Raw genomic sequence first — 70,802 nt, forward strand, 5'->3', positions numbered from 1 at the left:
TTGGCTGATTTTAGTGAAAAATTTGAAGTTCATTGAAACAAGCACCAAGAATAGGGAAGATAGAGAGAAGATGGCTGAAGTTCAAAAAAGTTTGTCTTATAAAAAAATTGAAGCAGCTAGGATTAATCATGAAGCAGCCCATGAACAAACTAAGTGCAAAATGCTAGAAACTTACACACAGCTCCTGCTTGTGCCTACTGGTCAGCTCAGGGCAGATGCTTTGGCTGAAAGAAACTTGGCACTAGAGAGCTTGAGACTTACTTTATTTCCCAAGGTATGTCACTGCCAACTTTTTTTCAATTACTCATTTAGTTGCTTGGAACTGTTAACTGACAATCTATAATTTCCTGGAATTTATGCAGTAGCAAGTATGTGCAAAGAAATGCGACCATGGAAGCAATTTCTATAAGGTATTTTAATTCTTGTGACATAGTGATATTTGAATTCTCAGTGCTGCTGTAATTTTAATGCTATGATCAGTGCTATTTTAGTGCTATTTTAATTCCTAGGACTTGTGACTAGTGCTATTTTAATACTAGTGTGAATACATACAGCCACAATAAGTCTGAATACTAAAGCCACAAGTATGAATGCAAACAGCCACAATAAGTCTGAATGGAAATCTGAATACAAACAGCCACGACAACTGTGACTATATATAGCACAGCCACGGCTGCTATCCCTTTGCTGCGCCCCTTTCTACTATCCTCTACTATCCACAATTCTGCCGAGATCCTTTGTTGCCATGGATGGAGATGGCAGCATCGATCCTGCTGATCTGTACTCCATGGATGACTATCTTCAAGAGCAAGAAATTCTAGATGAGTTTGGTGATCATCTAGTATCTGAAATGCAGTCTGTTGTTGATGACATACATGGTGGAAGAACTCGACGTGGTCCTAGGCGATATGTGGATAGGCCTCGTGAACAAGCCCAACAGGAACTACTAGATGACTACTTCATTCCTAATCCAGTCTATGATGAGAAAGATTTCCGTAGAAGATATAGGATGAGGAAACCCCTCTTTCTGAAGATTGTTGAGGCCTTGAGTGGGTGGTCTGAGTATTTCACCTTAAGGTTGGATGCTCTGAATCGTCCCGGGTTCACACCAATTCATAAGTGTATTGTAGTAATGCGTCAGTTAGCATTTGGCGGTCCTGCAGAACAGTATGATGAGCATTTGAAGATGGCAGAAAGTACTATTGTGGAATGCTTGAAGAAGTTTGTTCAGGGTATCATTGAAGTATATGGTGAAGAGTACTTGAGACGCCCAACAGTACAAGATGTACAACGATTGTTGGATATCGGTGAGCGTCGTGGTTTTCCAGGCATGATAGGGAGCATTGACTGTATGCATTGGCACTGGGAAAAATGTCCCTATGCATGGAAGGGACAATATACTCGTGGTGATCATGGTGTGCCAACCATCATTCTAGAGGCTGTTGCTTCACATGACAGATGGATATGGCATGGTTTCTTTGGAGTGGCGGGGTCCAACAATGACATCAATGTGCTAAATCAATCTACTTTGTTCGTCGATCAGTTAAGAGGAGAAGCTCCCCAGGTGCAGTACTTTGTGAATGGAAGGCAATATAGCAAACCTTATTATCTTGCAGATGGAATATACCCAGAGTGGGCTGTTTTTGTCAAGTCCATACGTGCACCACAATCAGCTGAGCACAAGCTGTTTTCAGAACATCAAGAGGGGGCAAGAAAAGATGTTGAATGTGCATTTGGGATTTTACAAGCTCGTTTTCGCATTTTACGTAATCATGTGCATTTGGGATTTTACAAGCTCGTTTTCGCATTTTACGTAATCCGGCACGTCTATATGACTAAGGGGATCTTCAGAATATCATGTTAGCTTGTATAATTATTCACAACATGATAATCGAGGATGAGAAGGATATAGAGAACGATTCATTTGACTTGAACGAAGAAGCAACCACATCTACTATTCAGGCCGCTACAATTACTCATGGACATGATCCGGTGATGGAGGATGTTCTACAGAAGGATACCGAGATTCGTGATCGTGAAGCTCATAGGCAACTACAATCTGATTTGATTGATCACATTTGGCAAAAGTTTGGGAATCGAACTAATTAGGTAGCATTGTGATTTTTTATATACATATAAACTGCCTTCATGTTCAAGATACATTAAGATTTTGTTTTTGAAACTGAAGCATTGAGATTTTGTTAATTTAACCTCCTGTATAGTTTTGCCAACTTAACTAACCCATTCTCATTTCTTCACAGATTTGCTTGGAGGACTATGGACATGTGTAAGGATCACCGGGGTGTCCGACCCTAGAGGGGGAGGGGGTGAATAGGGTCGCTAATCGCTTTTTAACCTAGGGCTCAATCTACTTGCATAAGATAAACCTAACACGTCCTAAGCATGCTAGTTATGACTAAGGTTTATCTTTGATACTCTCTACTTACCCCAAAAACTTGCAACCTAAAGCCAATCCTAATCAAACTAACTAGGAAAGTTTAGGCACGCAAGAAGAGTAAATGCGGAAACGTAATACGGTAAGTAAAGAGATAAGTGCAAGAGGGATGCAAACTCCCGAGTAGACACGGTCATGTAACGTGGTTCGGCACAAACGCCTACGTCCACGGGACACCGAGGCTCTTCCGATCACCGTCTTGCACTACGCCACCAAGGCGATGCCGGCAAGCAAAGGCAAGTGCGCACAAGACACCGAGTCTAGTGCACCGCCACCGTCTCTCTCGGTCACCCGGCCGAAATCCACTACGGAGCTTCTCCACCAAGGAGGGGGCCTCCTCTTCCCCCGCACAAAGTGTCGTTGCCACTCCACACCAAGACGGAGGGTCACACGACGGATCACAAGTTGCTTGCCGCAGCAAGACTTCTCTCAAGGGAGCTCTCGCAAGAACTAATCCCTATTACAAGCACTAAGCACTCTCACAAGTGTGCTTAAGCCTATATGATGTACAATGAAGCTCTATGGTGGTTGGAGATGTTCTTGGGTGTGTGTGGGATGTCCAGCAACTCCAGCTCTCTTCAAATGGCCGGGGTGAGGCGTATATATAGGCCACCAAGTCTTGTAGCCGTTGCTCCAACGGTTAGCTGAAAATCTGCGTATCACCGGAAGAACCGATGCCTCTGGCAGGGGTAGCGTCGGTTCTTCCGGTCACTCACAAACCGAAGTAGCCGTTGAAATCCTGACAACTGACACAGAGACCACCGGTTGAACCGATGCTTTGTACCGATGCATCACCGGTTCATCCGGTGCATAAGAATCTTCTCCTGGGCGCTGACGTCATTGCACCGATGCAATACTCCGATGCACTGTCGGTTCAACCGGTGCTGAAGAACCTTCTCTTGGGCACTTGACATCGTCTCTGGAACATAGGACGCACAATGCACCGATGCCCTTTCTTGGACTGTCGGTTCAACCGGTGCCTATAGGCTGACTTGGCTTTGTTTCCCTTCTGCACCAAAGTACCATGGCGTCGGTTCTTCCGACTACCATCGGATGCTCCGATGCCCATGGCGTCGGTTCTTCCGGTGCTCCTGACCGAAGAGCTTTCAGGGCTCAGCCCTGAGACCCGCGAGGGGCGGAACCCCCGTAGGGGCGGTCCATCGGGCCTTGCTACGCCTATCTTCTCTTTCTCTTTGTCATCACTTGAACCTAAAAGCCTGAGAATGGTCATCTTAACAATCATATTAGTCCAAGTGTTGTGTTGTCATTCGATCACCAAAATCACTCGAAATGGCATCAATGGTGCCATGTTCGTTACAACATGAACTTTTGAGGAGGATGACAGAAGGCTTATCATTATCTAAATACTATTATCATCTATTTAGTTTGCAATTCATATCTATGTCACTATTGTTATATATTGTGATGGATGACTCGTGGCTGTTCTAAACTACCATCGAAGTTCTGTTTAGTATGTTTGGGTTCTGTGACCAGTACTATGCACTGTTGTGTTTTCGTTTTTTAAATCTTAAGTGCTTGTTTGGTGTACAGTAGATCACATGGTATTGTGCCACAGCTGATCAGCTTTGTTTGTGCTGCACAATAAATGGTTTTATGTATGGAAACTACTATTACATACTTTGCATTGGGAAGTATAGTTTCTTGTGATGGAGTCTTTGAGACTTAGACTCTATGAGTGGAGTCTGCATTGGGACTGCCCTTATACAAGTAGGTTGAGAGATGAACTGTAAAAATTTTTACAGCCAGCAGCAGGTTAAATCATTAGCCCTTCCTCTCAGAGCACCCGCCACGGGCACCTAAGAAGTGTCAATATAGAGAAGAGGAGACAGAAAAAAAAGTCGCTCGACCAATCGACTCTCGCTAGCACGTGATTCGACGCGGATGGCCCGCCAACGCAATTTTCTGTGCCGACCGCCGAGCGAGCGCGGGCAGACGAGGAGCTCAGCCTCGGCGACGCGGGGGGCTGCGTGCAGACGGGCGGAGCTCAGCCTCGGCGGCGCCACCGTGGGCTGGGCGACGCTTGGCCGCCGCTGCGGGCAGGGCCGTCGGCAAGCGGACGGTAGAAGTGAGGCAGAAGCGGTCGGAGATGAGGTGCGCTTGGCCGATATTGTGGACCTGGCATGGGGCAGCCGTGAGGTAGCTGCCAGCACGGGCAAGACGCGGCTGGCAAGGCCGGCGTGGGGAGGTTGCCGCGAGAAGATGAGCTGCCGGTCTGAACGGAGCCAGAGCAGTGTGGTCGCTGGCGCTTGGGCGCAGGGGGGCGTCCATGGGGCTGGCGAGGCCGACGTTCGGAGAAGTGGTGGCTGGCAATGGGGAGGAGGGACAAGCACTCGAATGGTTGGTGAGGCCGGTGCTGGGTGGAAGATGGGTGAGCGCCCTCGCAACTGGTGAGACCAGCGAGGTTGCGACGGGAGGAGATGCGTGCACCCGAGCAGGCCCTAGGGGCGAGCACGGCCAGCGAGGCCACCTACGAGGCCATACCCTTCGGGGCGGAGCTAGAAATAAACAAAGGTGGTGCAACACTCTATAGTATATATCTAAAATTAAGATAAATATAGTAAAAGTTTAGAGATTATAAGTAATTATGAAAATTTTGTGGGTGGAGCCGCACCCACAATGTTCAACGCGGCTCCATCCCTGCATACCCTCACACCTAAGGAGAGAGAAGGGGAGGAAGAAGAACGGAGCCATGGCCATAGGAGGAAGAAGGGAAAAATGGGATGAAGCAATAAAGTACCTTGCGCGTGGGACCCACTACTACATTGGAGATGTGACCAAAAGATAGACCGTTGGAAGGACTATCTCGAATACTTGCCTATAGCTGAGTTGGAAGTGCCACAAAGCATTATAGAGAGCATGTATCTATATCCATTGCGGGTGCCCTCATGGCCCACGCTTACAGGCCGCAGATGCGAGGTGACGCAACGCCCACGCCCGCTCCAACATTGTAGCATGCGGGAAGTGCCTCGGCGCTACGGATCTTGGTGCCGAGGTCGGCGCCGTGGGCGGTGGCGCCGAGCTCCTACCACGTTGGTGTCCAGTCAGCATCCATGTCCAATACCTCGGCGTCGTGACCCATGACGCTGAGATGTATTACTCGGCACCATGACCCATAACGTCGAGATGTGTTATTCGGCGCCGTGATCCATAACGTCGAGATGCATTACTTGGCATCGTGACCTATCGCACCGAGATGTGTTAGTCGGCGCCATGAGCTGTGGCGCAGATCCTTGGTCCAGAAACAGAAATGTTTCTGCAGGAGTCTATACGTGAAAACCTCTCTCATTCAAAAGAACGCGGTCCACCCCCACTCGCTCGCGAGCAGTTTGTCGTTTCAGCTCCGCTCTCCAGCCCCGCCGCCCACTTTCTCCTCGCTCGCCGCCGCCATCGCCCCCCCCCCCCCCCTCCGGCCTCCCCCTTCCCCATCGGGAGAAGTCGCCACCGCCGGTCCTCACCCCCCGTCCCTCGGCCCGGAGCGCCTCCGTCAGACGAAGTCCCAAGCCGCCCCTGTCGGAGCTCTTCGCCGGGCCCCGACCAAATTCCAGCCGAAGTTCTTCATCCACGTGTGTAACATCCCAGTTTTCATCACTATTGAAAGAAATGCAAGGCAACCCTCTAGAACATTCTCCACTAAGCAGGAATGAGATATTTTCCATAGAGTACTCTAGAATTAGTAATAAGTAAAATTTTGAAAATGCTAGAATATTTTGGAATTCTCTAGAAGGGGGACACTTGTCCTAATACCATGGTTCCCCTTGGCCTATAAATAGAGCCCTCCTCCTTGCCATGGTATCCATCCATGAGCAAGGTAGATGAGTTGTGGTAGGGCTAGAAGGGTGAGTGCTAGGCTAGCCACTTAAAGGTGTGTGTTCCTTTATAACTTTGTTGCTCCAAAAAGGCAAGCGTCTTTATAAGTGTTAGTCTCCCGGTTAAACTTAAGTACTTAGTGTATAAGTTGTGATCCATCGAAGGTTGGCTCTGTCGCCCGAGATCACAAAAGGGTCTGGGCTTCATCGAAGGTTGGCTCTGTCACCCGGAAGCCAGCTTCATCTGTTGGTAGGCTCTGCCTCTCGGAAGCAAAAGGCGGTCCTGCCGTCAAAAGGACCCGGTACACTAAGTAACTAGAAGCTGACCGACTCTGAAGTGAGTTGGTGTGTCATAGGAGTAGATCCTCAACTTAGTGGATATTAGGGCCACCTCTATTTCCAACAATCACTAAAATAAAACTTATGTTGCAATTAAACTAGTAACGTAAAATAATACTAACGATTATATGAGGCATTACATAATTACTAGGCAAACTATTTTATACTCTTGCCTTGCGTTAGTACATTCGTTCCCTCCAGTAACCAGCATACGCATACTTGCACCTACGACAAATATCATCTCGTCTCTTTCCATAGAAGCCTCTCGAGTCACTGTACCATGCCATAACTCACAGTCAATCGATGGCAGCACCTACTCGCTATTACTCACGCCGCGACGGCAACGTACCACGCCATAATTACCAGACAATCATGGCAGCGCCTACCTCCTTTGCCATAACTTCATCATCCCCTGGAAGCCACAGAGTACCCACACCATTGACCTTGAAATGACCCGTCATGGCAGCACTCACTCCATTTCCTGGAAGCCGGCAAGAGTACTCACAATATTAAATAACCCGTCATGCAAATATGACAGCACCCACCTCGCCATAAATCGGGGTCGTCACCCATAATGCCGGCCGAGATTTTTTTCCGCCGCGCGAACTGCCTCACCTCGTCTATAAAAGAAGCCCGACGCCCCCTCCCTGCCGTCCTCACCTGCGCTCGCTCTCGCTCGCGCACGCGCGACATGTCGGCCCCACGACGGGACCGCGCACTGCCGCCAGCACCACGCCATACCGCCCACCCCCGCGTCCCCACCTCACCCACGCTGTTGCAGCGTCCTCGCCGGCTTTGCCGCCTCGACGCTCGCGCCTTCAGTGCTGCCACTGTTCGCGTTGACGACGAACTGCCGCAGCCCACGCCGTCGCCCGTCCCTACGCGATGCCGCTGCTGCTCCCCTCGCCTATAAAAGGAGCGAGGCCGTGACGAGCCCCGTCACCAGCCCAAGCACACCGAGCCGCTTCGCTCCGCTAGCTGAACCACTCCTCACGAGCCCAGCTCACTCACGAGACGAAGCTCCAACAGTTGACCCTCTTCCTCGAGCTGTTCCGCGCCATGGTGAGATGGCAGGCAGCTCCCCGACCATTAACTCCACAACACTAATAAAGGCCCAAAACAACCATCAGGCCGTGAGAACTTAATCTAAATCATTCTATTATCGGAATTAAATACCAACCAACACTGTAAACTCAATATCTCCTTCATATCAACTCCTTTTCACGTAACTCTTTTTCCTAAACTCTCCTCAAATCATATACTATCTATTCCTCCTATTTTCATCTCCATTTGAGCTTATGTTATTGCTTGCTTGCGTTTGTTTGTTGGTTCTGCCGTTTTCACCCGTAGATCATGGAGTGACCGAGGAGGAGCCTGTAAAGGAGTACGAAGGCCAGTACCGTGAGCCGGAGCCGGAAGACCCGTACCGCGAGCAGGAAGCCGCCGCCGCCGACGCGTACGAAAGCGAAGGCAAGTTTCATCGACCCCTACGTGAGTGGTTACATCCATGTGAGAACGTTTTGCTGTAGCCTGGGTCTAGGATCGATTACAAATACTAGTACTTGAGTGATTGAGTGTGCTCATGCATGCATCTGAATAGTCATGCATATCCAGAGCTGAGAATAGGATACGAAGGGTTCTGGCTGAGACCAGGGCCGCTGGGTGTGCTGGAGTCGGCGCTACTGTGGTGGTAGACTGGCAAGTGAGTGCTACCATGGTGGTAGGTTCGAGTTGACATGTTGAGGGATGGTGGCCGCCCTGGTGAACCATAAGGACCGAGTTGTTTTAACATCTCACCTAGTTTACTTTAGTACGACCACAGGTTCCTGTTTGGGCTGGACTTAGCCTAATTCCACCGGTTAACCTGACGGTCGCAGGGATGGTTTACGGGTATAGACCATTGGGGTCAGGGCCCGAGGGTTTGTGCGGCCGTGCTGGGGCGTGACCACGGCTGGGTGTCGGCTATGTCGGTTGTCCGTTTGGGCAGTCGAGCGTGTGAGTACAGTGTATGACCTCTACAGAGTGTATAATCTATTCGAATGGTCCGTGTCCACGGTATGGACAGGCTACGGTGTGGTCCTGACAACTAGTGAGCTACCTACTGTGGGTTGTGTCGGGAAGGGTTGCATACCATTAGTTGCATTGCTAATGCATTGTGCTTAATGTGTGTCGTGCATGACATTCCCCTCCCGTAGGGTAAGGTGGAACTTGCTGAGTACTTTTGTACTCAACCCTTGTTTTTTTTCTTCAGAGGATCCTGACTTTGTGCCAGAAGACTACGAGTAGATCGTGTTCGCACCCAAGCTGATCGAGTGGAGCCGTGATGGATGAAGAACTAGTCCTCCATGCCGTCATGCTCGTCGTTATCCTATGGTTGTTCTGTGTAGCTCTGTGTTATCGCTTTATCCCTCGTGTACATGTTGAATAAAGCTCTATATGACTCTGGACTCCACTTGATGTAACATGTATTATGCCGGAGACTTTATTCGGTAATTAATACATGGTTTAGCCTTGATCTTTGGGTCAGGGCACTTCAGGTGGTATCAGTGTCATGCTTGGCTGTAGGACACGAACCGGTAGTGAAAGATGACTGTAGGAGCCCTAGGATGGTCAATCATTGAAAATCTACTACTCCTTAAACTTTATCATTGTTATGCTAACCCTACCTTTGAAAGTCAGATGGCTGATGACTGGACCACCACCTACTGCATCAACGAAGATGGATTCCCCAAGGTGCTTTATGCTGCCGTGGTGCAACTTGGTATTCCGGAACGTCCGGAGTACGTCGGTCGCGAGTTCATGGAGAATGGCACCGAAAGCTATGAAGTCACCGTGCATATTGGCGCCAGTGACAAGTTCTTGGAGATGCAACCCTGGAGTGTCACTGCCACTGGAGCCCGTATGCCAGACACCATTCAACTTGCAGCTCGCAAGGCGCTGTGGTACCTGTGCCAGATGTTTGAATGGCACTTGGATTCTACCCCCATGAAGTACTTTCCCCCGCTGGATCGTAACCGTCCTGCTTGGGCGGCGAGGATCCGCAACTTGGAGAGCACCGTAGGAACCGAGAAGGACCCCACAGTTGTCGCTATGTCTGCCTATTTGCTTAGCCTTGACGATTTGTGCGACCAACTGCACCAGCGTGTGAAAGACCTCATCCAGCGTGCTGAGAGAGCGGAGTCCCGTTGGCGTAAGACTAAGCTGGCCTTAGCTCAGGCAGAAGCCCGAGCAGCTGAAGCTGAAAGCCGCCTTGCTGTAGCCGAGAACCTTAGGGAGCAGGTAGACCGCCACAGCCAACTCCTTAGGGGAGTCTACCTAGTGGACCGTGTCAAGCGCAAGGAACGCCATCCCTGGACTGCTACTGAGCCGCCAATCCTGGACGGAATTCTGCTGTATTCCTTGTCCCAACCACGCAGGAGGAATGGTGAACCGGTGCCACCCACACCTCCCGCGTCACCCTGTGAAGCTGAAGACCGAGACCCCGAAGACCGTGTCGTAGGGTCCAGTAGTTAAGTTGTTCCGGCCGACACTTAAAAGTCGAGCCACGTTATTGTAATCCGTCATGTCATGTATCCCTGCTTGTTTGAATGAACGCTTGTGTGGTGCTTGAATGATTTGTTTGTGTTGTGTGCTATACAAATCTACCCCAATAATAAATTAGGAGAGTCACCTAATCTTACCTTATCCCTCCTTGACCGCAGATGTCCCGTCGTTCGAGTCGAGTCCAGGGACTCCATGCTCCGGAAGACGGTGACAAGGTCAACCCGAGAAACCAAGCCCCTTTGATTGTAGCCCCAGAAGCACTAGAAAATGGACACCTACTGCCGCCACCTCCCCGTGCCCCAGCACCCATTGATCTGGCAGCCATATTGCAGCAGCAGAACCAACTCCTCCAAGTCCTTGTGACCACTCTCACAGCCCAAACTCAAGGTAATCTTGGCAACAATAGACCTGCAATGCATCATAATGGCAATGGTAGTAGAATTGCAGATTTCAACCGCCTGCAGCCACCCAAGTTTGGAGGATCCGACAACCCAATTGAGGCAGATGATTGGTTGCGAGAGATTGAAATGAAGCTTGAAGTGGTCCATGCAGATGATAAAGACAAGGTTTTGCTCGCAGTACAGTAGTTAAGGGGACCAACCCTTGCTTGGTGGCAGAGTTATAGGGAAATAAACGAAAATGCTAACGAGATGGTATGGGCCGACTTTGTCAAGATCTTCAAAGAACATCACATTCCCAGCAGTGTTATGAAGCTCAAGAGGGATGAGTTCAGAAAGCTTCGTCAAAGTGGTATGACTGTGACAGAGTATCTTCATAAGTTCACAGAGTTGTCTCGTTATGCACCAGAGGATATCAATGATGACGAGAAGAAGCAAGAAGCTTTTCTTGGTGGGTTTAACCCTGAAATCAGGACCTTGGTTGAAGTCACCACCCACAGTGACTTTAATGCTATGGTCAACAGGGCCATCACCACTGAGAGAAACAGGAAGGCAGAACTCAGTGAGCGCAAACGTCGGTTTGAAAGTAAGAAGCCCCAGCAGTTGGAGAAGTTCCAGAGGACCCAGTATCCGGCTCACTCAGGCCCAAGGAGCCAGGGTGCCTTTTCATTCAAAGCGCATCCCGGTTCTTTCCAGAAGCCAGCTCAGTCAGCTCCTGTTATGAAGACCCAGAGTACCTTCTGCACCCAACAGTCTGGCGGAAGTCAAGTAACCAATGTGAAGACTTGTTTCCACTGCCGTGAAGCCGGACACTACAAAGCCAACTGTCCATATCTCAGTCAGCCCGCTCCTTCTGTTTTCTCCAACTCTGTGCAAGGACCAAAATAGCCGACTGGAGCCAACCGTACAGCACCTGCTAAGAGCCAGCAACAGTCCTTCAGCAAGGCAAAGGTGAACCATGTGAATGCTGAAGAAGCAGAGGATGCACCAGGAGTGATTTTTGGTGAGTTTCTGGTCCAATCCACTCTAGCCTCAGTGCTTTTTTATTCTAGAGCATCGTATTCCTTTATATCCTCCCACTTTGTGGAAAAGCATGATATACCTACTATAGCCCTTAAGAGGCCGCTAATGACCCGTTCGCCTGGAGGTCATATACCTTGCCACTTAGGTGTTATAGATATCCCTATAAACCTAAGTGGGGTTGTATTCCTTGCCAACCTAGTAGTCCTTGCTTCCAAAGGGATAAATGTCATACTCGGTATGGACTGGCTCACCAAGCACCGAGGAAACATAGCTTGTGCTGAGAGAGCAGTGACAGTCACCAACCACCAAGGGTTAATAGTCACATGCCTAATCCAGCCTAGCCTATCAGACTCCATGGTGAACCACATCCAAGCAGAATCCCCAGAAGATGTGCCAGTAGTTCAGGAATTCGCAGATGTGTTTCCAGATGAATTACCCGGTATGCCTCCAGAAAGAGATGTAGAGTTCACTATTGACTTAGTCCCTGGAACCAAGTCTATAGCAAAGAATGCCTATCGGTTAGCAGCCCCGAAGCTTGCTGAGTTGAAGAAGCAGCTTAAAGAGCTTCAACAAAAGGGATTTATTAGACCTGCTGCTTCTCCGTGGGGAGCCCCAGTGCTCTTTGTGAAGAAGAAAGATGGAAGCATGAGACTTTGTGTGGACTACCGTGATCTGAATGCAGTCACCATCAAGAACAAGTACCCTCTGCCTTGGATTGATGACCTGTTTGATCAGCTAAAGGGAGCTAAGTACTTCTCCAAGATAGATCTGAGGTCAGGTTATCATCAGCTCAGAGTGCGATAAGAGGACATCTCTAAGACAGCCTTCAGGACCCGTTATGGCCAGTATGAGTTCACAGTGATGCCTTTTGGTCTGACTAATGCCCCTGCCTTTTTCATGACCCTCATGAATAAGGTGTTTATGGAGGAGTTAGATCGGTTTGTCGTGGTATTTATAGATGACATACTAGTCTACTCTAAGAGTGCTGAGGAGCATGGACAACATCTCAGAGTTGTGCTAGGAAAGCTCAGAAAACACCAGTTGTATGCCAAGTTTAGTAAGTGTGAATTCTGGTTGCAGAGAGTCAGTTTTTTGGGTTATGTCTTAACAGCTGAAGGTGTTGAAGTGGACCCAGAAAAGGTCAAGGCAGTATCAGAATGGAAGCAACCAACCTCAGCCTCGGAGATCAGGAGTTTCTTGGGATTAGCCGGCTATTACCGGAGATTCATCGAAGGTTTCTCTAAGATAGCCCGGCCTATGACTGAGTTGCTCTGGAAGGACACAAAGTTTGTCTGGTCTGAAGCTTGCGAGAGAAGTTTTCAAGAGTTCAAGAGGAGACTAACTTCTGCCCCAGTGCTAGTCTTGCCAGATAATCAGAAGAGCTTTGTCGTTTATTGCGACGCATCCCGACAAGGATTGGGTTGTGTGCTTATGCAAGAAGGAAGAGTTGTAACTTATGCCTCAAGACAGTTGAGAACACATGAGCAGAGCTACCCCACCCATGACTTGGAGTTAGCCGCAGTGGTGCATTCCCTCAAGATTTGGAGACATTATCTAATCGGGAACAAGCATGAAATCTACACGGATCATAAGAGCCTGAAGTACATTTTCACCCAGTCAGGCCTCAACCTTAGACAGAGAACATGGTTGGAGTTGATCAAAGACTATGATTTGGAAATTCATTACCACCTTGGAAAAGCTAATGTGGTGGCTGATGCGCTCAGTCGTAAAGCGCATTGCCATCACTTAGTTACGCAAACCCCAGAGCTGAGTGAAGAAATGAGGAAGTTGAACCTAAGGGTTGTACGCCGTTCTTGTAACTACAACCTTAGTGTTCATCCCATCCTGGATGACCAGATCAAGGAAGCTCAGATGGAGGATAGGAGATTGGTATGGATTAAAGGTCGCAACAGTGAAGGCAAAGCCCCAGATTTCAGGATAGATAAGGATGGAGTCTTGTGGTTCAAGAAAAGATTATGTGTGCCTAAGCAAGGTCATTTTCGCAGGACCATCTTGGATGAAGCCCATAACTCCACTTATTCCATTCACCCCGGTACTACGAAAATGTACCTGAACCTTAAGAAAAAGTATTGGTGGAACGGTATGAAGGGGGCTATCGCTCGATTCGTCGCTCATTGTGATGTGTGCAAAACGGTTAAGGCAGAGCACTAGAAGCCCAGTGGATTACTTCAGCCGTTACCAATTCCAGTATGGAAGTGGGATGAAGTTAGTATGGATTTTATCACCGGTCTACCAAGAAACCAGAGCGGTCATGACTCAGTTTGGGTAATTGTCGATCGACTCACTAAAGTGGCACACTTCATCCCAGTGCGTACCAATTATGGAGGTGATAAATTAGCCAAGTTATATATTGAGCGTATTGTGAAGTTGCATGGAATACCTAAGAGGATTGTGTCAGATAGAGGCACCCAGTTCACTTCGAGATTCTGAAAAAGATTACATGAAGTACTTGGTACAAAGTTGGACTTCAGTTCAGCCTATCATCCTCAGACTGTTGGCCATACTGAAAGAGTTAATCAGATCCTTGAAGACATGCTAAGAGCCTGTGTGTAGGATCAAGAACACCGACTAGAGGGGGGGTGAATAGGCGGTTTAAAATCTAAAACCAATAACACTAGAGAAATTTAATTAGTGACAAAGGAAAGCCCTATGTCATGCTACTACTATCTTTAGATGGGTTTGCAACCTAGGGTGACAAGCAACAAATCAAGTTCTAGTAAAGTAAATTGCTCAAAGTATACACAAGAAATAAAGTGAGCAAGAGAAGTAACCAAGCTTGACACAAGAATTTATCCCGTGGTGTCGATGACTTGCCGGTCACCCCTAATCCATGTTGAGGTGGATTCCAAGAATCAACCGCTCCTCTATCAAGAACTCTTGATCTTGAGACGGCTTGAATCAAGGAACCGCTCCACACCTCGATTCCACTAGAGTTGCTCTTCACCACTCCGGTGAGGTGAGCACAAGACCTCTCACAACCAAAATCGGGGCTCCTCAACAATCTCCTTGGAGGTGCTCCACGAAATCCACTTCTCCAAGCCGTCTAGGGAGCGGCAACTCCCAAGAGTAACAAGTTGATGCTTGCTTGAAGTTTCCCTAATGACACAAAGCTCAAACTCTTGATGCAATGCACTAGGAAGCTCTCACACCCTCAAGAATGCAATCTCTAAGCAAGTGTGTGTGAGAGAGGGATGCCTTAGCTCTATGAAGTCAAGAATGCAGTCCAAATGGCCAAGAGAGGCACCCAAAGGCCGGGCAATGGGTACATATAGACACCCCTTCAAAAACTAGCCGTTACACTCTTTTCTGTGAAGTCGCGGACCGTCCGCGTTTCAAAAACCGGACTGTCCGCCGTTATAAACCAGTGAGTCAGAGTGCATTTAATGCATGTCAGAACTAGCCGTTAAGCCCTGGCGGACTGTCCGCGCCCCAGTGGCTGACCGTCCGTAGTTATGAGATCTGACTTACCAGAGACAAACAAGTTCTCTGGTACAAAAATGAATTAGCCTGCGGACCGTCCGCGCCCCAATGGCGGATCGTCCGCAGTTCACTTTAACAGCCCAAACCAGAGAAACAACCTCTCTGGTACAAAACTGAGATTAGCCAGCGGACCGTCCGCGCCCCATGGGCGGACTGTCCGCCGTTCAACTTTGAAGCCCACCAGAGAGACACCCTCTCTGGTACAAATCTGAGAAGTAGTGGCGGACCGTCCGCCCACCTGGGCCGGACTGTCCGCCAGCCCACCAGAGCCTCGGCAAGCTCTCTGGAACGGGCGCGGACTGTCCGCCCCTCGGGTACGGACTATCCGCCGTTACTCAGTCAGCTCTCAAACTTAGTCTTTTTCAAATCTTTTCAAAACGCCGTTAGCCCTCATGCATGCAACTAGACATTTTGAGCAAAATGGCACTAAAGACCCGTCAAGCATGAGTACACAACCCCTCTTGATAGTACGGCTATCTATCCAACAAATCCGGTCACTTTTCATCCACTAAACGCCTTGTGACCGGTAAAATACAAAAGCCCTATTTTATACCTTTGCCTTGAGCCCGAGCTTTGCTCATCATCTCCAAAACTCCATACGTTCACAACCAAATCTCATTCATTCGTGGATCGACCTATACTCATTATCTCAAATGAAATCGTTAATCCACAAACCGTTGTCATTAATTACCAAAACACAAATAAGCACGAGTAGCAAGCGGAAGCCAAAAACAAATGATCTCCATGAGAAGTCCATGAGCTCCCCCTAGATCCAAGCACTCCAAAGCTCCTTCTCCCCCTTTGGCATCAAGTGCCAAGAAAGTCAATCCATCGGCGGCGGAGGAGGCGGTGGTGGGTAGAACGGCTGGTGCGGGTAGAACTCTGGAGGCGGCACTGGATCCGGAAATACTGAGTAGAAGTGGTCAAAAAAATCCGGTGACGGCTGTGCTGAAGGTATCAAAGCGCTGCTCTAGCTGCTCCTGTCTCTGCTCAAGCTGCTCAAACTGCTCAGAAGAGGGCAAATCCTCAAAACGTGAGTCAAGAGCTGCTATATCTGAGTGTAAACTCTCCTGAAACCCCTGCATCTGAGCCATCATGGGCTGGAGCATCTGCTGCTACATGTTCTGAAAGTTGAGGTTCATCTGATTCTGCATCTGACTAGCCAACCCCGCAATCTGAGAGGACATGCTCTCCTGCATGGATGCAAAGTATGGGTCAAAGTAGCCAACTGGAGGGGCCCACTGCTGCTGTGCAGGAGGATGCGGTGGTGGCATGGCATGCTGAGCTGCAGCTGCTCCCATGTGAGCATCATCATCACTATCATCATCATTCCCCTGTGCATCAGCATCCATATCATCTCCAGGGAAAGGAGTCAGCGGCCTCAAAAGAAAAGCATTGTCATTCTTGAATGGCCTGAAAGGTGTGTGCTTGCATTCACATAACCCTCTGAAGCTAGACTTAACCTTGATGATGGACATAATGTATGGAGCAAAATATAGGTTCATCTCCATGTTAAGCCTCAAATCTGTAAGCTGATCCATGATAAGAGCAATGACATTTATTCTATTTCCGTTCATGATATGAGATATCACATTCCAATAGTGCCTTCTAATCTTGTCCTTGTTGCCACTCTTAGGCATGAATGTGACTCTGACAATCTTATTGATTACTGCGGGATGATGCCTCAGACCTTTAGTGCCCCCAAATGTTCTAGCAATTCCAAGATGTGCAGGCTCATAGAACATGGGGTAGTCATTCTCATCTAGAGGGTTTTCTAACACAACATTCATACTATGCTCACTATTGATAAAATTATAATCCAATTGATTTGCCTCAGCAAACTGTGCAAATGTAGCATAATAGGTTCTCTTGCCAGTTGTCCACCTAAAAGTTTCCTCAACCATGTTGATCTCTAGAGTGGCATAGAACTGACGTATCACAGTTTCGTTCCAATCACACCTATGTTGCAGAAAGTTTGCTAACCCCATTTGCTGAAATATATCTACTAGATCAGACATGACTTGTTGTTGTCTCATATAGCCTAGGTCAATGGTCTGATATTTGAATACATTCTTCTTAACTAGATGACCAAAGTAAACATCTTTTTGTACCTCAGTTTTGAAGAAGAGAATGTTGGTGTCACGAGGCAAGTTGAATTGATCCACTGCTCTTGTATTGGCATAGCTTTCTGCAGTCCACTGTCGGCTAGGTAGATCTAGCCCCATCAAATCTGTAACATCATCATCAACCCCCTCAGTCTCTTCCTCTGAAGACTCATCACCTGCATCTCCTATTGAAGAAGCTGCAGCCATCTCACTGACATTTGGAGCATAGTCCACATCATCGGAGTCATCACTGTCTCTTTGTCTTTTGGAAGTCATTGCCTTCTTGATTTTAGAAGCAGTGGCCTTGATGATCTTCCGGGGTGGCCTGAGATCAAGATTTAACCATAAGAACAATTACTAAAGCAATAGAACCAATCCATAATGATATAAGTCAGTTCAGCATTGATCTAAAAAATCTAATACTGGCGGACCGTCCGCACTTCTGAACGCGGACCGTCCGCGGTTCATGAACTACCACGGCAGACCGTCCGCGTCCAGCATGCGGACTGTCCGCGACCCATCTGTTCTGCGCAGGAACACAAAATCACCCTTAACTTTGATTCATCCATACTTTGAGTTTTGATTCAAATCCACCAACCAAATTTTAACCATAGCATCTCCTCATCACTAGGAACAAGATCCCCCAAGTATTTTCAAGAATCCATGGTCCAAAAACAGATCGGAGCATCTAACCCTAACTCTTTCTAATAAAGAAATCCAAGAACAAGAGTTAGGGATTCGTCAAAATACCGGGAGGTCATGATGCACAAACTTGAGAAGAGTCCGGGGATGTTCTCGGACCGTCCGGGAACCACGCCAAAAAGCCTTGACCTTGTCGTCTCCCCCACGTGCTTGAGAGAGAAAGAGAGAGAGCTTTTGGATGTTGTGTGTGGTTTGGTGGAGGGGAGTGAGAGGGACATCCAATATAAGTCAAGTCTGGCCGACCCCACCTTTCTGTCCATTTGCAGACTGTCCGCGGAACCCTAGCGGACCGTCCGTCTTTGAATTTTCACACTGCCACCCGACTGAAAACTGCCTCTGGCAAATTCTGCACAGCCTTTGGTGGACCGTCCGGGGTCCTTTGGCGGACTGTCCGCTGTGTATTTTTGCGGTTGACAACTTCTCTGCAGAGCCTCTGGTGGACAAGTCTCATGAACGGCAGACTGTCCGCCCATTACCCGCGGACCGTCCGCTGTACCAAATTTCAGACAGCCCAGATTTTTGCCATTTTTCTCAATTCCAACTTCAATTTGGGATCATTGCTCATATAAAAATCCAAAAATCTCAAATCTTGCATGAAAACCTTCAAAAGACTCATATGAGCAAGTTTCAACAAAAATTCAAAAATAAATCGAGTAAAATCATGAAAACTCATAATTGGCTCAAAAATACCTCAAAAATTCAGAAAAATGAAACAAAGAGTGCATGAAAGAACCATATGCCACATGTGCTAGTTTTCAAGCCACATTTGAGAAGTCAATGATATTTAACTCATTTCTTAACTTGCAAAACCGAGATTCATCCAAAGGCTTGGTAAATATATCGGCTAATTGATCATCCGTGCCAATACCATCAATCTTGATATCACCCTTGTTCACATGATCTCTAAGAAAATGATGGCGGATATCAATATGCTTGGTTCTTAAATGTTGAACCGGATTAGAAGCAATCTTCACGGCACTTTCATTATCACACAACAAGAGAATTTCATCAAATTTCACACCATAATCGAGAAGAGTTTGCTTCATCCATAACAATTGTGCACAACAACTTCCGGCCGAGATATATTCCGCTTCGGCGGTTAAAAGAACCACGGAATTTTGCTTCTTTGATGACCATGATACAAGAGATCTTTCAAGAAATTGACAACCACCGGAGGTGCTTTTCCTATCAACCTTGCACCCCGCATAATCCGAATCCGAGAATCCAACCAAATCAAAATGAGCACCCTTGGGATACCATAAACCAATATTAGGAGAATATTTCAAGAATCTCAAGATCCTTTTAACGGCGGTCAAATGACATTCCCCAGGTGCGGCTTGAAATCGTGCACACATGCAAACACTAAACATGATGTTGGGCCTACATGAGGTCAAATAAAGCAAACTACCAATAATAGAACGATAAAGCTTTTGGTCAACCGGGTTACCTCCCTCATCTAGGTCGAGATGTCCATTGGTGGCCATAGGAGTCTTGATTGGTTTTGCATCTTCCATACCAAATTTCTTCAAGATATCCTTCACATATTTTGATTGACACACAAAGGTGCCTTCCTTGAGTTGCTTGATTTGAAGTCCAAGAAAGAAACTCAATTCACCAATCATGGACATCTTAAATTCCCTAGATATCATTTCACCAAATTCCTCACAAAAGCTTGGGTTAGTTGAACCAAAGATAATATCATCAACATAAATTTGACAAACAAACAAATCCTTACCAATTGCTTTAGTGAATAAAGTAGTGTCAACCTTACCAATTTTGAAGCCCTTAGAGATAAGAAAGTCCCTCAATCTTTCATACCAAGCTCGTGGAGCTTGCTTAAGACCATAAAGAGCTTTAGAGAGCTTGTATATATGATTTGGCTTCTTGGGATCTCCAAAACCGGGAGGATGCTCAACAAAAATAAGTTCACTAATCTTGCCATTCAAGAAAGCACTTTTCACATCCATTTGAAAAAGTTTTATATTGTGAGAGCAAGCATAAGCTAATAAAATTCTAACTGCTTCTAATCTAGCAACGGGAGCGAAAGTTTCACCGAAATCCAAACCTTCGACTTGAGTGAAGCCTTGAGCTACCAATCTTGCCTTGTTTCTCACAACCATTCCATCTTCATTTTGCTTGTTTCTAAAGACCCATTTAGTGCCAATAACATTATAATTCTTGGGCCTCTCAACTAAATCCCAAACTTGATTCCGGGTGAAATTATTTAATTCTTCATGCATAGCATTCACCCAATCCGGATCTCTCAATGCTTCATCTACACGGTTAGGTTCAAGAAAAGATACAAAAGAATAATGTTCACAAAATGAAGCAATGCGAGATCGAGTTTGCACACCCTTACTAATATCACCCATGATTTGATCCACCGGATGATCCTTTGCAAGAACATGATGAATTCTTTGAGGAACAATGGGTTCTTGAGTTGATGAAGAAGGTGCATTAGATGAACCAACTTGATCTTGTACTTGAGAATCATCATTATTTGAATCTTGTACAATTGATTGTGCTTGATCATTTGAGATAGAAGTTGAAGGATTAACTCTAATAGAGATAGAAGGATCATCTTCATCTTCTTCTCTTGGTCTAACATCACCAATTGACATGTTTTTCATTGCATTTCTCAAACCATCACTTCTCACATCATCAAGATTTTCTTGTTCATTGTGAGACCCATTGGTTTCATCAAACTCAACATCATATGCTTCTTCAACAATGACATGTGTTTTGTTGTAGACCCGATAAGCCTTGCTATTAGAAGAATATCCAAGAAGAAAACCATCATCACATTTGCTTTGAAACTTTGATAACCGAGTTCCCTTCTTGAGAATATAGCATTTGCAACCAAACACTCTAAAGTATATTTGGCTTCCTTCCAATGAGCAACTCATATGGGGTCTTGTTATGAAATCTATGGCAAGACAATCTATTAGAGGCATGACAAGCCGTGTTGATTGCTTCGGCCCAAAAGCTATCCGAAACATTATATTCAGAGAGCATTGATCTTGCCATATCAATTAAGGTTCTATTTTTCCTCTCAACAAGACCATTTTGTTCCGGAGTGTACTTGGTTGAGAATTCATGCTTGATTCCTTTCACATCACACCATTCCTCAACTCTTGTGTTTTTAAACTCACTTCCATTGTCACTCCTCACTTTCTTCACCTTGAGCTCAAATTCATTTTCGGCCCTTTAAAGAATTTCTTGAATGTGTCATATGTATCGGCCTTGTCATGAAGAAAGAAAACCCATGTATATCTTGAGTAATCATCCACTACCACAAGACAATAGCAATTTCCACCAATACTTCTATATGTTGTAGGACCAAATAAATCCATATGTAATAATTTCAATGGTCTCTCGGTTGACATGACACTCTTAGTGGGATGAGTATTTGCAACTTGTTTTCCGACTTGACATGCACTACATAGCTTATCTTTTTCAAACTTCACATTCTTCAAGCCAACTACTAATTCATGCGTGTGGGTATAGACCATTGGGGTCAGGGCCCGAGGGTTTGTGCGGCCGGGCTGGGGCGTGACCACAGCTGGGTGTCGGCTATGTCGGTTGTCCGTTCGGGCAGTCGAGCGTGTGGGTACAGTGTATGACCTCTGCAGAGTGTATAATCCATTCGAATGGTCTGTGTCCACGGTATGGACAGGCTACAGTGTGGTCCTGACAACTAGTGAGCTATCTACTGTGGGTTGTGTCGGGAAGGGTTGCATACCATTAGTTGCATTGCTAATGCATTGTGCTTAATATACGTCGTGCATGACATTCCCCTCCCGTAGGGTGAGGTGGAACTTGCTGAGTACTTTTGTACTCAACCCTTGTTGATTTTTTTTCTTCAGAGGATCCTGACTTTGTGCCAGAAGACTACGAGTAGATCGTGTCCGCACCTAAACTGATCGAGTGGAGCCGTGATGGATGAAGAGCTAGTCCTCCATGCCGTCATGCTCGTCGTTATCCTATGGTTGTTCTGTGTAGCTCTGTGTTGTTGCTTTATCCCTCGTATATATATTGAATAAAACTCTGTATGACTCTGGACTCCACTTGATATAACATGTATTATGCCGAAGACTTTATTCAATAATTAATATATGATTTAGCCTTGATCTTTGGTCGGAGCGCTTCAACGTGCCCGGTGAGGACACAAACGAGATCTCCTGGGTTTCCTCTTCCTGTCCCACTCCTCATCCGGGCTCCTAGATGGCCAGACCACCGTGGATGGTGCCGGCCAGATCTCCCATCCACCATGAACACAAAACATCAAGCTATTTTGTATCTGTAGATCGTACAATAATTTATGCCAACGATTTGCCCCCCACACCCCCAACCCCCCACACCCACACACACACACAATGGAATACACTGGCGGCCTGAAACTAGACATGCTAACTATTTGTTCTTTTGTGTTTGTTTAATATTTTGAAAATAGGCTCCTATAAATATTGATGTATAGCTATGTAACTATTGCAAAGGACAATCAGCTATTTAGTTGTATATATGGCTTTTCCATTTTGCATTAAGGTTAAGCCATGCGTATCATCCCCTTTTCTGCTTTATCTATCCAAACGTGTACTCAAATTCATTCAAGGGGTTTTCAGTGATCATCATTGATCATCTTCTCTAGTTTGGCCTTTTTTTATTTTATTTGCTGGACAATGTTCATCGCTGGCCACAAGAACCAGACATGTCTTCTCCTCCTAATGAGAAATCTATACTCACATTTTTTTCTTCCTGATTTATTATGCTTTATTTTCTGGTTCAGGTGCTCGGTAATCTCAATATTTTGCTTGCTCTCTTGACAGCTGTTTGTTACCCTGTTAATCTGATGGAGCTATAAGTGTGGATTTTGTTCTGCGCACCTGAAGCTACAGAGTTGAAATGTTTGGCACCTTCAAGCTGTTGATATTCAGGCTATATTGGTATGTATACTGATGAGTGGATTCTATTTTTTTTAAGCATGTCATCTGACATGGTCTTCCGATAACTTAAATGCAGTACATATTATCAGTGATTATATTAGATGCAAATTTGGTCCACTGAGTTTTTGTTCCCTGCTTCAATTTTATAGTGCTTAATTGAGTAAAATTCACCGTCGGCCCTTCAACTTAGCAGCGAGCGTCATTTAGATCCTCAATCTCCCAAAATGCACATTCAAATTCCCAAACTTGCAAATTGGTTTTTGCGAGGTCCAAATCACCGTTACTCTAGTTAAATTGCCTAAGTGGCAGGCTGACTAGACATTGACGTGGACGTACAGGTGGGGCCGACATGTCAGAATCACAATCTTCCCTCTGCCTTCTCTCTCCAGTTGTATAGGACATGGCGCCGGCGAGGGGAGGGCCATGAGCATGAGGTGCGCCAGCTAGCACCCGTACAAGGCCAGCCCCGACGTCAGCGCGTCGTGCCTCCACGACCGCCCACTCGCGCTCGGCGCCGCGCAGAACAAGGTGTCCTCGATGCCTCCGCCCTCGCTCTCGCCGGAGGAAGCGACCGACGTCGGCGAGCTTCCAGGAGCGGCAGTGGTGGAGTGAGGCGCTGGAGTGAGCCCCCAGTCGCTGAAGCCGCGCCACGAGCGCTGCGGCGGAGACGCTGTGGCCGCCCCCTTCCTCCGGAGGCCACGCTGCACGATCCCTGCGAGCCAAGAGGGGGTGCCTCCGCTCCTTGCCGGCGCCATAGAGGATGAATGGATGATGACAGCTGCGTCTTCGCCAAGCCGTCAACGGCAGCGAGCAGTTGCCAGCTAAGCATGCTCAAGGTTCCTCATGTGCGCGCGCTGCCAAGCCCCAAACCCCCTCCGAAACTTCCTCCTTCCCTCTTCCCCTGTGCCCCCTTTCCAGCCCTCAACTCCGGCCACCCCACGGGCTCGCCGCAAGCTCACGGTGAACCGGCCGTTCTCCCCTCTGTGCCTCCGGTCCACTGGACCGAGTTCACGTGCGCCAGGGCAGCGGTCGACCGAGGGCCCACCTGTCATAGGTAGAAAGCCCCTCCTGACGGTTGAGGACAACGGCCTCCGAACCCGCTCCCCACAGGGTGGCAGGTCCGGTGCCGCCACGTGTCCACAAGGACGAAGCGCAACCACGGGCCCGGACCCTGCTCCCTACTCGGGTAGAGGTCCGGAGCCGCCACGTGCCCTTGTGAGCACAGCCGCTGACCCCATGGTCCCGAAAGTTGCCATATTCCAGATCGGGTCCGGAACGTCCGATCGTAAATGGGCGATCCAGATTCCATATCGGTCCGGAATGTCCGATCGTAAACAGGTGATCCAGATACCGGATAAGGTCCGGACCGTCCGATCCAGATCCAACGGCTGTCGACCGTAGATACCAGTCAGCTGTGTAGTTCTTACAAAAGAACCTCTTCGCCCCCGGAGCCCCTGTATTCTTGCACCGAAACCCTCAACCTTTCAAATAAATACAAAAGAACCCCTTTCTTTTCAGAAAACCTCCTTAACTTTTCCAAACCCCTTGAAATTTACTAGAAAGCCCTCCGAAACTTGTTTTATCAACTTCTAAAGGCTATAACTTTCTCATCTTTTATAAATGGGGTCCGACACCCAGCTTGTGTAATAAAGTTCACATCTCATTCTGAAAAATAACAGGTTCCACACATCACTTTGCATGCAAACAAACACAACAGGTTCCAACGACAGGTTCATAGCCACATCAGTAGTGAGATCACAGCTCACTGAGTTGTCAAAGTTCACAGTTACATAACTAGTGAGTTCACAGCTCACTTATATGATAGTTGACAGATACATAATAGTGATATCACAGCTCACTGTTTTTGGACTTCTTCCTTGGAGTAATTTTTTTAGCTTTGCTGGTATTGGTCCTTTTCTTCGGAGTCATCTGCTTGGTTGGAGTCGACAGATTTGGTGCAGCTGAAGTACTGGTCTGTGTAGAAGTTCCCTCCCCAAACAAGAAAGCTAGTTTGCTGCAAAAAAAAAATCATTAGGAATCAAATACTGTTTTGGTATAGGCAAATACAGAACATTGTGAGGTTTACCTTCTTTTATCCTGCCAGGGCTGTCCTGCAGTATTTGGTCTCTTGTTGGCCTTGGTGGTGTATTTAGTGAGTCCTTTCTTGCCTTTGTTTTGTTTACTCTAGGTTTCCTCTTCCTTTTCTTTGTTCCATTGAGTGGACACTTGTAGCTAGCTTGTCTGTGACCCTTTTCTCCACACCTCTTACAAGTCATAGGACCTCTAATCATCTTCTTCCCTTTAGCATTAGTGGGCGCTGAGTTGTCAACATTTCCCTCGGCATTAGAGGCTTGGTTAGCTCCTTTCTTTTTGGTGCCCCCTTCAAGACAACCTTTGATCCTAAAGCTTTCTTTGCCTCCCAACTTTCCTCCTTGACAGTGGGGCACCAACTAGGAAAGGAAGTTCTACTTCAGGCCATTGTGACTTGTATGTCATTGGTTCTATCTCCCTCCCATAAGCAGCCTGGAAACGGTCGACAGAAAAGTAAGGATGCACGAACTGCTCCATATCTATATTTCGTTGAGTTGTTATGAAGGCTAGCGCATGCTGGTATGGCTTCCCAGTGTGCTGCCATTCAAGACAGGTGCAAGTCTTTTCCCCAATCTTTACTCTATGCCTTTCACCATTTTTGCTGTGATCCCAGACTTCTGCACTCCAATCGCCAGCAGCCACAACTTTCAAGTATCCTAATCCTCTAGTAGCAGCCCTCTAGTAGCGGGCGCCCAGCGTCCTCGTCTCTGCCTCTCTGGCCAGGACGGGAGGGCTGGCAACGGATAAGGAAAAGAGGCTCAGGGGCAAATGAGTCAATTCCGCAGCGAAGAAATTACCAAAATGATTAAAATAAACAAAATGGCAGGAAAACCAAAAAGACGACGTTTCCGATGGCAATTTGGCGAAGCTCACATCCGCGGGGGCAATTGTACGAAGCCCAACATCGAGAGTCCTAGAAAACCAAATTTCTCAGCCCAGCAAGGCGACGACCCCCTCTCTCTTTCCATGGGAGATGCAGCGGCGGCAACAGCCCGCCTCAATGCCTTCCATCCACAGCGTCCTGCCCGCGTGGACGTGGAGTCGTGGGTGGCCGCTGCCACGCGGTGCCCGCAGTCGATCGCGCTCACCGCGGAGGAGCTCCAAGCGTGGGGCCGCATGGTAGCGCCCGAGCACCCTGGCTCCTTCTCCCGCACCCACGCCCCGCGGGCGGCACCCGTCCTCTCCCCTCCCGCACCCCCGCCGGCCTCCTGCGCAGTAGCGGAGCACGGCGGCTCTGGCGATGGAGGCGGTCGCCGGGAGCGCGGAGGCAGCCGCGGGGTGCCAAATCCCGTCGACAAACCGCGCGGTCGCTCCCCTTCCATGCCACGCGCCTCCCCTTCTCTCTCGCCGCACCCGAACCACAACTCCTGCACCCACACACGTGCCATGGAATCGCAGCTCGTCGGTGCCTAATCACGCTTGCTCGCAGCTCGTCCTGGAGTTGAGCGCCTAATCACGCTTGCCGTGCCTTCCTCCTCCCTCCCGGCCTGCCTATAAAGCCCGCGTGCCCCTCCGCCGGCAGCAGTCACCACGTAGATTTCGATTCCTTCCACCAAAACAACCCCTCGTTCCGACCGTGTAGCAGCAGCGGAAGCAAGAGCGATCCGCCGCCGAGGGAAGAGCAGGGCGGAGGGAGAGATGGCGAGCTTTAAGGTCGCCGACGCGTCGGAGTACCTGACCATCACCGGCTGGGTCGTCGGCGTCAAGCTCGCGAAGAAGGCGTGGGTGTGGGTGTGGGTGTGGATGAAGATGTTCTTGTTCACTCTGCTCTTTGGATCCCTATCACTGTCTGCACAAGGTAAGGTTCTTGTCATTAAACCTATTACAGAAAAAAATACATACTATGAGTGACACAAATATTGATGAAAACAAAACTATGTATGTAGGTGGTCGACCACAATTATTAAATGCTAGAAGTTTTACAGCTAATAACACCATCAACTCAAAATCATTTGATGAGAGCAAGATTACCCTGATATTTTGTTCTTGGGGTAAGTGCGATTTTTTCGGACATGGCCTGCATGATTGTTATTGCTGTCCGGATGGAAGTTGGAAAGAGTATTGCCACCAGACAATGGAAGAGTGCAGGGCGAATTGCGCTCTGTGCAGACCCAAATGCTAGCTACCACCATTTGCGTGATTGATGATGGAAGGCATTGTGTGATCCAAAAATCAATCCACTATAATAGATCACTAGTGCTTTATTTATATCACTGTTGGAAAATAAAAGAACAATAGGTCCTTTGAGAGATTTTTTTAGGAAAATAAACTTTCTGCTTCTCAAAAATAATACCTTGAGAATATTAGCATCTAGCAGATACTGTACAAATGCATAGGTGGTATATCAATAATTCAATTTCAATATATATCAATAATTCAATTTCAATATATACATTTCTTCATGCTTTTGCATTAGAATCAATTCATGTTCAATTGCACATTTCTTTCTGTCGTGCTTCGTACCTTGTTCCATTATGATGCTGGCCAATTACTTTAGTTATTCAGATCGGCAACGGTCATTCAGATGTGTGATTGCAGGCAGCAGTTTGTATTAGGCTCGGCCACTCAGGTGAATGCAGATTAGTTTGCCAACCAAGCTTTGCAGAGAAGTCAGTATAAATTAAAAATACGGTGGGACACAAGACTAAGTGGATGGCTAATGGTTTAGCCAGCAGCCAGCGGCATGCTATGGCCATATCATTTGCGGCCTTAAAAATAAGCCTTCTCATATAGTGTGGCTGGCAAGATCAGTTTTAATGAGAGTTTTATGGATACAGTTATCTAGACTGAGAACTAGATAACTGTACCAGATGAGTTTTATGATGATGAAACTCTCCTCACATCATATAAAACTCCATGCTTATCTTTTCTTATTATATCAGCAAAACTGATAGTATTTAATATCATAAAACCTTCTATAAATCTCCATTAGGCCAGACTGGCCTAAAGAAGTTGGCTGAGCGTAAAACAAGCATTTAATTGTTGGCAGAGGTGAGGGAGACGAGTTTGTTGGCAGAGGTGAGAGAGACGAGGGCCGTTTAGTTCCCAAAAATTTTCACCTCCCATTTAAACATATGTATGAAGCACTAAATGTAATTAAATAACAAAACTAATTACACAGTTTGGATGTACATGACAAAACGAATCTTTTAAGCCTAATTAGTGCATGATTAGCCATAAGTGCTACAGTAACCCACATGTGCTAATGATGCGGTCAAAGGCCTCAAAAGATTCGTCTCTTGGTTTCCAAGTGAGTTCTGAAATTAGTTTTTTAATTAGTGCCTGAAAAACCCTTTCGACATCTGGTCAAACAATCGATGTGACATTTGATCCAAAAATTTTCACTAACTAAACACCCCCTGGACTAGAGAGCATGCAGTCTGTTTATTCGTCCGCAAGCCTGCAAGAGCTGCTCCTGCCTCGGGGTATGCAGCTTCACGCTAGCGAGTCGTGAGAAGCTCACCCCATACTCTCTCTTCATTTCTCGCTCTTCCAGCTGAATTTTGTAGGACGTGAAGACCCGAATCGCAAGCTAACTGTACCCATAATCCTTGCTCTAAGAGACGTTATTAGATGGGAGCAATCAACAAATAGGATCGACGTGGCAATTTGAAGCAGAAAATAGCAAGCAGCGTAGGGATGCCGCGCCGTGCCGTGAGAACAGGATCGGAGGGGTTCCAACGTCGTGCAGAAGGTATGCGCGTCGCACGCTGGAACAGGAACTCTTAATAATGGACGCCAACTTCCCCCGTCTGCTTTTGTTGGGAGCAGAGACAAATCCTTTTCTTTTTGTTTCTTTTCAATCAACTGTTGAACTGAGACTACCGCATTTGGGGAGTATTTTTCCCAACACGCCAAGGACTCCGTAACCGACGATCATCGTAGATCTCCATCACCGTCCGACCCAGGACTGGATGCCGCCGCTCATCAGACGATTCACATTGCAAGGTCGCAACTTTTCCGGAAATGGAAGGATGCGTGCAGCACCGGCTGTCCATCGCCTTGCGAAATGCACCAGGGAGGAAGATATAGCATGTGAGCACCTGCTTCCTCGAAGCTTCCATGTTGCTGGCTCGCACATGACCCTTCCTTCAAATTTGCCCGGTTAAAATCGAAGTTGCTGTAACACCACAGGTGTTAATCACCTATAATTAAATTAACCACAGCCATTAGTTCAAAACTCATGCGACAAATCACCAACTCAAACTTGATCCTGTCAGTTTGGGCCGGACCGGTCTGGGCAACCAGTCTGACCGGTTGGGGGCTGACTCAACCGTTTTGTTGGCCCCACATCATTTAAATCTCACACTCTCTCTCACCAACTTCCTCGGTCTCACCCCGTGCCCAGCTCGCCCTCCCGAGCTCTCTCTCCCTCCCTTCTCACCCAAACTCTAGAGATCCAAAACCCTCCCCTACCCTTGATCCAAGGCCCAAGGGAGCTTCAAATCGGTGGAGGATCAACTTCCCCATGTTCTCCTCCATGGGGTGACGCGGGATCGCAAGTTCTTCGTGGGGAAGGAGCCATTCAAGGTAATTTAGGAGTTTGGATCGATCTCTTGTTCTAGAAGGTTTTAGGTGGTTTCCTCTGGTCAAAAGCATCCACATGAACCCCTGAACTAGATCCTAGAAGGTATTTGGAGTTGATGGGCAATTTTCGCCGCAGCAAGGTTTCTAGGTTGTCTGGCTAGGACCGGTCTGACCGGTCGGAGGGACCGGTGTCACGGTAGTTTGAGTAGGACCGGTCTGACCGGTCGGGTGGACCGGTCTGACCGGTGCTAGCAGGGCTGAGTGGGTTCAATTAGGGCTAGTTGATGCAAATCGTTAGAATTTAATTTGGCTACTAGTTACTTGTAATTTTTATAAATCATACATACATTTCTCATGTCATATCCATATACATACGTATAGCAGCCGCGGCGGAGGAGGTGGTTGCGGAGCCACAGGAGCCCCAGGGGCAAGCCCCGCAGCAGGAGGTTCGCGAGGAGTCGGCCCAAGGCCCGGCTAACCCCGGTTTTGAGCAGCAGACTCGAGGAAAGCCCCGGTGCACATCCTATTATTTCAAACTTATGACACCTATATATATGTTTCTATTACTTGTGCATTAGGTTTAGAAATTGATTGGAACCCTAATTGCATGATCCTTAGGTTCCCTTGAGTTATACTAGAATGTATAGGATGATAGAAATGCTATGCTTAATAGTTCTCGATAGAAGTCGAGTGACTTCTTGTCACCCGCGAGATATAGGATATTTAGAAGTCGAGTAATTTCCGGTTACTCGCGAGATATAAGTTACATGTATTTGTATTATAGTATATGAGTTAATGGAAGTGATATGGAAATGTGAGACCGGACGGGAGTGATGATGATGCATAGGTATGGCAGCAGGACAAGGTTCCTGATTGTTTTAGCCCCGTCCGTGTCGGTTAAGGACCGTACCGTTGTCTGGCCCTGCTAATCGAGTTTGATATTGTACTAACCGCATGCCGGGAGTAGGAGGTAGTCGAAACCGGTAAGCCGAGTACTGCTTTGCTTCGAAAGTACAGGAACCCGCACCCAACTCCTGGGGCGAGTCGAGTAGTCGCGGAGAATTGGGGATGCGTATGTTTACTTTTGGTGGTCTCACGTTGAGCTCGGCTGACCATATGTCGTTGGGCTGGTTCCTGTAATTCGAGGCGGGGAGGGGAATGGTTGGTGCGTGTGGTCCGACGGGGCATACGCGTGCCATGTTGGTTAGGTCCACCTTGCAAGGTTAAATCGGATCGATTCGTCGTCAGTCGCTCTCGTATATGAGCACCTTGATCGCAGCACCGCATCGTAGTAATGTCTTATGAAACTTAAGTGATGATTGGAAATGACTACCATGAATTATTACTCCATATCTGTTATGATTTCTTAGCAGATGCAAATACTAGTTGAGAATGATAGTATATAGAATTTGGAGCTAAAAGTGGAAAAATAAGGACTCATTTTAGAAGCTTTTTATGCAAAATAACCACAAGCCAGAAAGCCTTGCATGTCTAGATATGTGGGCTAAGTTATACCCACTGGTCGGGTAAGCATTGCTGAGTATTAGAATACTCAGGGTTTGTTGCCACAATTATTATTACAGGACATCCGGACGTGGACTTCTGCCCCTGCTGTGTCGTTCATCCGCCGGGATGCAGAGGGGAGGGAGGTTGTGGAGCGAGACCCCTAGGCTGGGAGTCCGTCGGGTTGTACACTTGAGGGCTGAGTGTGCGGACTCTCTGTTTTGCGCATACCGGTCTGACTGGTGGTGTCGGCAGGCAGTGCCGACCGATCCGACCGGATGAGAGAACCGGTTTGAACGGTCTTGAAAGTTCAAAACTGATGGAAGCTAGAGTAGTAGTGGGATCTTTTATATTCGAACTTCAGTCATAACTATTGTAAAGTTTTTGTAAATTATGCAGCTCATGTACAGTATATGGATATTTGATCTCGGTTTGTAAAATTAAACGTTTCAGAATCTTGTTGTGAATGTATTTTAAAGTATTGTGTCGTGCTTGTACCATCTGCACCCGCCTTCGCGTGGGACTTCCGGTGTTGTTTCGATCGGGCCGTGGGTTGAGAAAGGATCGCCAAATTAAGCCATTAAGCTAATGCGCCCGATGAATTCAAATGATGGCAATTACGCTTAATTAGAGTTTTAATTTGACGGTTCCGTCACAGTTGCACACACACGTGACACGTAGCAGTGCCGTAGGCCATAACTGTGAAACATTCGTTGATCTTGTTTCCGACATGCCGGCGGCTATTGGTCTTGTACTCTGGTATCTCCAGCTCGGGGTCAATCAGTGCCAGAAATTTGGCGTGCGTTGTCATTTGCCAACCTAAGGCTTGTTTAGATTTTTCTGCGCTATAGTTATTTCGAACGTTTGACTACTAATTAGGAGTATTAAATGTGGATAATTGATAAAACCTATTTCATAACCTTCGAATGTAATTGCGAGACAAATTTTTTAAGTCTAATTGGACTATAATTAGATAATGTCGTGCTACAGTATACAATCTCTAATGATAGATTAATTAAACTTAATAGTTCGTCTCGTAATTTTCCGTCCATCAGTATAGTTAGTTTTATAATTAAATCATGTTTAGTTCTTCTAATCTTCGGTTGAAAATTATTACAGTAAATTTCGTCTAAATTTTTACTGAATTTAAACACACCCTTAACTCGTTCGCATTAGCCCCTCTAGCACACGCATCCCGTTATGTCCTCTCAGTGACGTACACTAGTATGTCTTACCGTACCTGCAATTCTTATATGCAAATCCACGGCTTGGGTGTATGACCGTTAAGTGGCGTAATTTGGAAAAATAAATTCTCCTTTGATAATGTATTGGCACCTTTTTTTTCATCTAAACTTGGTCACATTTGAACTACTTTTGACTTAGGAAAAAATAAAATATTTTATATTTCAGGACGGAGGGAGTACTTGTTTAGTGGGGTAATGTGGGCTAAAAATAATGTTCAATGCAAACTACCTCATCGGTGGAAATGTGAAAAAAAACTCTAAAAAATGTACTTATTAGAAGTTTTCAAATAGTCAGTGCAAGTAATTTTTATTATCCCCACCTAACTTTCAAATCCCAATTCGCCGATTTGCCAAGCTGCCTTTAGAAGTAAAAAATGGCAAACACAGAACAATTGAGGATTGTAATTTCTCACTCCGTAGACTGAACTTCAAGTGCAATGCTAGTAGCCTCGATCGGAAGCAATTAGTCATCATAGGTGGCAAGTAGTTCATGAGGAAAGTGCCGAGACTTGGAGGGAATCGTAGGCTCGTAGCATCGCGTGAAAACATAAGATTTACACTACGGTCGTGTCGTGCTGCGCTTCAACAGGGATTCGGTGGAAGTGGATGCAAACTCCACGCTGTTTTATAGTAGTTAAAAAGGAGATATAGTAATCATTCCTCGTTGCAATTCTCTCGCAGAAAAAAAGAGTGGCGAACTGAGTATAGCTCAGTTGGTAAGGTTCCTTATGGTGAACCTATTCACTAGGGTTCGAGTCCTCGACTCGACACTAGTGCTCGCACTTTCACGAGGCATCAGTGGTGACTTCGTCAATCTCGAGGATCTGCCGGTTTAATCTCTCGGAGGTGCTCATAGGGATAGGGTTGTGTGCGTGTGTTCATAGGGGTGAACGTGCATACGTATACATTTATGAGCATCTGCGTTTTTACCGTGTTTTAAAAAAAGAGCGAAAGTGGAAAGAGATGGAAGATTTCCTTCTTGGTAATGACTTCTTTGCAGCCAGCCGTATTGTTGTGGATTGGAACGGCCGACTGAATCCATCGACATCCAACAAAACATTTAATTGGAACTGTTCCCATTCCTCTAACGCCACCCACGCCTCCCCCCTCCACCTGCCCCTTCCTTGGCAGATCCGCCTATGCCTCCCTCAAGGGCCCGTGCCCCACCACATCTGCGCTGCCGCAAGCCCTCGCCCCCGCCGCCGACCGTCGTCGCGATGACACCGCAGCTCCTCGCCTCCGTCGTCGAGGCTGTCGGCGGGGAGGACCGCATCACCGGCCTCCCCAAGGAGCTCCTCGCACTCGTCTTCGGCATGCTCGGCTCCGGCAACTGCAAGCACTGCTCCCTCGTCTGTTGCCGCTGGCTCACCATCAAGGCCGCCTCCCGCCTCCGCCTCGTGCTCGACGCCCGGGTGCCACTCCTTTGACGACGAAGCACTCCCCGCGCTCCTCCACTGGTGCGGCTCACCGGCCTCCCCGCGCACTCCAGGTGTTCCCCTTCTTCCCTTCACCCCCCTCTCCCTCCCCTCTCCCCTCCTTAGATCCATCGCTTGCCGCTGCACAGATCCACCGCTTGCCGCTGCACAGATCCACCGCCTACTGCTGCTCAGATCCACCCATTACTCCCCTCCCTAGCTAGCTCGAGGACCACCTCCGCATCCTCCTCCCCCTCATCTGGGTGCCTCGCCCCCACAGCTACTTCGAGCCCTATGCCCCGTGGCAGGAGGCGGCGGGACAGCAGCCACACGAGCAAGCATTGGGGTTGGTGTACGACGCGGCGAGCGGGACGACGGCCGTGATTTGTGAGCTCTGTTCCACTGCGCGTAGGCAAACCAGTGTAGGTGCGTGATGCATGGAGGCAGCTTCTCAAGCACCGTGGTGAAGGCCCACTCACTCCCCTTCGGCCACAGATGTAGAACCTACAGATGGGCGAGGGGAGCTTCTTCGTGAGTGCCTTCCCTTTGTTCGTTCTGCATACTAGTAGTTGTTATCTCATCTCCTCACAATTTCAATGCAAGCTTTTCATCTTACAGCATGCTAGTATTACCCTTTGGCTAGAAACGTATAGCCTGTAGATGTATTGATTTACTATTTTATTTCCTAATCAACAGGACAAAGGGTGTATGTTGCTCGATTGAAGCTGTAGATGGTATTTGTAGATGTTATGCATACTGCACGTGTGTTAGCTTTAATAATGATAGTATCTAGGTGTAGCTTATAACTTATTTCTGTTTTTCATTTTCCTGTCATGTTTGCCATAGTTTGGTGGAGCTTTGTGTCCTTCAACATTTTATAAGCAGGAGCCAGGGAGGGTGACATGTTCAAGTGATTATGAGCACGAGCTTGAATTTGCATGGTATACTTCTAGATGCCCCGGGTGTTTTTGATCCTTTTTGTATTTCAGCTATGAATGCCTATTACATAAAAGTATGCTAGGTGCTAGCTATAGTTTGATAATCCAGCTATAGTTGCTAGATTCAGTATACGGAAAATCATTCCTAGTTGCTAGATGTTTTAGCTTTGATTGGTCAATCAATATGCTGCAAGTTTCTCAAATCATTTTCTGTTAAATCCAGAAGCACAAGTGCAGTGTGAAGAGCCTTTTTAAACTGTCCCTAGATGACTGTAAAGGAAAGGGGTTTCCATACATACTACCATTATATATCCCAGTTCCCTAGATCAGGTTTTAAATACATGGTTTACTAGGCAATAATATGGTTCTTATTTTATATAATTTTATAATTATAACAAGGCAAAACAATGTATTTTGTTAGGCAAAATTATAGTTACCAGCTAGGCAATAATATGAGAGGGAATTTGAAAATATTATGGTTCCTGATTATAAATCAATATACTTCATTAGGCAATAAACTACTTCGGAGCCGCCGCCGGCTCCTGCCACTTCTGAGCCAAGGGAATCGAGGGTGTTTTCCGCTCTTGCCTCCATCTCGAGGACCATCAAGCGCCTCTATGGCCTCGCTAAATCTGAGCCCATCAAGGCTATGGATCCGGGGGCAATCAAAGCTGCACTGGGAAGCCGCAGCAGCGGCTTGGAACCATCGCCCGACAGTAAGCACAAGCAGCTGTCCAGCAGCGAGCTGCAACCTGCAAGCATAAGCAGAGCTATTTGCAATCGTATTGTACATATACGCAACATTAAGGTTCTTCACTAACTGATATTTGTTTCTACTCACAGTTGTACTATTTTGTGTTAGCATTTTTTAGGAAACTTATGCTAAATCAACTAGCATTTTGGTAAAAACTCATAAGCATTTCAATTGGGTTAGTAATGTCCTTTTACGATCTCGTATAGTCATTTTAGTGTTGGTTCTCAAGAATATTCTACAGAGGCAATAATATTAGTTCCGGTAGGCAATAATATCAGTTTCCATAAGCAATAATATTGCTCTACCTAGGCATAACAATACAATTTCACAAGAATTGTGTCTGCGGGTGTTTTATAAACCGTAACTTTAATTTTGATGTTTCTATTTGGTAGCTTGCTGAGCCTCCTTTACCGTCAACACCAGGGAACACATATATGTGATCCTCATGATGGCGGTCCACCACTGGGGGAGAATGCTGGTACAATTGCACCCTTGAGGACATAGCTGGGGAGTAAAAGAAGCGACTGCTCCCGGAAGGTGCAAATCTTGTGCCTTTTCTTTTTCTCCTCTATAGTATCTGTTAAAAACAACCCAAACTGACTTGATGACTGTTATAGAGATGGAACTTTTGCTATCTCCATGTGTTGTTGACTTCTGTTTTGTATGTTATTGGAGCCATTTGACAGGCACCGGGACAAACAGTAGTGTGGTTTAGAAAAGCTCTAGCCGTTGAACCTGTCAAGGGCAATCTGTGGCTCAGTGGGTGCTCAGATTGTGGTCATGATGGAGGTGTGTACAGCTCCCCCATGCGTATGTTGAAGGTAATACATCGTTACGATGAGTCATTTTATCAATCTTGCTTTTCTGACTGCCTGACTATGTTGTCATATGAACCTGTTTATCTAGGAGTCTTATTTTGCTAAATGATATTTTAATCAGTGAGCTAGGCAACCTAGTGCATTATCTAGGCAATTCTTCTGATTTCATGTATGCAACTCAATGCATTTATCTAGCCAATTATACCAATCTTAAAAAAAAAGTTCAAGCATCGTTTGTTTACTGAAGTATTCAGCCTTGGTGATGTTTTACTCCTGATACTAACTGCACTTGCTACTCTTTCACTAATTTGTGTTCCTTTCCTCCTTTTAGTCCTCCAAAAGTGTGTTCATAAGTTGGTTGATGTACTTTTCTTTTCTGCCTGCAAGTTTCTTCAGCAGATCAACACTATAACATGCTCTACATCTGTAAGGCTGCTAACATTTTTTTGTATATCCAGAGTTTAATTAGAGTTTTCAATTTTTGATCCATAGTGAAATAAAGACTTTCCTTTTTTATTACATATTTGGTGTTTGGTGATCAGAAAGTTCATGAGATCATCATCGGCAGCAGTTTAGTTGCACCTCAACCTAGCTTGATTTTATTCATGTGTAACTTGATATTAGTTGTAGTACCTTCAATATTTTTGTTTGGTGGTAGTTTTAATCATCGGCTGTAATCAACAGTACAACAGTTGAGGCAATCATGATTTGTATGTGGTAATAGTTTTGAAACTATGTGAATATTTGGAATTTAGATGAGGTGAAACTTTGTAAATGTTCTAATTTGCTTTCAGATTTTCATAATTTTGCTTATGAGGTTTCAAAAGTTGCTTTTGTCATTGCAAATTTTGAAACATCTAGAAGCAAGCAAATTAGGAGAGGGATGGTGCCACAGTGGTACAGGTCTGATTTTTTGGCGAAAACATTAATCATGACTGGAGCCAACTATTTTTTTCCTGATCTAGCAGTTCTTTACCAAATAAAAAAAACTAGTAACCTGCTTATCTAAAAAAGGGACGGGCCGTACGGCCGGCCTAAATTACGGCCGGCCGTACGTTAGCCAACCCCTTCCTTCTTTCCTAATAATTCATAGAGATGGAAGATTTCCTTCTTTTCCACGGAACACACCGCTCAGACGCTTCGACGGAACAATCGCCAAGGCCACCACACGAGGCTTCGACGGACGGTCGCAGATCTCCTGCCGTGCCTCGCCGGGACTCGCCCACGACCGTCTGATCGCTTCCACCTCGATCACGCAGGCTCGCACCCAACCGCAAAGTTCTTTCCCCCGCCGCCGGCTAAAACCCCAATCCGATCTGCTCGGTCGATCCCCTTCTCCCTCCCTGCCTATAAATCCGCCCCCTCCGCCGGCTCCCCCTCACCAATCACCACATAGATTTCGATTCCTTCCACCAGAACAATCCCCCCGTTCCGATCGTGTAGGAGCAGCGGCAGCAAGTCCAGAGCGATCCGCCGCCGAGGGAGATCGATGGCGAGCTTCAGGGTCGCCGACGCCTCCGAGTACCTGGGCATCACGGGCTGGGGCATCGACGACGTCAAGCTCGCGAAGAAGGCGTGGGTGTGGGTCGGCCAGCAGTGCAAGAAGTTCGACATCACGCCCGTCAACTACGAGTTCGAGGTCCACGCCATGAGCTCCGAGAAGCTGCCCTTCATCCTCCCCGCCGTCTTCACCTGTTCACCATCGGGCCCAAGATCGCCGACGACGGCACCCACGGGGCCTCCCTGCTGCTCTACGCCAAGCTCATCGCGCCGCACGACAAGAACTCGTCCCACGTCCGCGAGCTCGTCAAGGGCGTCATCCAGGGCGAGACGCGCGTGCTGGCGGCGTCCATGACCATGGAGGAGATCTTCCAGGGCACCAAGTCGTTCAAGCAGGCCGTCTTCGAGAACGTCCAGCTCGAGCTCAACCAGTTCGGCCTCTACATCTACAACGCCAACGTCAAGCAGCTCGTCGACGTCCCCGGCCAGGAGTACTTCTCGTACCTCGGGCAGAAGACGCAGCAGGGCGCCGTGAAGCAGGCCAAAGTGGACGTCGCCGAGGCGCGGATGCGCGGCGCCATCGACGCCAAGGAGCGGGAGGGGACCACGCTGCAGAAGGCGGCCGAGGTGGACGCGCAGACCAAGGTCTTCCGCGTGCGCCAGGAGGCCATCGGGATCAAGGAGCAGGCCAAGGTGGAGGCCGAGGTCAAGGTGTTCGAGAACGAGCGGGAGGCCGTCGTCGCCGCGGCCAAGGCCGACCTCGCCACCAAGAAGGCCGCGTGGGACCGGCAGACCAAGGTGGCCGAGGTCGAGGCGGCCAAGGCCGTCGCCATCCGCGAGGCCGAGCTGCAGATAGAGGTGGAGCGGAAGAACGCGCTGCGCCTCACCGAGAAGCTCAAGGCCGAGCAGCTCAGCAAGGCCACCGTGCAGTACGACACGCAGGTAATCCCATTGGCATTTAGTAGCAGTAGTACCAGATGCATTTCCTTTGCAATTCTCAGGTTCCAAAATCATTCGTCGGATGTCGACCGTGATCAATTTCATTTTCGATTCACAATCAATTTCAACTCGCTGTTCTGAATAAAATCTGCAAATAAATTCGCATGCAGGTGCAAGACTCGAACGCGGCGCTGTACAGCCGGCAGAAGGCCGCGGAGGCGAAGCTGTACGAGCAGCAGAAGGCCGCGGAGGCGCGCAAGGCGCAGGCGGACGCGCAGTTCTTCGAGCAGAAGCTGGCCGAGGACGCCAAGCTGTACGCCAAGCAGAAGGAGGCGCCTAGAAGTTGACATTATCAAAGGTTCGATTCCGCAGCTTCCTCATGTGGCATCCTTGAAAATTCATGTCACACTAGGGGAAGGACGTAGTTCCTATGCAGCTGGCATAGCAAGTCTCCTCGCACAATGCAGTAGTATTCGATACCTCGGCCTAAATTTTCGCTACTGGGTAAGATGAATATTCTGCCTTCAGTCCATACACACTACGATGATAAGGCTCTATTTATTCCACCCCATAAACCCCGTAAACACAAAAAAACATCACATCAAATATTTTGACACATGCATGAAGTACTAAATGAAGTCTATTTACAAAACTTTTTGCATGGATGAGCTGTAAATCGCGAGACGAATCTAATGAGCCTACTTAATCCATGATTTGAAACAGCAATACTACAGTAACCATCCGCTAATTATTAATTAATCATGGATTAATTTGCATCATTAGATTCGTCTCGCGATTTACAACACATCTGTGCAAAAAGTTTTGTAAATAGACTTCATTTAGTACTTCAAATTAGCAAGATTCCATCGCAATTTTTTTTTTTTGCAAACCATCTAAACACGACCTAAATAAAGTTTTTTTTTCTCGGTTCCCTTTGTTTCCATCCATACGCTGAATAATGATGCATATATCCTTCCATATCTTCACTGCAGAAGAATGACCCACAATTGGATCTCGCGCGCGATAACTCGGCTCCCAGCTGGGAATCCCATGAGCTCTCCTTACCTCATCTCCAGGTAGCAGAGTTCGAGAAGTTGATGGGGACTGATGACGAACACCAGTTCATACTGAGGCTGTGTTTAGATCCCTGTAAAAATGGGAGAAAAAATCACATCGAATACTGTAGCATACTGTAGCATTTTTCATTTGTTTGTAGTAAATATTATCCTACTATGACCTAACTAGGCTCAAAAGATTCGTCTCGCAACGTACATCAAAACTATGCAATTAGTTTTTTATTTACCTACATTTAGTACTCTATACATGGGTCATTTGCTATATTTAATGTTTTGATGTGATTTTGATGTGATGGAAAGTTTGAATTTTGGGAGGGTTTTTGGATCTAAACACACCCTGACAAGGACCTCAGGAATTCAGAAGGTAGCCTTTAGTTTCGACCAAAAATCCGGCAAAAAGGAAGCGAAGATGGTTGTAAACTTATGCCACGCGCTAGCCGGTGGGTCCTGGACTACGATTTGTCGTACAACTGGAGGCGTTGTGCATGAGTGGAGATCGACAGTAGAGATCGAAGAAGTCCTTAGGTTGAACAGTTTGCACCACCCATATTAAATTAAACTAAGCGTTTGCATCTTATTTCTATTTTCCTCGTTGGCCATCCTCCCTTTTGCGTTAGAGTGGCATTCTAGTATGAGAACTATTGCAATCTGCAGTTACACACTACACCAAATCTTCAGGAAATATGAGCAGAATGTTCCTAATTATTACAAGTTCCTTGTACCATGCTATTCTTTTCTTGATGTAAAGATTGAAGTGCATGGACTACAAGGAGGTTGCAGTTATCTCTTGTGAAATTTTTTCCCAGTGTCAAGATTGCAGCAGTTTTCTCTCTCTTTCTGTTGAGCTTTTTACTGGGGGAGAGCAACTTTTCCTTTTTCTTCTTCTTCTTCTCTTTTTAGACAGCTCGCCGCCATCTCGTCACCCTCGACTACCAGCTCCCGCTAGGTTCGCAACGGATTCAGGGCCTGTTTGGCAGGGCTCCGGCTCCTCCGAAAACGGCTCCGGCTCCGGCTCCTCTGGTGGAGCGGCTTCTCTGGTAGAGTTGGAGCCGTTTTGTAAAACATTTGGCAAAACAGCTTCACTTGTTGAATTAAGGTTGTAAAATGTCTAAATTACCATTCTTTACATTTTTCTTTTGCCCTTTTCTTTTTTTACTCCTCTCTATTTCTTTTTCTTTTTTTTTCTCTCCTCCCTTCTTATCCATTCCCCTAGCACCCCACCGTCCCCTCGCGTCGTTTCCTCCACCGCGGGAGCCCGCCTCGCTTCCTCCTCTGCGGGAGCGCCGCCCATCGTCCCTCGCACCGCTTCCTCCTCCGCGGGAGCCCGCCCCGCTTCCTCCTCCACTGGAGCGCCGCTAGCCTTCACCCACGCCTCCTCCTCGCGCCGCCAGCGCCTCCTCCCGCGAGATCCGGCCGGCCACCGCGCGCCTCCGACTGCGAGATCCGGCAAGCCTCGTCCTCCGGCAAGCCACCGCGTGCCTCCAACCGCGAGATCCGGCAAGCCTCGTCCTCCGGCCGCCCGCACCTCCGACCGCGAGATCCGGCCGGCCACGACCTTCCGCCGGCCCTGCACCCGCCGCCACGCGATGGCGCGAAGTGCTGCACACGCGGGGCAAAAGGGGCAGCGGCGTGCAGAAGATTCACGGAGCCGGATGGAGCTACGATTTCGCAGCTCCTCCTCGTCTATGTAAGCCGCAAGGGGCTCCGGCAGAGGCTCCAAACCTGGAGCAGGTGCCAAAACGACCGTTTGGCAGGGCTCCGGCCGGAGCCGCTCCTGGAGCCCTGCCAAACAGGGCCTCAGGCGAGCGAGAGAGAAGCCGCGGTAGAGTGCTGGTGAGTAAAATGAGGCCCACCTGCCAGCCCCTGATTAGGCAAACAGCTGGGCCGCCCATGAAATGGGCCGAACATTAATCGGGCTTACCTGGGCCGAATTTTCCTCGCGCGCCTGCTTAAACCCCGAAACCCTAGCCGCCGCCGCGCCCGCCGGTGCAGCTCGCCGGCGCGGCGCGCGACGCGGAGCTCCGCCTCGCCGCGGCGCTGTCCCGCGAGGAGGTCCTCCGCCGGCGCCGGCGCCGCCTGCTGCAGCTCTGCTCCCTCTACCGCGCCCAGTTCTGGGCGCTCGCCGACGAGCTCCCCGCCCGGCACGGCGAGTACTGGTGGGAGCACGGCGCCAGCCCCGCGCTCGACGACGAACCCCCGCGCGCCCGGCTCCCGCCGTCCCTGCCGCTGCTGAAAGGGAATGGGGCCAGTGCCGCACCGCCGGGGAATGGGGGCCCCGTTGGGCCGCTCGAGAATGGCTGCCGCGGTGCGGTCGCTACCCCTGCGGGCGGGAGGGCCGGGTGCGCGGCCTCGAATTGCGAGGCCAAGGCGATGCCCCTGTCCCACTACTGCTTCAATCATATCCTCTTGGACCCCAAGCAGCAGCTCTATCAGCACTGCCCCTTCCCCACTAGGACAAGGTATACTTCCTGGGTTGACCAGGGGAGTCCAGGATATGATCGGGTCGTATAAACTTCGCTATACAATTCTGGTTTTTGCTGGGCTATGTGTGGTGCCCTGGTCAGAAATGAGTTTAGCTCTTCTACAGGAAATTGGAGTAATAGTTTCTTTTCTCGTCGAGAACTTGTTCAAGCAAATTGATTTGGTGGCTATGTTACTGTTGAAGTGTTGAATTTCGTTTTCTAACTCATGATTGGGAGAACACTAGGTTTGTGGACATGTACTGTTCAAGGCTTTGACAAAGCCTCGCAACTCTGGTTGGAATAGATCAGTTCCCATGTATTCCTTGTTCCCCTTTTTAGTGGAGTTAGCTACATCAGCACCCGGACTCCTATAATTTACATACTATTTTAATGAAGTGTAAATGCTAGCGGATATACTATTTTAACTAGAAGCTGGCTTGATAGCTGTCTCCCGGCTTAACTAGGCACTTTTTTAAAACACCAGATTCAACTTGTTGAGTCTGAATCAAATATAGAATAGATCAATTGTTACCTCTTAAAACTATTATGTCATTTTAACGTTTTGAAATAAAATAATGATAATAAAAAATGTTATGTTATATCTTCCTGGAGTAGGTCAATACACTTCATTAATAAAAACTATTATGACATAAAACTATTATGTCATATACCAAATCCAGAATTCATTGGTCAATACACATGGAATTTTGCTTTGACTACTATAGGTTGTAGTCAGTTTTGGTGCTATCATTTATTGCAATGGCGGGTTAAGGTCTTTGGTATCTGTTTACTACTATTTCCTGTTTTCACCTGTTTGCTATACACATATTATGGATTTAAATTCTGGGCCTCAGGAACTATGTTTTGCAATCAATACTTGGTCTTATGCACATGCATGGGCATCTGTTAATTATTTATGCTAACAATGTACTGCCAACTTTACTTTTGAGATATTTTCTCATATTGATTGTGTCTCATACTTAGGGGGCATTTACTCTGATGATTTTCTGCAGTGGCGTGCCAAATGGGGAAGCAATTTGTGGAAACCCTGTTCTGAGAGGCATTACTCCACTACGATGTTCTGATCATCATCCAAAATCTCCGAAACTCATCATAGAAGCTTTGACAAATGTAGGAATTGACCTGCCCTTGACAAGTAAGAGTGTTCCAAAATTGAGTCTCTTGATTTCTGAAACAATCCGGGAAATTCAGATGAAAAGAAAGCTTTCCATTTATGGTGGAAAGACTGCACCTTCTGATATGTCATTGAAATGATTTGTTTGGATCAGCCTGTGATCTCTTTGTACATGATGGCCCTACAAAGATGGGAGATGTTTTACTTCAAAAAAAGATGGGAGATGTTCCATTATAAATACCAGGTGTCAATGTTCACCAAATGTTCAAAAGAAGAAACAATGAATTGTTAAACTATTGGATAAGTTATGGTGCAGTGAAGGAAGTTGTGCAATTTAGAACAATTGGCTGCTTTTAAGCTACCATCTTTAAACCTTGAATAGAAGAAAAATTTTGGACTGGGCTTTCAACAGCCACATGAGGTATGTGAAGTCACTACTAGACCATTGTTTGCTAATTGCTATTTTGAGTTGCTGATATATATATATGTTGGCAAATATATTATTACAAATACGCAACTCGAAACTGTTTTGCATAGCTAGCAATATAGATAAAAAAGGTTCATTTGCTTTACTTTGAACTTTGTGATTTCGCCTTGTGTTGTTATAATTCCCTGCTTCATTGACGATCTTGTGAAATTTTTGTGCTAGCTTTGGGTCATGCACTAATCACGCTACACATTTAATTTTGCCCAATGGCTCATGGAAATGAATCTGTATTACATGGAAATATTTCTGCAGTAATAGCAAACATTTCCTAATGCTAGTGATTAGTGAAAGAAACATCCAGAACTAGATATAGAACAGTGTTATACTTGTTATCTTTTTGATAGGTCGTAAATTGAATAGAAATTAACCTGTCTTTAGTCCTGATTGTTTACATTTTGTCATATTCAATATTTATATCCTATACATAGTGAGAGCACAGTGGTAGAACACAATTTGTATCTGTGTATATAGTATAATGAAATTAATATATCATGCTTGCTGAGTTGTGACAGGAATGGTAAATAAAGTTGAAGGAATTGAAGGGTTGTATTGAGTCTTGGATGATCAGTCAGGCTACCCCAATGAGCTACAGTTTCCTTCTATTTAGTCTTCCCTGTGTGGGGAATGTTCAGCATGAAAATTTCTTACATATAGTCGTAAATTGTGGTAGTTGTTATTAGTTTGGGGTATAGGTATTTATCTTTGGGGCTGCACCCCAGCATTCGAAATTAGTGACTGGCAGTCGTTTGGGGCTATATCTAGCTTGCAAAATGTGCATGCATCATGCATGGTTGATTGATTTGTGTTACTTGGGACGTCTGTTCTTGGGTTGTTTTCTTAGTCTAATGCTCAACTCATTCCTTGTTCAGTTGCAGCCTGTATATTGCTCTATTGTTTTGGTGCCTAGCTTCTTTTAGCTTGGTGTCAAGACAGCGTATTCTTGACATTTAATATTATCACAGCATCTTCACTCAGTTCATCCTCTTACAAGTAATGCAGACATGGCCTTCTACATATCTGTCAGCTCACCTGTGGAGAATATCCACATTATTTCTCATATCGTTGGACTTTAATCCTTAAATAGGGATATGTTTAGTGTACTACACCAAGTACAAAATGTAACCAGTTGGCGACATCTAAAACATGCTAGCGTCTTATTTTTCAATGAAAAATCCCGGGCCATTGCTCGGTATATTAATAATTATAATGAAATTAATATACATTTAAGTCCTATGTTTACATGGATATAATGAATTTGTGATGTTCAAGAGTGCTTGCCGAAACATTTAAGTCAAAGTATTTGTGACGTAAGTATGAATTTTATGGAGCTACAAACTGTCATGAAGCTATTAACTTAAAATTATGAATACTCAATGAGAGTCATTTAGGACATTTGTTTATGATTAAATCCAATGGGACGACTATTGAATTATTGATGAAACCCTATATAGTCCGGCTGATAATTTGGCAAGATAGATTATTAGATTCACTGCAAAGTACGCTCGAGTGCATATACACCCGCCTTGCATTTTTACATTCGCAGAAGTGAGTGTGCTTGTCTTTGTAAGCGTCTCCATCTACATCTTTACTTTACAAAAAATAAAATTATATAGTTGCCTAAAACCTACTATTTATTAATTCTTACTCCCTCTATTCACTTTTGATAGCTATATTTCAAAAACTTAAATGTTCAAAAATGATAGCTATATTTACTATTAGCATGGGTATTAGCAATAAATAGCACTAGTTACAAGGAGTTCCTAGTTAAAACATTGGAGGACCAACAAAAAAGTCTGTGACATTTATTAGATTGATAAGCACACTTGTGGTGCCCTTGGTCATTGTGTCATATGGAAATATATCTATCAAAACTGAATGGAGGGAGTATTTGGTGAAATTATATCCACCTTGGGAGCCGCAAATTCATAGGATCTGTTTGGAATAATAGGAATGTCACAGTCAAACTGTGGCATGCTTGGTTGACGCAGGCGACGACACCTTGTCATCAATTGCTGCTGGCATCCTCGGATCATGTCTATAGGTGTACCTCCATGCGCAGAGCAAGTAGAGACAGAAGGCGACGAGCCCGAACACGGCGAGGAGCCAGTAGAAGAGATCGAGGCGGCTGGCGTTGAGGTTGGCGCCGTCGAGCCAGCCATGGCCCCCACCTTGGCGCGCGGTGGCGCGGTTGACCACCTGGATGAGGAAGCTCCCCAGCCACGACGCGGCGCCGAGGATGCAGAAGACGATGGCGCCGCCGATGGACTTCATGCCGGCGGAGGACTCGCCGTAGAAGAACTCGAGCAGGCCGACGAAGGAGGTGACGTCCATCACGCCCAGCAGGAAGAACTGCGGCGCGAGCCAGAACACCGACATCGGCGGGGCGGCCGCGGACGCCGCGCTCTGGCGGCGGCCCTCCACCACGGCAGCCACGGCGAGCGCCAGGACGCTGGACGCGAACCCGACGCCCACGCGCTGCAGGTTCGTGACGCCGCCGGCGTACCCCGTCGCGCGGCGCAGCCACGGCACGGCGGCGCGGTCGTAGGCCACCAGGATGAGCATCTGGAAGACGATGGGGACGATGAAGAGGCTCGCCGGCGGGATGCTGGTGCCGCCGAGGCGGGTGTCCATGGTCCCGCCCTGCTGCACGGTGAGGGAGAGGAGCAGCGGGATCGGGACGTTGCCGAGGACGGCACTGAGGAAGATGGGCACCATGCGGAGGATGATCTTGGCCTCCTCCACCTGCGTCACCGTGCACACCGACCACCGCCGGGTGTCGCCGTCGTCCACCGCCGCCTTGTCGAGGAACCTTTGTACGTACATGAGCGACGAAAAGTCAGTCAAAACGTGCGCCAATTCAATTGGTGTGATCACGACAGCAAGACAGTAGACAGAGCGACAGGACGTCCTCTTGGCCCTTACTTGAAGTCTGAAGTTCTCTGCAAAAATTCAACACTCGTGCCAGTACCGTCAGTGACCACTTGCATCTCGGTCAAATTTTCAGGCAATGACAGCTTCCTCTTACGAAAGGCAGCAACGAAAACCTGCCACATACACACAAACAAAAAAAAAAGACAGGCCAACAAAACCACACGATAGTTATTCACATGATAATTTCATCAAGTTTTTGTTCGTTCCATAAAAACCTATCATGTTTTTTGATTGTTTAGTTAAAAGTTTCATGCATCTAGCTCACTCTCGGTCTCGGGGGACGAACATGAACATGAACATATCCGTGTACCTGAAAGATTCTTGTGAGCGGGCTCCCCGTGGGTTTCTGGTGGCGGTAGAACGGCCAGCCGCCGACGACGACGACCGTGCCGGCGAGCACCATGAACGCAGCGAGCGCGAAGCTGAGGCCCCAGCCCTCGTTCTCCTGCACCCACACCAAGAAGACGAGCCCCACGAACCCTCCGAGCGAGATGCAGAAAGCGAACCAGTTGAAGAAGCTCATCTTGCCGCGCAGCTCCGCCGGGTCGTCGCCGTCGAACTGGTCGCCGCCCAGCGCCGCCGCGCATGAGCGCAGCGAGCCCTCGCCGATGGGGATCAGGTACAGGCCCAGGGTGAGCAGGCTCAGGTTCCGGCCGCTCACCGGAGCGCACTCGTTGGGGCGGTTGATCATGTCGCACGGCGGCGGGTGCAGCGAAGGGAAGTGTGCTTGGAACGCTAGGACCATGTACCCCTGCGCATGGACCAAACACCCTCCAACTTACCGAGATGAATTTCATCTGAAATGTTGTTTTTTATGTATGTTTTCAACTATATAATATTTTGCTACATGTCAGAAGTTTGTCCAAGATCTCACATATTTGTCATTTAAGGGAATCCTTGCTAATAAGAGTTTTAATAAATAGGTGTCATCCTGATCATCCATTATTAGCAAATGATAGTCACCATGATCTCGATGGGCGCAAAGATGAGCATGGTGTAGAAGCGCTTGATGTAGGAGTCAGAGACGAAGGCACCGAGGAAGGAGAAGAAACATATGGCCCCAAAGAAATTCGCAGAGGTGGTGGAGGCGTCCTTGACTCCCATGTGCATCGTCCCATGCAAGTAGCTCACCAGATTCAGTATCAAGGGTATGTTTGCTATGTTTGCCATCACAATAAGAACTGCAAACACGGTGAAAGACATGTGTTAACAATCATGGCTTTAGACTTTTAGTATTGACACAATTATCAATATCATTAGTAATATAGAGTATGTGCCATGGAATAAAGGATAAGGATCAATGTTACTGACAATGGATGAACATGCTGGCTTTCACTCCACCATGACTCTTTTGGTTAACTGGCCGTCCCCTCCAGTCTACAAGACCTTGCAAAGCCATGGTTGTGGCAAGGCCTGCAAAACAAACCTCTCCTGATGATTCTGGTGCTGCTCGAGCTCCTCCCTATCTTCGCAGGCAGCATGTGTGGCTCTTGAGTCTTGAACTAGTGCTTTTTTATAGCCGTGGAAGACGAGCAACCCGTCTCATGATTTGAGGAGGAAAAATTAAAGCCGCCACACCAAAATATTCAAACCAACCCGAGGGTGTGCCGGATTTTCTGTTGTGATGCTGACTCGTATCTACTACTAAAACGTCTTTAATTTGTGATTGTGTCTCCAAAATAATTATGATGGTGCCGCTATCAAACCATGACAAAAAAAAATTATTGATCTAGCTAGATACCTTGGAGTGTTGTCCGCCATACATGTAAAGCAAGTTTTCTGTCTTGTACTGCAAATATTTTCCTGATGCTACCTTTTTTCTAGTATGTTATTGCAGCGTAGTGCATCTTCTTGGTCTAGTCAGCTCTGCCACAACCAGCACTGATGAGACGCTTGATTTTGGTTCAGGACTTTGATGCTCTGTAGTAGTCTGTAGATGGGCCCCTGACATGTGAACCCAAGCTCACACGTCAGTGACCAAGCCCAAAGTCAGGAAAATCTCATTCTGATCTTGACGTTCAGTGGAGGAATGGATTGGGTCAAATCCAAATCCAATTGGATTTTGACACTTGAATTCTCTTGGACTTGGATCTAATTGGATATGGACATCCATTTGCTTTGAATCTAATAGGATTGGATTATGTTGGATAAAAATTAGAGGACAATTCAAATCTTATTGGACTAGATGAATAGATGAAGGGAACGACATCAGGCAACTGATCGCAGCAGCTGGGCGCTGGACCCAAGCTGCTCCTGCTCATCGGCAACATCTTCCACATGTGTGCGCGTCTCCTCACTTGGCTCTGCTCAGAAGGCCCTCACGGGCATGCATGACCGGCGCGGCGCGGCGGCGCATGGCCGAGCATGTCGTCTCCTACTAGCTTTTATAGCGATTCATCATTTGGCTGCCTACCAGGTCTGGAAGACCATGCTGGCGTCATGGCGGCAGCGTCGCACGTCTTTCTCCCCTCGCAGCCTCGCGTGCGAGTCCTAAGGCTGCAGTACTCACTGGCTCGCCGCTCGCCGCTCGCCGCTCGCGCCGCATCAGCCGCTGCAGCCCTCGATGGGGAAGAAGTCGTGGTGCTTATGGTAGAAGGGATTGGTCCTACATTTGATGGCTATAGGATGAGGCCAGCGAAGGCCGCGCAGCTTCTTTGCCGCCAAGTTTGCCGCGGATGAGGACGACGTCTCCCACTGTATGCTTGGATTTTGGATTATATTGGATGGATTTGGATTAAGTGGAGTTGGATAGGACTGAGTTGGAGGTCGGAGACTACTTATTAGGATTGGATTGGATGGATGCCTGATTTTAGATGGATTTCAATTGGACTCCGCCAATTAGATTTTGGATGTCAATCCAATCCCAAGAGTATTCCACAACCCACATACAAATATATGGGTGACTTGTTGCGTGGATCAGTGAGGTAATAAACACTGGTAGAAAAGACTCAACACATCAGATATATTAGGAGGTGCACATAGGTGCCCCTAAGGGTATCCACCGACTCCCGTTAGTTCAAGAGTTTGTACTGTGGTTTTCAAAAGTGAAAACTTATTTTGAGAAATTAGCACAAATTTTTGAACTAAAGAGGGGCAATAAATACACTAAGGGGCTCCCATTAGCACCTCTAAGGTGCTACATCATTATCAAAAGCCACAACTTGTTTTATGGACGCAGGAGAGAGACACCTTCTCATCCTCTAAAAAAATATACGATTCTTGGACCCGAAAACTGAAGTAGTCTTGAGAACCGAAAATTTCTAGTGTTGGGAGTTGGGACCCGTTTAGACTAGGGATTATCGGCATTATCAACCGTGGCCTGTTAGTTGACGCAGGCGACCCCTTCTCGTCATCCAGCATTGTGCTCTGCTGCATCCCCTGATCATGTCTATAGGTGTACCTCCACGCGCACAACAGGTAGAGGAAGAAGGCGACGATCCCGAGCACGGCGAGCACCCAGTAGAAGAGGTCGAGGCGGCTGGCGTTCAGGCTGGCCCCGTCGAGCCACCCGCCGCCGCGCGCGGTGGCGTGGTTGACCACCTGGATGAGCAAGCTGCCCAGCCACGACCCGATGCCGAGGACGCAGAAGACGATGGAGCTGCCGATGGACTTGATGCCCGCCGACGCCTCGCTGGAGAAGAACTCGAGCAGGCCGACAAAGGAGGTGACGTCCATGATGCCGATCGCGAGGTACTGCGGCGTCAGCAGGAACGCCGACATGGGCGGGGCGCCCGCGGCCACGGCGGCGCGCCTCCTGCGGCCGCCCTCGACCGCGGCGGCCGTGGCGAGAGCGGCGGCGCTGGACAGGAAGCCCACGCCCACGCGCTGCAGGTGCGTGACGCCGCCGGCGTAGCCCGTGGCGCGGCGCAGCCACGGCACGGCACGGCACGGCGGCGCGGTCGTACGCCACCAGGATGAGCACCTGGAAGACGACGGGGACGACGAAGAGGCTCCCCGGCGGGATGCGGAGGGCGCCGGGGCGGGTGTCCATGGCCCCGCCCTGCTGCACGGTGAGGGAGAGGAGCAGCGAGAACGGGACGTAGGCGAGGACGGAGCTCAGGAAGATGGGCAGCATGCGGAGGATGATCTTGGCCTCCTCCACCTGCGTCACCGTCCACAGCGACCACGCCCGTCTGTCGCCGTCGTCCACGGCAGCCTTGTCGAGGAATCTTGCAAGTTTCCCAATAATACAAGTGTGTGCAAGTCAAACCTTGTTTTACACATATGTTCCATCAATTTAGGCTGTGTGTGGTTTGGCATAGGTCATGAAAGATTCAAATCCTTGTATCACCTTGATGTAACTTCTTCAAATCAATGAAGTTTCCCTTTTTCAAAAAAAAAATTATAGTCACCGATTGATGTGTCACGTTTTGTTGTGAGGCAAATAATGCTTGTACCCAGTACACATTTTTCTATTCTGAAAAGCCAATTTCGTAGTCGGTACAAATGAACTAGAAAGTTGCCTATTACTATTAGTTTATTAAGTGGTCAAAGAAAATATACGCTGCTATCTCATTTATTGAACATGTAGAAATTGAGAATGTACTACAAGTTTTCCAAAATTAATAATAGTTGTACTAATTTACAATAATTAACAGTCAGCACAGACTTGACCTCTTGTCGTCCGGGTCATTGTTTTAAAAAAAAATACAATATGCTATCTTCGAAACCACTCAAAGGGCTAAACTTGTCTATTTTTAATATCCTATTTTATAGTTGAAAGTTAAAAATCAGTTTTTTATGATAGTTTAAGGGTGTAAACCGATTTTTTTTCCTTTTATTTCCATGCATGAAGATATATAAACAAAATCAACTCATGTAGCTGTAGGCTGTTTTTCTCCTCTTAATTCCCTTTAATTTCTTCATCTCTTATAAAAAATTAAAGTTCTATAGATAACATATATTTCTTAAAGATTTTAACATCAAGCTATTATAGATACTGCCAAGTAGTGTTCTGAAACCGAGGGATTCCAACTCCTGTCCAGTTGCGTATGATTTAGAAGTGGACAAGTTAAGAAAGCCGCCCTTACTCGAAGCCTGTGCCGTCCGCGATGCTGGTTCCGCGGTCGACCGCGCGGAGCGCTACCAGCGGTCGATGCGCTGCCAGGCACGGATGCACCTAGGGTCCTAGGCTAGTGGGCCACGGTGCCATGCACCACAGGTACTGCGGTTCCTTGCTCCACTTTTCCACCTTCTCTTTTTTCCAACTTTCCTGTGTTAATTTTTGTCCTAAACTTTTTTCGTCTCTTTGTTTTTTTTCTTGAAATTTTGTATCAAAATATTTACCTCCAAATTCTCTATTTCAGAATCTTTTGCATAAATTTTTTTGGCTCCTAATTTTTCTTGTACAAAAATTTTAAATGATGAATTTTCTTTCAAAATTTACCGATCTCAAAACATTTATGTCCAATTTCTTTTCCCTTTCTTTTTTTGTTATTTTTTCTTCCTTGCCTAGTTTCAGCTCAAACATTTATGTCCAATTTCTTTTCCCTTTCTTTTTTTGTTATTTTTTCTTCCTTGCCTAGTTTCAGCTGTTGACTAAGTTTGATCCCAAAAATTTAGCTCCCAAATGTTATTAAGTTTTGCTTGCAAAATATTTACTTCTATTTTTTTTGTTCTCCAAAAGTTATTTTTAAAATCTTTTATCTCCCAAGTTTGATCTTAAGTTTTTGCTTCTAAATTTTTATACCCGAATTTTTTTCTCCCAAATTTTGTTCTTAAGTTTTGTTTTCCAAACTTTTTCTCTTGAAATTTTTGTTCTAGACTTTTGTTGAAGTTTCACTGAAAGATTGTTTCAAAAATTTTCCAAAAAAAATTCATGATTCTTTTCTTATCTTTTCTATCTTTTTCTCTTTTCTATTTTTTTATCTTTAGGCTTTGACCAAACTTTTACGTAGATAAATGTTTTGTATCTAATTTTTTATGTGTATAGTTTCTTCTCGCCGGAATCGCGATACGCCAAGCCACCGCTCATTTCTTTTTCTTTTTTCTTTTTTAAGTTCCGCGTATAAATTTTGTTCTACAATTTTTTCTACTAACAAAATTTATCTCCGTGATTTTTTATTCTTTGGAATGTTGATCATATGTTTTTCTTCCAAAGTTTCTAAACATTTTTCTTTTCAAAATTTTATTCAAATTTTTATCACAAATTTTGTTTCCAAAATTTTTTACCATAACTATTGCTGCGTTCTATTTTTATGTTTCGCAAAGTTTTGTTTTTTTAGATTTTTGTTCTCAATTTTTAAGTTCCACGTATAAATTTTGTTCTACAATTTTTTCTACTAACAAAGTTTATCTCCGTTATTTTTATTATTTGGAATGTTTATCAAATGTTTTTCTTCCAAAGTTTCTAAACAATTGTCTTTTCAAAATTTTTATACCCAAAGGTTTTGTCATCACCTTTTTTTTTGCTATCAAAAAGTTTACATTAAATTATTTTTCTTATCATTAAATTTTTTTGCCCAATCAATTTTATCCAACAGTACAATATTTTTTGTCAACATTTTTTTGTTTTATCTTTCTTCGTTCTTCACCAAGACCATATACTTTTGTATAATGGGTTTTTACTATATACTAATGATGACATGCTATACTGATTAGGGTCAGTCACGTAGTACTGTCATTCTCGTCCTAACTAGTTAGGGTCAGTCACGTAATATTGCCATTCTCGTCCTAACTGGTTAGGGTTAGTCATGTCATACTGTCATGCTCGGCATAACTAACTGGTTAGGGTTAGTCATGTCATACTGTCATACTCGGCCCAACGAGTTAGGGTGCTCTGGATTTTTTAGGATTCGACTCAATGACCATATACTTTTTGTATAATGGGTTTTTATTTTATACTAAGGATGACATGTTATACTGATTAGGGTCAGTCATGTAGTACTATCATTCTCGTCCTAACTGGTTAGGGTCAGTCACGTAATACTGGCATTCTCGTCCTAACTGGTTAGGGTCAGTCACATCATACTGTCATACTCGGTCCAACGAGTTAGGGTGCTCTGGATTTTTAAGGGTTCTACTCCATGACCATATACTTTTGTATAATGGGTTTTTTACTATATATTAATGATGACATGCTATACTGATTGGGGTCAATCACGTAGTACTGTCATTCTCGTCCTAACTGGTTAGGGTCAGTCACGTAATACTGCCATTTCTCGTTCTGACTGGTTAGGTCAGTCACGTCATACTGTCATACTCGGCCCAACGAGTTAGGGTGCTCTGGATTTTTAAGGGTTCTACTCCATGATAATATACTTTTTGTATAATGAGTTTTAATTATATACCAAAAAGTATTTTTTTACGCTATTGCAGCAAACCAAAAAATATTTGACATTTTGCAAATTTCGCTATTTTGCAGCAAACTATAAAATGCTATTTCGGAATTTTAACACACAAAAAGTTTCTACGCAATAAGTTATAGCATTCCTCAAATAATAGTTAAATATAATAAATAAAACTTACTTTTATTTTCACTCCCCCACCCATTTGTTGCACCCATTTCCCCACGTCCCGAAACAATGTAGATGGCTGAAAGAGAACTTACCACGTGTAATCGCTACACAAAATTTCCGTAAAGAGAATGGTCAAACGTCCAGAAGCTAGGTGCTGTCGGAAATCGACCGGACATATCCAATCCATGGTTTGGGTTGGGAACCAACGGACCGGTTAGCTGGTGGAGTGAAGCAAAAAAATGCGGTGAGACGTGGGAAGTATATCGGGAACTGCAGAAAGAAAAAGAGAAGCTAACTGGAACACGAAAACTTACTAGAAATGGAAAAGAAGTTGTCGCAATATCGACAGTAGGGAAGGGATCCCTAGGGTCAACAGTAAATTAGCTTGGCCCTGTGCCGTCACTGACCCCAGGCCGCATCTCCATCAGATTCTCAGGCAGTGGTGGTAGGTTCCTTTTCCTAAACGCTGCCACGAAAACCTGTGCTATCCACAGAAAATAGTAAAAAGAAGATCAAACTTTATTAGTTTAGATCATCACACGATTGATTTAGATACATATATAGCAGTGTTAATTTGGCATGTACGCACTGTAGTTTATGCTACAGTGTTTTATAGTACGATTTTGAAAAAAGAAATAGTTTATCTATCTATTATTATCTTAATACAATAGTGTTAAAAGAAGTCACCACGTTCGCTGAGAGAGTATAGAAATTTTCACGTTAATCAGAAAAAGAGAAGGATACACACCGTTGGATTTTATGAAGATGTAACGGTCTAGGCTAGCCCAAAAGTCCATATCTAATACGTCATGTCAAATATGATAAATAAATAAATAAATAACTATATTTAAAATTTAAAAGAAAATAAGATCAAATTATAACAGTTCAAATCTATTTCGCCGAGAGAGTATAGAAATTCTCACGTTAATCAGAAAAAGAGAAGGATACACACCGTTGGATTTTATGAAGATGTAACGGTCTAGGCTAGCCCAAAAGTCCATATCTAATACGTCATGTCAAATATGATAAATAAATAAATAAATAACTATATTTAAAATTTAAAAGAAAATAAGATCAAATTATAACAGTTCAAATCTATTCCGAGATCCTTTGCAACAAAATCCAACCTAGCTAATTAAATTTTGTTTTTTCTCCATTAGTTTTGGAAAGAAAAAGATAAGACAATACGAGAACAATATTACATTAATTCAGTAGAAACAAAATCCAACCTAGCTAATTAAATTTTGTTTTTTCTCCATTAGTTTTGGAAAGAAAAAGATAAGACAATAGGAGAACAATATTACATTAATTCAGTAGAAATTTATTTCTTACCCATCTCTTCGTTAAAAATGTTTGCACGTGCTGAATTGAATCCATGAACTACCACCAGGAAGCAAGAAGGGGAAAAAAAAAAGAAGCTAACAAGTCGATGGTACAGGCTCGCCATCCAGTCTGATGTTGCGAAAGGACATGTACCCTTGTGGTTACAAGAGCCTCCATAGCATTTGAAGTTCTGAGTTCGACTCCTCATGGGAGCGAATATTCTGGAATTTAACGGCGTTGTGCATTCAGTGGTAGGCGACGTTCCCGTTGACAACAAGACGCATATGGTGACTTCGTCAATCTCGAAGATTTGCTGGCTCAGTCTTCAAAGATGCTCATAGGGGTAGGGTTTGCGTACGTGTTTTCATAGAGTGTGAGTGTGCGTCTGTCTTCAAAGATGCTCATAGGGGTAGGATTTGTGTACGTGTTTTCATAAAGTGTGAGTGTGCGTGCATTGTGAGTGTCTGTGTTGTACTGTGTAATCTAAAAAAATGCAGTCTGATGTTGTGCCGGCTAAACGTGGATGATTTTCATCCTAGATAGATCAGGATTCAGAAACCAAGAAAGGAAAACAAGCTCTGCATGACCTAGCTTAACATATGTGCATGGGACTAATACGAGAGGGGGACATGCGTGTATTTTCGTTTTCCAAAATATGTGTGGGCAGGCGTGGAGATCATGCGGCCAACCAACAAGCATAAAGTTCAGATGTCACCGCCAAACAAACTAGAGATACCCCCTAGCTTCTCGCTTGATGTGGTTGCCGTTGCAACAGAACGGCTTGCTCAACGCAAAGGTCTGTTGCCTACCGCTGCCTATATAAGGCCTCCAAATTCTTAATCAAAATAACCAAAATCATCCTTTAACTATTAGACTCAGATCAATTTGGTCTCTGAATTATTTATCCTAACAGTTACAGAGTTACGGTACTTCCTTCCTCCGATCCAGTCAGGATCAGTTGACGTTTGTTACAGAAAAATGCAACTGATTCCAGCCCAATTTGATCTTCTGAAACGACAACTAATTTTTACTGGAGAGGGTTGTTTAGTGCTTATTTGGTGAAACTATATATACCCACCAAAATTAAAGGCCCGGTCACAAAATCCATCCGTATATGTAGTTTCAGGATGCGTTTATTTGCAGCATGTCAGGTTGTTGATCAGACCGCAGCTTGCCTGATGCCGCCGGGGACACCCTGTCATCCTCCATCCTCGACTGCATCCTCGGATCGTGCCTGTAGGTGTAGCTCCATGCGCACAACATGTAGAGCGCCAGGGAGACGAGCGCGAAGAGCGCGAGCAGGCAGTAGAAGAGGTCGAGCCGGCCGGCGTCGAGGCTGGCGCCGCCCAGCCACCCGGTGCCCCCGCCGCGGCGCGCGGTGGCGCGGTTGACCACCCGGATGAGGGCGCTCCCTAGCCACGACGCGGCGCCGAGGATGCAGAAGAAGACGGCGCTGCCGATGGACTTCATGCCGGCGGAGGCCTCGCTGTAGAAGAACTCGAGCAGGCCGACGAAGGAGGTGACGTCCATCACGCCCAGCAGGAAGAACTGCGGCGCCAGCCAGAACACCGACATCGTCCTCCCCGCGGCGGGCCTTCACCGCGGCGGCCGGGGCGCAAGGTTTTCATTATCGGAAATAAAAATTTATCGAAGATCATAGATAAATAGGATAAACAAGATATATCGGAAATATCGGAACAAATTCAAAAAAAATTCAAATTATTTCAAAAAAAAATTGTAGAATTTGATTTGAAATTATTACTAAGCTATTAAACATCGCTTATTCATAGATAAAAATAAGAATACAATATTATAAGTGCGGATCATTACGCAGCTGAATTTGGGCCATCTACGTAGAAGTAGGATAAATAGAAAAAATTTGACCAATATCCAATTTTATCGGACTCTAGAGATAAAAGGAAAATATTGAAAATTTCGGCCAATATCGGAGAATAAAGAAAACCCTGCCGCGGCGAGCGCCACGACGCTGGACGCGAACCCGGCGCCGATGCGCTGCAGGTGCGTCAAGGCGGAGTCGCTGGCCACGGTGGGCAAGGCCAAGGCCGACTACGTGGCGTCGATGCTGCAGGCGCTGGGCGGCAACTACCACGCGCTGCGCGACTACCTGATGATCGACGGCGGGCTGTGCCAGGAGATGGCGCGCATCAACGCCGGCGCCGTGAGCGGCATGCAGCCCAAGATCAGCATCTGGACCAGCGGCGGCGCGGACGGCGGCGACCTCGCGGCCGGGGGCGCCGCTGGCCCCAGCGGCGGCGGCAGCGCCGCGATGCAGCAGGTGGCCGGGGTGTACAAGATGCTGCCGCCGCTGCTGTCGACCGTGCACGAGCAGACGGGCATGCTGCCGCCGGCGTGGATGGGGGCGCTGCCCAAGGAGGAGGCCAACTGAACTGAAAGTCTGAAACCCCTCCGCAGCAACTACTCTATCTGGATGGTTATCTTAGCGCGTGTCCTCTTGATGCGTCGTTATGGAGTCAGTCGTTAGTGCATGTCATCGCAGCAAGTAACTAGATGCGTCATCTAATCTGGTTGCTCTTGTTTTGAATCTATCGCTAGTGGGGCTGTGAACTCGGTTGGCTTGGTGGCACATGCATTCTCTCGTGCTACATGGTCCGGTGTCTTGTGGTTGGCTTGCACGTACCTGCAGGCAAAGTAGCAAAGCGGGCTTTGTGCTTTGTGTCAAAGGCTGCTTTGCTCTCCACTGAGATTCTGAGAAAGAGATCCATCTCACGCGGACGCGGCTGCGGTGCTTTTTGTCATTTGTGTGTTGCTCTTCGGCCCTTGCAGTTGCAGGGGGCAGGGCACCCTTGTGCCTCAGTTCCTGGGCGCAGAATGCCAGCGTCTCCGGCTAGCAGTGGCGGAGCCAGGATTTTAGAGTAGGGTATTCCCATCTCCAAACAAATAAAAAAGTCCACATAAACAGTAAAAGGCATAATATGTGTTCGATCAAACAAAGGTACAAAGCTGTTCAACTCTAACATGTCCATGAAACAAAGGGAATTAGGGAAGTTCTTACAAAATACATAAAAAAATTACAAATTAACTCTAACTTTATGTTTCTGTTCCTTCATGGCTTGAAAGAGTAGCTCCATGGTTCATTATCTGAGTTATCACCATCTCTGATTGGGAACCAAGATAAAGGTTCTCCATGGTGCTCTGTCATTGTTGTGCTTGCTATTGTAGGGTCATTGCTAGCAATATCTAGTTCTGTTACCTCTCTTTCTATCTCATTGGTTGCTATGTCAGGCTCAACAGAAGGAGTACTTCGATTTTGAATCTGAACATGACTTTCAATTGTGACTGCCTCAACAACAGGAGCATCTGGATTATGAGCTTCACTCTCATTCGTAACTGGCTGTGGTGTTGATGTCGAGCCCACCTTCTGTGCCTTTGCCTTTCTTTCCCACAAAGTTCTCAAATCAATCGGCTTCTTCTTCTTCATTTTGCAATTTGCAAAGCTCTATGATCTAGACTTAAAGACATAAACACTAATTAACAAAATGGCATATCAATTGGAATTCAAAATTTTCTAATTGTAAATCTATGCTACTATGCTAGTCTGCTTGCTCACCTCCTGTATATGGCTCTGTGCCTCTGTCGCTCCCCTGCCTACCTCCCTGGGCCTGCCGGCCTTGGCCCTTGGCCCCTGACCCCGTGCGGCCGTGCGCACTGCACAGGCGGGCAGCACGGCAGCGCCCAGCGGCGAGCGCCCGAGCGGCCTGCGGCCTGCGGCCTGCCGCAATGGCGCGGCGTCGCCGCCGCCGGCCGGCCGCCCAGCGCCCCCGTGCCTCCTAGCCGCCTGGCCGCGTGCCGCGACGGTGCCGGCGCTCGCGGTCGCCGGACGCACGACGCAGCTCCCGGTTCCGGCCTCCGCCACCTGCCGATCTAGGTTTTCATCACGAGATTTTGGGGAATGGGGAACAATCAACGGACGGGAGAGAGAGGGACTCGGGTCAGAGCAGGCCGGTGGGCGTGGGTCGTTGCTGTGGGCCGTGTTTCGTGGGCCGAAGCTGGTTGTTTGTGGGTTGGATCATTTATTTGGGCTAAATTTGAGCTCAGGAGTATATAGTATAGTCAATATAGTATGTATATATGTATTATGGATGTATATACTTATTCACTTTTAAAAATAGTTGGGTATTCCTGGGAATACCCAGGAATCCAGCTGCCTCCGCCAATGCCGGCTAGGCAACGTGGGGTCTAAGCTTCGACTGTTTTCACCACCGTCCCGTAGTAACAACAAAGTTACGGTGGCCAACTATGAGAGAGAACATCCAAGGCTAGAAGTTTTTAGTGTTCGTCCGGAGAAAGGAGCGGGGGCGGGCCGGCAGCGAGGGGCGAGGCCCCAGAGTTGGGTGAGCTGTTGATCGGCTATCGCCCATCGCCCTGCTGGATCGGTGAAAGAATCTGGGAAGGAGCGAGGCCGCAGCGCTCACCATGCCCTGGCGCCGACGAGCTGCTCATCTTTTCGACTCGAGCGAGCAGGCGCACGCCAGCGCTACCGTGCCTGCTGCGTAGCTTGCATGGGATTGGCGAGATGCGCCGTGCACGCGGCCGCTACCGAGCGAGCTCTGCATCTGACCGGAGCTGCTGCGCCTACGCGTCTGCGACAGATTAAAAGAAGGCTACTACCATTGGGTTCCCGACCGATTTTGTACGCTTGCTTGTTCTGCCGGCTGTTTCTTTTCCCCCAACACTGGGGTTTTCGTTGATTCTAGTGGTACGAATTCGTTTCATTTTTGCAAGAGATGAAAAGGCACGCATGCGTGGCTTGGCTCGTGAGGAGCCACCAGGTCTTGAGATCTCCGATCTGCAGTGCAAAAATATTTTAGGCTTGTTTAGTTGCGGGTGTAAAGTTTTTGAAATAAAATTTTTTCATATTTGAAGTACTAAATATAGACTAATAATAAAATTAATTACAGAACTCGTCTGTAAACTATAATTTAATGAACTTAACTAATGCATCATTAGTGTATGGTTACTGTAGCAATTACTATAGTAATTTGGTGTCCAATCATGATCTAATTAGGCTCATTAGATTCGTCTCATAATTTACAAGCAAACTATGCAATTAGTTGTTTGTGCCCATAAAATCAAACAAGATCTAAAGCACGCCGTTTCATAAAAAACAAATTAAAGCAGGCCACGCATTAATCTGTTTCGAGCTACCCTGCCATGGGGTTCCGGTTTTCCGATCGATTTGGTTGGTACGCGCTTGCTCGTTCTCCCGGCTGTTTCTTTTCCCCACCGCAACTGGATTTTCATTGATTGGGACCCAATTTTTTATTCTTCGATCATGGAGCCATGACGATTATTGTTAATTTCTAGATATCAGTAACAACGTAGCAGTCATAAAGTTAGGCTTCTTTAGTTCTTGGCTCCCAACTCCAACAAGCTCTATCTCTGATTTGATATTAGAGAAGACAGATCCAACAACCTTCCAGTTACCACTACCCAGATGGTTTTATAGCAGGCTGCTAACATTGAAAACTAACAATACCAGAAGCTTGCACCAATTGTTGAAATAATGTGTCACAATCATTAAACATACAATGTGATAGGAGAACGTCATTCTCTCAGTTTAATTCCTACCATTCGCCATCACATGAACCCTAATAGAATTAATTATTAATTACAATGTCTTGCACAATTCTGTTGGAATAATACGTGTCAAAATTATATTAAGCACACAATTTGATAGGAGAATGTTCGTCTTCCCAGTTTAATCCCTGCCATTCGCCACTATATGAAACATACCAGAAATACTTAGGACGCTTTGAACCAGATTATCTCTGAAGCAAACATTAATAAACTAAATTGAAATTGTTGATTAATATTAAGCGTCCATTTAGATTTCATAGGATGAACATGAGAGACCCTCCCTTGAAATTGCCGTATGCAATCTGGAGGAAAAAGGCAGTTCCGATAGAACACGGCACTGCCTCACTACCGGACTTCCAAACTTTGCCGAGTGTCCATTACACTCGGCAAAGGACAGGTTCCACTCGGCAAAGTCTTTGCCGAGTGTAACACTCGGCAAAAGACACTCGGCAAAGGATCCCACGGCAATGTTGACTTTGCCGAGTGCCCTGACACTCGGCAAAGCAGCTACGTGGCGCCACCCTGGTCCGTCGCTTTGCCGAGTGTCTAATGGAAGGCACTCGGCAAAGACATTTTCAAAAAAAAGGCAAACAAATTATTTGCCGAGTGCTGGCTCAGAGGGCACTCGGTAAAACCATCCTTTGCCGAGTGCCAGGTAAGGGGGCACACGGCAAAGAACTTTTTTAAAATCATTTTTTGACACCCTCTCTTTCTCGTTTCAGCATATTTTCAAAATTTGCTGCAACATAGTTTGGAAATATCTTGTCAAATTTACTCCACAATGCATATTCCAAAAAATACCAAAATTAACCATTATTTCATGTAGTTTTAGCTCAAGTTCCATTTATATAAGTGCAGAAAAAATAATAATTATCAAACGGATTCAAAAAAATTACCAATTTTTGACATGATATGATCATTGATGTCTATTGGCTATAAAAAATTTTTAGAGGCAAACCACAAATCAACTGTCACTTTCACTTCAAATCATACCGCACCATTCTCAACAATTTTGAAACTTCTTCAGAAATGTTCCAGGTTGTGAGCAACGTACGTGACAACTTGTGCGAAATGTTGTCAATTTTTTACCATAGCCTCCACATAGGATATCTTGACATCTTGTCAAATTTCATGATTTTCGAACTTCGTTTGCTTTTTATAGAACTTAAAATCCGCTCGGGCACGCGATCGAGGTCGTGTTTCCTTAACAACATGTTTGAATTTTCTTTTGATTTCATAAATAAGTCCTCAATGTCGGTTGAATAGTATGAATATAAATTTTCTACTCATTTTTTTCATATATTTGAATCACTTGCGGTTCAAATTTGATTTGATTCAAAAAATTGATGAAAATACAATTAATTCATAAAATATATAAAATACATTAAAAATACACCAAATTTGAACATGGAGTACCACATGTTGTATGTATTGGGTACAAAAAATTTTGAGGTCTACAATGGAAAAAATTTAAATATTTGCCGAGTGCCAGCGAAATGCACTCGGCAAAACAAACTTTGCCGAGTGCCTGCAAAAACACTCGGCGAAGATTCGGGTTTGCTGAGTGCCTGACGACCGGCACTCGGCAAACAATAACGGCCGTCAGCCGGTTTGATGGCTGGCGCACGCGGCGGCCACGTGCGCAAATGTTGCCGAGTGCCTGCCCCGCGGAACTCGGCAAAGGTATTGTATGCCGAGTGTTGGACTTTTGCCGAGTGCTGGAACTCGGTAAAAATAGAATGTACCGTGTGTGGAATCTTTGCCGAGTGCCTGGGGCTCGGCACTCGGCAAAGAGTTTGTTTGCCGAGCGCCCGTGGTTTGGCACTCGGCAAAGAACCGAGCACTCGACATATATGCCGTTTCCGGTAGTGCCTGCAGCGGTGACCCCGATCGCGCCGCCCTCGGTGTCGTCGTAGAGCGCGCGCACGAACTATACGACGGCCGCCGGTAGCAGGATGCGGACGAGCGTGTCCTCGAACTGCTCGAGCACGAGCTTCCAGACTGACCGCGGGGCGTGCCGCTCGAGCTCGTTGGGCCGGTGTTGCTGCAACCGCACCGCGGCCTCCTCGGAGCTGAGCCCATGGTCCGCCAAGACGCCGAACTTCGCGACCGCCGCTTGCCTTCGTCCCTGCCCGCCCTTGCCCATTGGGTCGCCCCGCTCTCGACATTCGCACAGAGAGGAGGCACTCCGTCCGTCGGCTCGTCGCCCTGCGCCTCCCCAAACTCCGTCTCTCCTGTTAGCTTCATTGTTAGCCCTCATGGGGCGGCCGAGCTCCGTGGAGCGCCAACGCGAGGGAGCCCGGCGGTGTGCCTGAGGGCCGACCAATGCCTGTGGCCGCGGAGCCTTGCACGGCGCGGACAAGCGTCGGCAGCGGCGCCCCTCACGGCACCCAGCTCCGTCGGGTGCTAGCAGCTCATCTTCACAACACCGGCGGCCGAGCTCCACCTCCACATCCTTCAACTCCAGCGAAGAGGTGCCTCGGGCCGCATCTAGTCGTTCTGTGTCAGAGCACAGAAAGAGATCTGAGAGACAGGCATACGATGTGGACCCAGCTTAGCGGCAAAGATGTGCGGGGCTAGGAACAGGTGCGGTGACAAAAAAACAATTTCTTTTTGGCAAAAACGCTCTCTAACATGCGATTTCTATGGGTCTCTACCTCTCCCGCCTCCCTCGGCACTGACACGCGAGTTCGGCGTGAGGGGTACGGCGGGCCCAATTTGGGTGAGAAAAGTTTTCAATTGTTTTCAATCTTTATAGTATAGATATAATATCGCAGTTACACACAGCAATCAAAAGAAATTTAATTGGCGATTTACAAATATGAAGCACACTACATTTTGAAATTTTGAAATGTCAACCCACATGACCGTACGTGCAAATTACTGATGCCAGGGGCGAGGTCCTTGATTCAGCTCAGCTACCAACAACTCACCTGGCAGACACAAAGCTTCACATGTTGTAGCTCTGAGCTTATCAGGAGGACGTTGGCGGGCCGCCCGTCAGGGTGCCCATCATGCCCATCCACGCCGGCGGCAGCATCCCGGTCTGCTCGTGCACGGTCGTCAGCAGCGGCGGCAGCATCTTGTACAGGCCCGCCATCTCCTTCATCGCGCCGCCGCCGGCGCCACTGGTGGCATCGCCGCCCTCTCCGCCGGCGTTGCTCCACACGCTGATCTTGGGCTCCAGCCCCCGGATGGCGTCGGCGTTGATGCGTGCCATCTCCTGGTACACGCCCGAGCTGATCATCAGGTAGTCCCGGAGAGCGCCGTAGCTGCCGCCCAGCGCGCCGAGCATCGCCGAGAGGTAGGCGCTCTGGGCCTGCCCCATGGCCGCCAGGCCCTCGGCCTCCTTCCGCTTGGCGTAGAGCTCCGCCTCCGCCTCGCGCTGCCGCGCGAAGAAGGCCGCCTCGGCAGCCGCCCGGCGCGCGTCGGCCTCCTTCTCCTGCTCGAACAGGAGCGCCTCGGCGGCCTTCTGGCGGTTGTAGAGCTCCCAGTTGGCCTGCTGCACCTTCATCTCGTAGTCGACGACGGCCTTGCTGAGGTGCTCGGCCTTGAGCCTCTCCGTCTGCCGGGCGGCGTTCCGGCGCTCCACCTCCACCTGCAGCTCGGCCTCCCGGATGGCCACCGCCTGGGCCGCCTCCACCTCGGCCACCCGCGCCTGCTGCTCCCACCCGGCCTTCTTCATGGCCAGCTCCGAGTTGGCCTCCGCCACCTCCGCCTCCCGCTCGTTCTCGAACACCTTCACCTCCGCCTTGACCCGGGCCTCCTCCTTGGCGCCCTCGCCCTGGCGCTTCACCGTGTACACCTTGGTCTCGGCGTCCACCTTGGCGGCGTTCTGCCGGGTGGTGCCCTCGCGCTCCTTGGCGCCGACCTCGCCCTTCATCCGGGCCTCGGCGACGTCCACCTTGGCCTGGTTCACGGCGACACGGCCTCCTGCTGCGTCTTCTGGCCGAGGTAGGAGAAGTACTCGTGGCCCGGCACGTCCTCGAGCTGCTTCACGTTGGCGTTGTAGATGATGAGGCCGAACTGGTTGAGCTCCAGCTGCACGTTCTCGAAGACGGCCTGCTTGAAGGCCTTGGTGCCCTGGAAGATCGGCTCCATGGTCATGCCCGCCGCCAGCACGCGGGTCTCGCCCTCGATGACGCCCTTGACGAGCTCGTGGACGTGGTGGGAGAGCTTGTCGTGCGGGGAGATGAGCTTGGCGTAGCGGAGGAGGCACTCCTCGTCGTCGGCGCGGGGGCCGATGGTGAAGACGGCGGGGAGGATGAAGGGGAGCTTCTCGGCGCTCATGGCCTGCACCTCGAAGGTGTAGTTGACGGGGGAGATGTCGAAGCGCGTGCACCGCTGCCCCGGCGCGATCCACGCCTTCTTCGCGAGCTTCACGTCGTTGATGCCGTACCCGGTGATGGCCAGGTACTCCGACGGGCTCGCGATCCGGTAGACGAACCCCATTTTCTTCTCGCGAGCTTCAGTTCGTAGTACGACTTTATTTGAGGTGCACGATCGAAGCAAGATAACATTACTACTAGTACTATGAGTTGTTGGATGAAGGGCAACTCTGCAACGTGTGTGTGTATATATATCCTACAAACGTGGCAGGGGCATGTACAATTCTTATGCTGCAATATGGAAGATCGTCGCGTGGCTAGTTGAAAACAGAAATGCAGTCTATGACGACTTCCAAGCTGTGCATTTCGTTGCCATTGGCGCGATATTTTCGGGACAACGATAGATATTATTATTATTTGAAAATTATCCTAATTCTTGTCAACTCAACATTGGTTTCTTCAATTCGGGGGGTCAAATATATTACTAGTTTAGTGTTTCCCATTTAGCCCGGAATATAACTATTTATGAGCTGTCAAAAATAGTAATATACCCCTCCCTCCACATCCGCATGCCGCCACGAAGTTTTGGCAGGGATGAGAAAACTGAAGGACACTTAAGCATTCATTCGCTCGTAAAAGCCAAGCAGACTATGACATTATTGCTAGCCATTTCCATTCACCCTGTTTATTGGTTCGTAAAAACCGGAGACCAACCTTCACCATACCCACAGGATGCGGGTTTACCCAGAAAAACCGCTGACAGAAAGAAACAAGTAAAAATGCCAGCCATCGTCGTCCTCCCTGTCATTGTCGGTACGGTGCCGCGCTCGAGCAGAACCCTAAGCATCCCGGCGTTCCCATGAAGAACCGGGCGGTGGACCGTGCTCATGCCGTCGTCAGAGCAGGCCGCCACCATGTCCATTGGTTCCAAACAGCCGATGCAAGAGCTTCTACAGCTTGGGCTGGATTTTACCTAGAAACCTATTAAACCGGCACTATTAGAAAACGGGCCATCGGTCCTGGCCAATCTTTGGCCATCGACCGACCTTGTGGAGGGCAATTGACACCGGGTGGTGGTTCCAACCGATTCCAATGCGTCACCATAGGAACCGGTCTGAACCATCACCCGGTACCAAATGAAGACTGCGCTAAAAGCACCGGTTTGTAGAAATAACCAGTTCCTATGTTAATGAAACGTGGCAGCTGCCAGGAGCTCGGGCCTAAGGCACCGGTTGGTGCCTTGACTCGGTGCTATTGAATTAATTTTAGCACCGGGTCATTGAAATCAACCGGTGCCTTTGGCCCAAGCCTATAAATACCCTAGCCCCTCCCCCTCTCAAGCTGTCGTGAACTCACTGTTCATGGCAGCTGAGTGGGGTGAGGGGAGGCGATTTTTTGCTTTTTTTTGAAAAAAAAGGTTAGTTATTTTTCTTTATAACTTAGCAATTAATTTTTAGAAACAGTTATTACTTGATTTAGTTTATATATGTGATAATTATTTTTATTTGTAGCATCTTATTGTTGTTATATACGTTATCAATTTATTTGATATTTGAATACTATCAAATTATTGTATTTATATGTTTTTTCAATTTATTTGATAAGTGAATAGTATCTATTTATTATAGTTATATGCATTATCAATTATATAAATATATTGTTATAAATTGGTAGTATGAACGAACTATTTGTACAGTACAATGATGTATATAAATGTATTGTGGACCCAGATGAGTCGGCAATGGATGTACATGGCCGACCGGCGTTCAAAGGAGTTCATGGATGGCATGCATGAATACATAGAAGCGGCCGAGAAACACAAGTATGGCGGTTTCGTTCGTTGTCCATGCAAATTTTGTAAGAATGAGAAGGATTACTCATCATCAAGAACCATCCATAGTCACTTGTTTAATAGTGGTTTCATGCCGAACTACTATGTTTGGACCAAGCATGGCAAAAGAGGAATTGTGCTGGATAATAATGTAGAAGAAAAGGACAGGATTCCTGATTTTGCAGCCAATTATAATTCCTTTTTCAATGACACTGCAATGGGTGAACCTGAAGAAGATACTGAATGATACGTTGTAGAAGATGATCTTGGTCAGATGCTGCGCGAAGCTGAGGAAGATTGCGAAACAGAAAAGGAATCGAGAGATCTGAAGCGTATGTTGGAGGACTACAGAACATTGTTGTACCCTGATTGCAAACAAGACCAAAAGAAGTTGGGTACCACATTGGAATTATTGTAATGGAAGATATCAAATGGTTTGTCTGACAAGGGATTCGAGGAGTTCCTGAAACTTATAAAAAACTTACTCCCTGAGGGTAACACCTTGCCGGAGACAACATACGAGGCAAAAAAAAGTTGTTTGTCCTTTAGGATTAGAGGCACAGAAGATACATGCTTGTCCTAATGACTGCATCCTATATCGAGGTGAGTATGAAAATTTGGATTCATGCCCTGTATGCAACGCATGCCGGTATAAGATCCCTCGAGATGATCCAGGCGACGTTGAGGGGATGCGTGTCAAGAAGAGGGTGCCTGCCAAGGTGATGTGGTATTTTCCTCTAATACCACGTCTGAAACGTTTGTTCATGAACAAAACGAATGCTAAATTGATGCGATGGCACAAAGAAAAACGTAAGCAAGACAATATGTTGAGACACTCCGCTGATGGGTCGCAGTGGATAAAAGTGGACAGAACATTCCCAACATTTGCAAATGATGCGAGGAATATATGGTTCGGCTTAAGTACGGATGGCATGAATCCTTTCGGTGAGCACAGCATGAATCCTTTCGGTGACACTCTGTATATACAATCTTCCTCCCTGGTTGTGTATGAAGCGGAAATTCATTATGATGCCGGTGCTTATCCCTGGCCCGAAGCAACCTGGAAACGATATAGATGTGTATCTGAAACCACTGATTGAGGATCTTCTATTGTTGTGGAAAGATGAGGATGTTCGTATGTGGGATGCGCACGCAGAGGATCATTTTAACCTGCGTGCATTACTTTTCGTAACCACCAATGATTGGCCAGCACTAAGTAACCTCTTCGGACAATCCAATAAGGATTATAGGGCATGCACCCATTGTTTAGAAGAAACCGACAGCATGTACCTCAAGCACTGTAGGAAGATCGTGTATATGGGTCATCGTCGATTTCTTCCGATCAAGCACCCATTAAGGAGGAGGCATGCTCACTACGATGGAAAGGCAGATCATCGTACCAAGCCTAGGCACCGTTGTGGGAAAATGGTGTTTGAAATGGTCAAAGATATAAAAGTAGTATTCGGAAAAGGACCCAACAGCAGATCAGTGCAGAGTGATGACGGACGTGCACCTATGTGGAAGAAGAAGAGTATTTTTTGGGAGTTACCTTATTGGGAAGTCTTAGACGTCCGCCACGCAATTGATGTGATGCACCTAACAAAAAATCTTTGTGTGAACCTTCTAGGCTTCCTTGGTGTCTATGGTAAGCCAAAGGATACATTGGAAGCGCGGCAAGATCTTCAACGTATGAAACAACGAGCCGCCCTACATCCAGAAAAAAAGGGATAAAAGACGTCATTATCTAGGTCCTGCATGCTACACTCTTAGTAAGGAAGAGAAGCAAAGCATGTTCGACTGTTTGAACAGTATCAAGGTCCCATCAGGCTACTCTTCGAATATAAAGAGGCTACTGAACTTGAAAGAGAAGAAATTCGCACACGTAAAGTCCCATGACTGTCACGTGTTGATGACGCAATTGATTCCAGTTGCACTTAGAGGTATTCTACCAGCTAATGTCCGAGCAACAATCATAAAGATATGCGCATTTCTCAACACAATTTCTCAGAAGGCAATCGATCCATCGAGTTTAAGCAGGCTACAAGAGGATGTTGTCCAAAGTTTAGTCAGTCTTGAAATGATATTTCCTCCATCATTCTTCAATATTATGACGCATCTTCTAGTTCACCTCGTCAAAGAGATTGGTATTCTCGGTCATGTTTTCCTTCATAATATGTTCCCTTTTGAACGATACTTTGCAGTCCTAAAGAAATACGTTCGTAATCGGGCTCGTCCAGAAGGAAGCATTGCGAAGGGTTACATCACAGAGGAGGTCATTGAATTTTGTGTTGACTATGTGGAAGAACTCTGCCCAATTGGGATTCTAGTATCACGTCATGAGGGGCGGCTGATTGGAAAGGGCACACTTGGAAGAAAATCAGTAAATGCCACAGATCATGCCACGTTGAGCAAAGCACATCTCACAGTTCTGCAACAATCAGCCTTGGTGGCTCCATACATGGAGGAGCACATGCAAATTGTGCGAAGCATATACCCTTTGAAGTCTGAGACATGGATTACAAAACATCATAACGATACATTCGCCACCTGGTTGCAGAAGGAAGCCATGGCCAACGATCAAATTCATGAGCAGCTAGCTTGGCTGGCCAGGGGTCCGGCAAATTCAATCCTGATGTACCAAGGATATGAAATTAATGGTTACACATTTTATACAAGAGCCCAATCAAAATAGTGGTGTCCGTATAGATGCCACCGACTCTAGTGGCCAAACGAACTCATATTTTGGTTACATTGAAGAGATCTGGGAACTCGACTATGGGCCGTTGAAGATACCTCTATTTCGTTGTCAATGGGTTAAACTCACAGGAAAAGGTGTTGATATCGACGAGTACGGAATGACAACGGTAGACCTCAAAGAGCTTGGCTATTGAGACGAACCATTCGTCCTAGCTAAAGATGTCACTCAAGTTTTCTATGTGCAGGACATGTCTAGCAAACCGAGAAAGGACAAGTCCAGGAATAAATCAAGTTTTGTAGGTGCCGGAGATGAGGCAAAGCGCCATATTGTTCTGGCAGGAAAAAAAAATTGTGGGAGTCGACGATGTCATAGATGAAGAAGAATACAATAAGGTTGAAGACATGACTCCATTCGCAGTGGAGGTTGACACAAGTATTCTTTTAGCCGAAGAGGAGCCTCCGTACGCACATCATGATCATAATGAAGGGACGATTGTAAAGCGAACCATCGTTAATATTCCCTTAGTTGAATGATTATGTGTTGTAATATTTTCCGTGAACATTATCAGATTTATTATGCAATGACCTGATTTATTAGTCAATATCAGATTTAATATGCATTTAAATGATTTATTATGCAATTATAAAATTTGTTAGGCACTTTAATGATTTATTATGCATTTACCCGATTTATTATGCACTTTAATGATTTATTATGCAATTACCCAATTTATTATACACTTTAATGATTTATTATGCATTCACCCGATTTATTATGCACTTTAATGATTTATTATGCAATTACCCGATTTATTATACACTTTAATTATTTATTATGCAATTATCCGATTTATTAGGCACATTAATGATTTATTATACACTTTAATGATT

General features: G+C 46.7%; 3 protein-coding genes, 2 long non-coding RNA genes and 3 pseudogenes across 18 annotated transcripts; 4 read left to right on the top strand and 4 right to left on the bottom strand.

Annotated features, from left to right (window-relative positions):
- Positions 1 to 1,009: 1,009 nt before the first annotated feature.
- Positions 1,010 to 2,222, top strand: LOC120648892 (annotated as a pseudogene).
- A 23,652-nt stretch (positions 2,223 to 25,874) lies between these two features.
- LOC120650737 lies at positions 25,875 to 27,313 on the top strand. The gene is made up of 2 exons (XR_005665788.1): positions 25,875 to 26,725; positions 26,814 to 27,313. It is a non-coding gene; the product is annotated as an uncharacterized LOC120650737 (long non-coding RNA).
- A 5,965-nt stretch (positions 27,314 to 33,278) lies between these two features.
- LOC120650739 (flotillin-like protein 2) lies at positions 33,279 to 39,868 on the top strand. Of its 14 annotated transcripts, none has more exons than XM_039927978.1 (9): positions 33,279 to 33,690; positions 33,897 to 34,557; positions 35,065 to 35,362; positions 35,701 to 35,845; positions 35,995 to 36,129; positions 36,458 to 36,552; positions 36,669 to 38,568; positions 38,736 to 38,923; positions 39,558 to 39,813. In XM_039927978.1, exons 7-8 carry the CDS (start codon positions 37,978 to 37,980, stop codon positions 38,910 to 38,912), a joined length of 768 nt encoding a protein of 255 aa, XP_039783912.1. In that variant the 5' UTR covers positions 33,279 to 33,690; positions 33,897 to 34,557; positions 35,065 to 35,362; positions 35,701 to 35,845; positions 35,995 to 36,129; positions 36,458 to 36,552; positions 36,669 to 37,977; the 3' UTR covers positions 38,913 to 38,923; positions 39,558 to 39,813. The 14 variants fall into 14 exon arrangements, 13 of the variants coding, with proteins under 13 accessions (XP_039783912.1, XP_039783913.1, XP_039783911.1 ...); XM_039927979.1 differs by having other exon boundaries at positions 36,514 to 36,552; XM_039927977.1 differs by having other exon boundaries at positions 33,280 to 33,690; positions 35,995 to 36,552.
- Positions 39,869 to 40,399: 531 nt separating this feature from the next.
- Positions 40,400 to 44,704, top strand: LOC120647820. The gene is made up of 4 exons (XM_039924653.1): positions 40,400 to 40,414; positions 41,610 to 42,100; positions 43,117 to 43,659; positions 44,238 to 44,704. The coding sequence occupies exons 1-3, from the start codon at positions 40,400 to 40,402 to the stop codon at positions 43,376 to 43,378; spliced, it is 768 nt and encodes a 255-aa protein (XP_039780587.1). The 3' UTR covers positions 43,379 to 43,659; positions 44,238 to 44,704.
- A 471-nt stretch (positions 44,705 to 45,175) lies between these two features.
- LOC120650738 (protein NRT1/ PTR FAMILY 4.3-like) lies at positions 45,176 to 48,183 on the bottom strand. Its single transcript, XM_039927967.1, has 6 exons — positions 47,968 to 48,183; positions 47,620 to 47,837; positions 46,967 to 47,407; positions 46,648 to 46,769; positions 45,613 to 46,534; positions 45,176 to 45,369 (listed from the first exon to the last, which is right to left on the bottom strand). The coding sequence occupies exons 1-5, from the start codon at positions 48,053 to 48,055 to the stop codon at positions 45,685 to 45,687; spliced, it is 1,719 nt and encodes a 572-aa protein (XP_039783901.1). The 5' UTR covers positions 48,056 to 48,183; the 3' UTR covers positions 45,176 to 45,369; positions 45,613 to 45,684.
- Positions 48,184 to 49,700: 1,517 nt separating this feature from the next.
- LOC120647821 lies at positions 49,701 to 57,011 on the bottom strand (annotated as a pseudogene).
- Positions 57,012 to 58,356: 1,345 nt separating this feature from the next.
- Positions 58,357 to 59,632, bottom strand: LOC120650740. Its single transcript, XR_005665790.1, has 2 exons — positions 59,026 to 59,632; positions 58,357 to 58,921 (listed from the first exon to the last, which is right to left on the bottom strand). It is a non-coding gene; the product is annotated as an uncharacterized LOC120650740 (long non-coding RNA).
- Positions 59,633 to 63,832: 4,200 nt separating this feature from the next.
- Positions 63,833 to 65,621, bottom strand: LOC120650741 (annotated as a pseudogene).
- Positions 65,622 to 70,802: the final 5,181 nt, after the last annotated feature.

This window comes from Panicum virgatum, chromosome 9K (genome assembly GCF_016808335.1).
Source record: "Panicum virgatum strain AP13 chromosome 9K, P.virgatum_v5, whole genome shotgun sequence".
NCBI classification, from domain to species: Eukaryota; Viridiplantae; Streptophyta; class Magnoliopsida; order Poales; family Poaceae; genus Panicum; species Panicum virgatum.

Bases quoted from the DNA above. Each gene is read 5' to 3' on its own strand.
- LOC120650739 (XM_039927978.1), top strand. From the start codon at position 37,978: ATGACCATGGAGGAGATCTTCCAGGGCACCAAGTCGTTCAAGCAGGCC. The intron at 38,569-38,735 runs GTAATCCCATTG...ATTCGCATGCAG, and splicing joins CCGTGCAGTACGACACGCAG to GTGCAAGACTCGAACGCGGC.
- LOC120647820 (XM_039924653.1), top strand. The intron at 42,101-43,116 runs GTATACTTCCTG...GATTTTCTGCAG, and splicing joins CCCTTCCCCACTAGGACAAG to TGGCGTGCCAAATGGGGAAG.
- LOC120650738 (XM_039927967.1), bottom strand. From the start codon at position 48,055: ATGGCTTTGCAAGGTCTTGTAGACTGGAGGGGACGGCCAGTTAACCAA. The intron at 46,770-46,966 runs GTACACGGATAT...TGTATGTGGCAG, and splicing joins CGCTCACAAGAATCTTTCAG to GTTTTCGTTGCTGCCTTTCG. The intron at 46,535-46,647 runs GTAAGGGCCAAG...GTACGTACAAAG, and splicing joins CAGAGAACTTCAGACTTCAA to GTTCCTCGACAAGGCGGCGG.